At 39.9% G+C, this 72,089-nt stretch overlaps 2 protein-coding genes across 2 annotated transcripts; both read left to right on the plus strand.

Moving 5' to 3' along the window:
* The first annotated feature begins 5,636 nt into the window (after positions 1-5,636).
* On the plus strand, positions 5,637-46,866 carry LOC131242812 (protein TIC 40, chloroplastic). Its single transcript, XM_058241709.1, has 14 exons — positions 5,637-6,005; positions 7,191-7,305; positions 7,430-7,487; positions 7,595-7,612; positions 20,453-20,711; positions 23,913-24,019; positions 24,114-24,180; positions 25,547-25,625; positions 26,564-26,604; positions 26,808-26,853; positions 39,101-39,195; positions 40,206-40,309; positions 40,391-40,438; positions 46,356-46,866. Exons 1-14 carry the CDS (start codon positions 5,810-5,812, stop codon positions 46,413-46,415), a joined length of 1,293 nt encoding a protein of 430 aa, XP_058097692.1. The 5' UTR covers positions 5,637-5,809; the 3' UTR covers positions 46,416-46,866.
* Positions 46,867-55,250: 8,384 nt separating this feature from the next.
* LOC131242813 (probable methyltransferase At1g29790) lies at positions 55,251-57,059 on the plus strand. Its single transcript, XM_058241710.1, has one exon. The coding sequence runs from the start codon at positions 55,342-55,344 to the stop codon at positions 56,602-56,604; it is 1,263 nt and encodes a 420-aa protein (XP_058097693.1). The 5' UTR covers positions 55,251-55,341; the 3' UTR covers positions 56,605-57,059.
* Positions 57,060-72,089: the final 15,030 nt, after the last annotated feature.

The raw sequence follows: 72,089 nt of genomic DNA on the forward strand, positions 1-72,089 counted from the left end.
ATCCAAGAACCAACTACGCATTAACATATACAAAAATCATCATCCAAATGCTCGCTCCAGAGGGTGAAAAAATATTATCCATCAAACCATTTACCAAAAGAACTAAGTTTAGAAGAGCTACGAAAAGAAAGATATCGAAAACTAATCGGTCGGAGGAGGAGGAGGAGCTTGAGAGCTAAGGGCTGTTTTGGGCGAACATCTCCAGAGGGCTTTTCTCCTACCTCTTCATGCAGCAGGGGCTCAAGATTGAGGTCCGGATACAAATCCTGGACCGCATTGATGCAAGCGTTGAAGCCACAGTTGTAAAACTTAGTAGCTTCAACAGTCCTCTCCTCTGAAGCTTTGAAGGCATCCACCGCCGCATCCACCGCCGAGGCTAGGGAGGCCTTATCCTCAGCTCGCTGAGCCTCCTTTGCTTGGGAGATGGCTCGGGCCTATTCCCCTCTTGCCTCGGCTCTGGTTCACTCCAGCACTTCTCCCAATCGGGTGTTCTCTCTGGCAAGCGAATCTGCGTGAGCCTTGGCTCGGGACAGTTCGGCCGCAGTGGCTCCGCATCGAACTTCAAGATCGTTCACGACCCCCTGCAGCTGCATCTCGCGGGCTTTTCCGTTGTCAAGCTCCCGACGCAGTTCCGCCTGCTTCATTCGGAGGAATGCCGCCTCATTTTGCAGAGTTCTGACTTCACCCCTAAGTGTCTCTAGCTCGGCGTCTCTCTTCGCATTCTCCCTCAATCTCTCCCGAGTCATAAGGAGCCTCAGGACGGATTGAGTAAAAACAAGGGAATGAGCATTCGAAAGCAACAAAAACAGAAGGTAAGAAGAGTTAATAAAAGTACCTAGTAGAAGACAGAGGCAATGTCATTGACGAATGACTCGTCCGACTTGTCGAGAAGGCTGGCTATCTCCTTCTCCGGAGCATGCTTGGCAGCCCAGTGGACCAAACAAGACACATGATAGTTAGGCTGGAACCTCTCTCCGCTCGTCCCCGCTTGAGCCAAACCCACCGCTTCCCTGGCCCCAGTCCTGCTGCCTTTTGAGGCTTGAGCTTCGGCCCTGATGTCATTCCTGACATTTGGAGGGAAGAGCATGACGTCAGCCATCCAAACTGCCTCCTCATGCTCGGGTGAAGAGGGGACGGCTATGCAGGGCTCGGGGGCTGCGTGAGGTGCTGCTACAACTTGAGGGGCAACGACGGGAGGAAGAGTGAGAGCCAGAACATTATCAACAGCAACCTCAACCGTGACAGGCTCTGCAGCTGAAGCTGCAGCGATAGAAATGAAAGTTACAGTAACAGAAATTGGGGCCGAGAGACCCTCAATGTGAGGGGCCACCTGCTTCTTTCTAACAATCGTCTTTGTTCGGGGCTCGGCCCTCAACATCTCGTCAACAATTAAGGTGGCCTTCCTCCTCCGGGACTCAGATGCCTCGGCCATGCCTGTGTGCGAAGTAATGAATTAACAACCAAGTCGAGAAGCTCAGGCCTTTTAAAATAAGAAGCAAAATGAAAATATACTGAACGAGGTGGGGAGTGGTTTGGACTTACAGAGCCCGGACCAGTGAAGGTTGTTGGCTGTAATTAGGTCTGACCAAGAGCGGAGGTCTCCTGAACGTGCCCTAGCCTTGGCAACCCTGTTCTTCTGGTCCGAGGAGAGGAGGGGCGAACCTCTCGGGAAGTCTACAGAAATAAAAGAAGGGTTTCAAATAAATTGTAAGAGAAAGGGATGCGGAACATAAAAAAAAGGAGGTGTAAGGTCCGACCTGGGGTGGCAAATCGGGTGGGGACTTGAGTCATCAGGTTTCTAAGCTCCACCGCTGGCGCCTCCCATTCGCCCGATGCCTAGAACCATTTGTTATTCCAGTCCTTGTTGGAGGAAGCAAGATTCATAAACAATCCCGACCCCTTGCTGCCTTGAGTCGCAAAGTAGTACCACGGCTCTTGGCTGTCATGTTTTACCAAGTACAAGCTTGATAATTCTTCTAACGTCAGCTCTGGGTTTTCGACTTGACGCTAGATGATGAAAGAAGAAATCAAAACTCTTCAAGCTTTAGGGGTGAACTAGCCAAGAGCTAGTCTCAAATATGTAGTTAGGGCTCGGATGAAAGGGTGCATGGGGAGTCGAAGCCCGCATTGCAACGCACAGAGAAAAATGACGACTTCTCCTTCGACAGGCGCACCAACAGTGCCGAGAGGCTCCGGTGCCCTTATCAACATGGAGTCTGGGATCTCAAACTCCGTGCGGATCCACCCCATCTGGGACTTCGATAATACGGAACCTCCCGGGACAACCTCAGAGGCCCGCCCACTTGCGAACATCTCATCGACACCTGTAGTCAGGTCTCTGGGGGCTCGGGTGGCTTTTTTCTTGCTCACCCGGCGAGTCTGAGACCCCGCATCCTTGTTTCTTCGGGGTGGAGGGAACAGGGCAGTGCTTCCAAGGGTTCTTCGGATGCTCCTCTCCTGTCATCCGAGCTCGTTGGCTTGGAATCATCATGGTCTTCTCGGACCATGTCCATATCAGACGACATCTCGTAGAAGCGAAGGAAAAAGAAGTGATGCTAGTGGGAGAAAAGATCACCGGATGTCCACCGAAAATCACCTCCGTTGGAAACTTCTAATCGGCCGGAATCGCCTCACTAGGAAATTCAAGTCGGCCGGAATCGTCTTCACCAGAAATCGCTTCCTCAGGAGACCAACAACCACGCAAATTTGAAATGTAAAAGTGAGGGGAGCTTCCGAAACGCTGGGGATTATATAACCTGGGAAGGATCTCTGTATTGATGGCCAAGCATGATAGCCGCAACCAAATCGTCACGAGCCGACTGCAGAACACATGTGGCCGCAAGCTACTGGCTCGAGCTTTGCCAGGCTGTACGCTTCTGACATTGAGTGATGAGCTCCGGGTGACGGAAGCGGCGCCCAAGCAGGGGAAGCGTCGTTCGAACGCCTCCCAAGGCATACGTGGCGATTAGTCATAGGCCCAGCAATTATTCAAAATCTTAACCGTCGCCACGCGTCTGCTGGAGGTTAACCCATGGATGAGAAACCCCGAGGACGCATCTCTTCAACGCAGAAATCATAATGACAACTGCACGCTTGGAAGTTATGATAGTGGAAGCGATTGATCTTCCATATATGATTACTCTCCGAGTCCGTATCCAAACTCGAAGAGTAGGAGGCTTCTGTTATGGGAAGATCCGAGCCCCTTCAAATCCGAGGAGCTACACCACTCTAATTCGGTCGGACACATATGAGTTAATTTGGAATGGTAAATGCTACTGATAAGAAGGAAGATTCCCGGTGCAGTCATAGTCGCGCTGCTACTCCGAGGGAGGTTGTCGGCTCAGAGTAATTCAAGACAATGTATTCAGTATGAAGATCATGCCAGGATTTACTTACAATTCAACTCGACGGGACTAGTACGCCGCCTACCTCGGAGCACGGAGGAAAGATCTCCAGAATACCCGACGGACATGTGAGGTCGGAGCTCGGCTTGGACCCAGGGCGTGGTCCTTGTTTAGTAACCTGACGGTCAAAGCCCATTTGCATGATAGTCCAGGGTCGAGGCTCGGAGTCAGGCCTCTTCGCCCGGAAGTTCTGAGCCGAGGCCAAGGCGGGACGTGGGCACTCCATGCACTAAACCAAGAAATTACCTTAAGCAGACACGACCGATTGTTTCGTCAGCGGATACGCACGATACGTTACACGATCCCCGGATTACGGGCCATATCTCCATGATCACGGTATCCCACTGATTGAGTGAATCGTGTCGAGATTAACGGACCCAGACCGTCCGATGTTCAGGTATAAATACAATGAGGCCCCATTGCTACAGGTACGCAACTTCTTGCACTCTCCCTCTACTCTTCAACTTAGACCCAGATTCCCTTGACCTGACTTAGGCATCGGAGGGTCCCCTGCTTAGACCAAGGTCTCCTTTGCTCATTGCAAGTGTATAGGTTTAAGAGGCTGAAGCGACTCGGAGTACGCGAGTCGGAGCGGAGAGTCCTCCAGATTTAGTCATCAACAGTCCTTAATTATGAATATGTTTACAAGTAGTCAGATTACATGGGCCATTCGGATGAGTATGCCTGCTTGTAATCAGATTTTAGGTTATAATTCGATCACAACTTTTGGCTGTAATACTAAACATGATAAGAAATCATGTTTCATATTACAGGCAAGACAATTTCAGGCAACAACTATAATTTTCAAACATTTTCAAAGCAGGAAAAGTTGCGGATCATCTTCAAACGATTACAATGACTTAAAACAAAAGAAGAAGATAAATAAAACAAATCTCTCCCCCTTTATATTTGTTTCTGTTGCTAGGGTTGAAACTTCTCATATGTTGGGATGTTATCAAACCTTAGTGCTATGTTTGAATTTGTGAGCTCACTCTTGTGGCCCATAAAATGATATGTTTATTGTAAAATTCGGCTACAAGTTTTATTGAGCGGAACTTATCCCAATTATTTATTTTACATAAAAACTTTATATGTTATTTAATTATTTTGAAAGAATTTACTACTCAAAGCTCTGTTATGAGTGTATGCCTAAATATAAGTTGTAAACAGATATCAAGTTATCTAAGCACATACAATTATTTTCCTGCAATCATATTACAACTTAAAGCTAAACAAAACCCTATGTAAACACTTTACACATGTAATTAAATTACTTGTAATTAGATTACAACTTAATAACTTTTTGAACATCCAAACGACTCCTCACATATAATTGAAACCAAACAAATTTTAATATGTTATGGCCGATGAGCATCCTATTAGCTAAACATAGTTGGTGGTCGGGTAAGCAGAAACCAAAATATGCTACTAAAAGTATAAATAGTTAAGTAAAACAGCTTACCATCTAAACAGCCCCAAGTATAACACGACATAACCCAAAGGATCCGATCATGATTCATGACATTGATTGTCCATATGTGGCCCCATCACTGACTGTCCGTAAATAGACCATGGAGAAGAGATGCTACAAAGGCCAATATTCAACCCAAGAAAGGTTCAGCACATGTGTGGTGGGTCCTCAAATACGTGAGATTTTGGGGATGGTCCGGGACATCAGGCTAATGGTCTGGAGCCATGAGACCCACAAGCGGGCCCGGATTCAGTCAGTTCGGGACCCAGTTCCATTAGGTCTTTTCCTCCTGGATTACCTTATGTTTTTTATATACACGCTGTCCATCCATTTTGGTAGCCCATTTTAAGGCATGGGCTAAAGCAGATCCAAATTTCAGGTAAACCACAGTCATTGAAAATAGCAGTGATTGACCATTAAAAACGTTGAGTGGGCTACACAAGTTTTGGAAAGCTGATATTTGTGTTTTCCTTGATCTTAGTCTGGTAAATGGCAAATAAACATTGCAGTAAACCTTACGAAGTTTTTATTGGCGGCCGTTGAATGATTACTGTTTCCTGTGGTGTGGTCCTCCTGAGATTTGGGTCTGCTTTTTTTCTACAAAAATATCTTAAAATGGGCTGGAAAAGCAGATGGACGGCGTTGATATGCAACGCATTCATCGAGGTGGGCCCCACGGCCCGACGGAAGTCGGTCCGAGCCCTGACCTGACTGAATCCGCCCCTTCGCGAAGTCGAGTACGGTTCACATCGTCGAGTCATGGATCATATTTCATATAATTCCTCCGTCGAGGAGAAGAGCTCTCTCGTCAGTCTCACTCCCTCACTCTCCTCTCCCTGAATCCTCGCAACTAAAAGAAAAACGAGAACGGATAGGAATTCTCTCGCCATTCACCATCCACTCTCTCTCTCCAGGGTTTCCCTTTGAACGATAAATGGAAAATCACGCCCTAATTTCCTCAAATTTCCTCCTCATCTCTTCTCCCAATCTATCCGGATTATTGAACAGGCGATCTTCCGCTCTTCCATTAGCTGGAAAGAGAAGATTCGGGGGAGGAAGAAGCAGGGATTTCGTTTCAGCTCTCCGCCATGAAAGCGGTGGTGGGAATTCTCAAAGAATTTCCAGAACTGGTAAGTTCGAATTCGTCTCCACATCGTTTTCTTTCATAGATTATGTTTCTTACACTGAATGGACTAGTAATATACAAGTATTTAAATCACTGTTTTGGTGTAACTGCCGGAGCCCGAGAAGGGTTTCAATTGAATTTCGTTGCAATTCGCGTAGTAATATACAAGTATTTGAATTTCGTTGCAATTCGCGTTGTAATATACAAGTATTTGAATTTCGTTGGTCAACCATGCGATACTGGACGTGAGGAAATGAACAGCACACTAGGTTTTCACTTCACACAAGTCGGGCCCATGCTTCACTAATCTAGACTGTTGCTGTAATACTTTTCCTTGCTAGATGTTTGCAGGCCACAAATTGAAAGGTTAAGATCGTTTTCACGGAGGGGATTCTTGGGTGTGTGGTTATCCAAGGCATGGCCCACCAGACATATGGTCTGGATCACTGGGTCGTGGTTCACACAATTCCTCCTTTGATTTTTATGATTTAGTGTTTGGCGATGCAAACGAAAGTTGATTTTAATGACAATCACCGTGTATCAGATGACTTGGTTGATAACAATAAATATTAGCTTAGTCACGTCAAGTTGGTGCGAGTTGCATTTTTCATAGGGGACTTGTATACCTATACCAAGTTGACTCAGCCTGCTGAGTCTTTGATGTAGAATGCAGTTCAGTTGCATGGTTGAGCTGGTGAAGTTTTACTGAAACTCGAGCGTGGAGCTGCCTTCTTGAGGACTGACATGATAGGTGTTCTGCTCCCTACAGATATCCAATAAGAAAGGAAAGAGGAGGATCTTTCATATGCATGCGACCTTTTTGTTGGTACACTCCCCTTAACCACAGTGAGTCAATTTGAGGTCAATGCATCCACTAAATATGCCATAGCCAAAGAAGGCACTTCAAGATTATGCATTGTCTTGGGGTTTCTTTGGTTCTTTCATGATGCGGCATGTGCTTGATCTTCAATAGAAGTGTGCTGCTAATTAAAGAGAGTACCCTTTCCACTATCTATGTACACATATTTTAATAATCCATGCATTTGCATTCATTTTACTGCCTGTTATCCGTTCATGATGAAATGTGATGTGTATATGTGCTCGTGCATGTGTGTACTGTGTACCAGTGATCTGATTTGTCCCCCTTGCATGCATTGTGCTAGCTTCTGAATTTTCTGCCATGCTACAGTGCTGGAGAGATTACCAACAGAAGCTTTTGCAAGCATTTCATCCTCAAGCGGTAGAGAGACATCTTCAGTTGGTGTCAGCCCACAGTTCTCCATGCCGCCTCCATCATCCCCTATGTAAACGCATTGCTTGCTGCCTACAATTCTTTTTATTGACAAGAACTAACTTAAAAAAAATAATAATTTCATGTTAATGATCACATGGATACTCACATTCTCTCCCTAATTGTATGGAATTCAGAGGCTCACCACTTTTCTGGATTGGAGTTGGAGTTGGGCTTTCGGCATTATTCTCATGGGTGAGAAGATTTGGGATCCTTTGGCAATAAATTGGTTCTACTTTCGAATCATTGCTTAAAATTCTATTCTCTCTTTGCTGTTTAACACTCTGAATGACTTGTTTCAGGTGGCAACAAACTTAAAGGTGAGCCTTGTCCCCGTACTGGGTATTTTCATAAGTAACAAGGGTTGCTGTTAAAGTGCCTTGCAGGCATATGAGAAATATCAATGGATAAAGAGAGGCTTAAAAAAAAGAAGAAGATATTCTTTTAAATGGTTCTAATTTACAAAGCTCAGCATGTGCCTTTTTCAATATAACTGTTTGCCATCATTTGGAGTGCTTCTTAACTGTCCACTTCTTATGAAAGCAACAGCTATTTTAGGATGTTGGCATTGCTTTTCCTTTGTCTTCACTGTGCAGTTAATTTTTTTCCAAATATTTATCGTCTCCACAATGTTTCTTAGTTTAGATTGTAAAACATGACATTTTCTGTCCTACTAATTCTGTTTCAGGGCGTTGAAATGTGATGTGCAGTTATATATTACATTTGCCAATTCATTGTGTTCTTTTAAGAAGTTTATACTGTAGAACATGGATTTCTTATCTATATGTCTCTTATAATACCATTCATGCCCGCCTGTTTTAGGATATGGCACTGCTTTCCCTTTTTCTGTAATGTGCATTCTAACTATTCTGTACATTTGCCATTTCATAAATGTTTTTTTTTTTCCTAAGAAGTTTAGATTGTAGAACATGGCATTTTCTTATCTATATGTCACCTATACTATTCATGCTTGAGATATCCTTCAATTCATCATAATGGTCAACACTCTTGAGCTTGTTCTTATCACTCAATGTCTTGGCTTACTTTCTTTCTAAAGTTGGTATTGGCGTGAGGCGAGGCGTGCTGTAGTTGGTAGTTTATTTTGAAAGCAATAAATGATCTAAGTATATATTCCTGAGGAATAAAAAATGTTTGAAACATCTAGCGGGTACATCCTTGGTCCGCATAAATGGGTGGGAGTAGGTTTACCAAGCTTGATTAACACATAATAGATTGTTGTTACTCTGTTAAAGGATCCTACATTGAATTGTGGACCTGTTAAGGGATTGGCTTAGTTAGCATGTTTATACCTTCAGTTAGTCTACACCCCACAAAGATCTCCCATAATCATTGGACCATCTGGTATGTTGCAATGTTGTGGGCAAATGTGGTTTGGACTTGCACGCATCTTCATGTTATTGGAGCTTGCCTCCTAAATTCTGGTTAAGCAATGCATAGGGACAACTCCTTCCACTATAATTCCTGTGTGTGTTCGCGCGTGGATATGCATGCATTTGTTTGTTTTTTTTTTTAAAATCTTTCCTGATACCGTGGAAAAGGAGCTGAGACATTCCAAGCAACGAAGCAAAATAGAAAGATTTATATATCACCTGCAGTTGGATTATATAGATTAGAAGGCTTCTTGTGATGTGAATAACCGCTACTACCAACACCCAACTACACATATACATCAATCATGTGCATACACAAGCACGTGTACCTGAAAGCTCCCACACACATATGATATGATTGGCTACCTGGTCAAGTTTGCGGAACCATTTGTGTTTACAAATTTAAAGTTGGTAATCATAAACTTGTTCTCATGTGCTACATATTCTACCTGGAGTGTTTACTTCTTGAGCACAGGACTAATCCCTTGACATCCAAATCAGGTTAAAAATGGAAGAGATAAGAGAACTTTCTGGCATTTCTGCCATTATGGTTATGGCCTTTTGACACTTGTTTCCTTTCACATGTCCGCGCTCTCTCATGTGCCTCTAGTCCAATGACTGTGTCTGTTTCATTGTCTTTTGACAATTATCGGAAGAACCATGAATATTTGGGATTGGGTGAACAGATATTTTGAATTTTGACACCTTAATTGGAACCTAGATTCAAAGACCCGATGGGTACCTGAACCTGATTGGATCCGGGTCTGGTTCTTCAAGAACGAGATCTGGGCTTGAAAGAAACTGGATCTGGCAAGAGCTGTATGCAGTTAGCCCGGGTACTGGTATTGTAGGACCAACTTGCTGACAACCCTATTGACCATACAACTACCGTCATAATCGTTCTTTAGTTCAGTTTGATCACCATAGTCAATTTGATGAATCTGTTGTTTTTATATCAAGAAGATTGCAGCTTATCAACAATTCAACTGTTGGTTAGTCTTGTATTTTCTTCCAACTATGGTGGGGTGGCAATGGCATGTGCAAAGAATGATGCCTATCATTGTTAGGCTGTTGTAACTACGCATTTCAGAACTGGTAGGTGCTTCATACACCTTAGGAATTGAGAGTGGAAGGCCACACATGTCACATGTAAGGCAACATGCAGTCACTTAAATGAAATGCTACAAAGAATGCCCAAACCAAAGTGCAAAAAAATTGAGAATTAGGTTGACCACTTTCTCCAGGAGTAGTGCCCATGTTCTTAAAGCGAACTACTGGCATAAATGACTACGAGGCCTTGATGCGTAGGAAAAATCAGAAAGCCTCGATTGTTGAGTTTTCATGCACGAATTGTTGTAAACATGGCGGGAGATATTCAAGAGAATCCCATTTATCATACGAAACTGTAGTTGTCTGGTAGGGAGCTTGCAAAGGTGGTAGTTTCTCATTAAATGATAAAGGCCCACTAAATGAACAACTTAGATGGCGATGGGATCCATGAGATGAATAGCTTAGATGTCCAAAACGTGATTTGAAACCACACTATCATTGGTGTTGAACCACATGGCTACATTGTGGAAACTGTAACTTGTGTTATTTTACTAATAACAACCGAATATATAGAGGATATGGGAGATCTGTAAGGATCCACCTCTCCGATACCATGTTGAACCACAGGGCCACATTGTTGAAATTGTAACTTGTATTATTTCACTAATAACAACTGAATATATAGAGGAGATGAGAGAATTGGAAGAGATTTGGAGAGATCCTACACATCATAACAAAAATAGAAATACCCTAATTCAGGAATATTACCCTTCTCTACCTAATATACTCCAATAATTGGATTGAACGAAAGAGTTTTTTTATTTTTTTAAATTATTTATTTAAGATTGCCACTTAAAAACATTCATATACATTGGTAAGGTGAATAAGAAAACCTGAATCTTCCTTATGTCCACTAATGAATTGTACCTTCGACATGTTGATACTTAACTTTATTTTTTTGGAATTCACACAGCACCGAGCCGGTATTCACTTGGCCTATTTGAATTGAGGAGAAATGGAAGAAGAGAAAGGAAAAGGAAACATTTTTCCCATGATGTGATGTTTCACTATGTTAGGGATAACAAAAACAGCAGTGGATTCCATGTAGCAATCATTACACTTATCCATAGTAATTCCTCATCACAAGGTGCAGTGTGAGCATTGTCTAACAAAAACGATATTTCACTTGCTATCAAACAAGATCCCGAAAAATGAAATTCTTGGGTCAATATTGTCATGGAATCTATCATTCAATGGTGGCATGGAATTCTTGGAAATCCATCATTGGATAATCATTACACTTTTATTTTCCCTTTGTTTTTCCCAAACTAAACATGCCCTTGAGTAACTGAAGAATGATATTAGTGTAAAACCTAATAACAAATAATCTATACTATATGTAATTTGAATAGTGTTTGGCCAACTTTACCCCTACAATTAGTCACGGGGTGGAGTGTTAACAAGTAGTTTTTGGGTATGGCCGGCCCTTCAATGGGGTTATTTTTGTCTTTTCAATTCACTGACAAGAGCAAGCTGCTCCTACTTCTCTTCCTTGTGTCTAGCTGCACGCAAGTGTGGTATGTGGAGACCATGTAACAAAGCCTAAGTGGAGTTCAACGTGATGACTATATAACATCCACTATTCCACATTGTACATTTGTTGTGCCTGCTCATGTTAGGATGTGAGTCCAAAAACGAGCCAGATCTAAAGCTTGAGTGGGCATAGAAGCAGAAAAAAGGTGAGCATAGGTTACCCAACATCAGACCATTCACTCTCTCTTTTTGTGTAGCCGCACCCTTTCCCTCACACTCTCTTTGTTTTTCTCTCCTCTACTCGCTCAATGTGCTTTGCACATGCCATACCCCCTAGTTTATATAACTCTAATACATATTACTATTAGTTGAAATGAGGTTCACTCATTTTTTCGTGGCTTCCAAACAAGCTCTACATAAATTAAAAAAATGCTGTGACCTTTTTGCATAGATACAGACAAGGGAAGCATCTGTCAGAATTTATGGAGAAAATGAACCGACTGAAATAGTTCCTTTCCCTCAAGTAAGTGGGGTGTATAATATGCATCAATTTGAACGGAATTTAGCGTCCATTTTTCAATGGTTTATAAAATAATGGCTAAAAACGTGTAATTTCAAATTTAATTATTGGGATAATTGATTATAAGAGGGGTCATGAGGAACTAAGGATGGTTTATATTGACACCTGATTCATGAGCTTACCTTTTAATTGCTAAATTCATTGAAAGATATCAATTCTAGGTCTAGGGCTCTACAATTTGGATTGTTTAATTTAAGTGTACTGTGTATGTGTGGAAAGTGTAAAGTATCTAAGCATTTGGATATCGATTATCATTTCATCATGTGGGAAAAACTCCAGTTTTCCCTTGATGCGATAGTTTCACCTGCCTGGATAGCAAAGAAAACTCTGGAATCCACATAGTAATTATTGGATTTTTCCACAGTTGGCATTGTCTAATGAAAAGTGGGATTTCCATTTGCTATCCAAACAGACCATTCTTTTGGGAATCTGAGAATCGTTATCATTAAGGTTATCCACGTACACACTGTGATTCCTCCTTGTTTCCAAACAAAAAAGAGATTCTTATACTGGCATGCAGTAATAGTATGCTCAAGGAAATAATTTATTGAATGTATAGCCGTGTTGAAAGCATGTAGACTTGTAGGAGATTGGGTTGTTCATCACGCAGGACCCATCATGGCATGGGCTGGCCCAAAATCAGGTGGGTACCATATGCAAATCAATTATTGAGCAATTGAAAACCGATGGTTGCATGCCAAAGTAACAAAACATAAATCAAGAATCCAGCGATTATATGTGCAAGTGGCCCACATAAAGAGTGGAAGAACCTAGATTTTGCAGTGGGCCATGTTCCAATACGCTAGCTCTGCTTCATGGAATGGATTTTGCACAGGTTGCTTGTTTCACGTGCTTTTTCATTCACCTCTTTAGTCTCACTGTGCATGAATCACCTTGAGGATTTATTTGAAAGGAAAGGGACACCAATTTCTTCCAACACCTAGTGGAGGGAGCCCCTTCAGCAAGAAGCTGTGGGGCCCACCATGATGCATATATGGTATCCACTTTGTCTATCAGTTGAGCCATATAATATCAGGATGTGAGCCCAAAAATGAGGTCAATCCAAAACTCATGTTGGCCACTCCACATGGAACAAAGGGAATGGAAATGTCCACCATTAGAAGCTTTCTGGGTCCACATGCTGAGATGGTTCGTTTATCATCCATAATCTTGTTACTATTGCAAACAAGCTACTTCCCCGTAAGTGGGTTTCAACGATGATCCTAACCTTTGATTTTTAGAGGTGAGTGCTAGAAATTGGAAAATTTCTTTTCATCGTTCTAAATTCATCTACAGCTAGTGATGATAACACTTATCCATCCAATATGATTTTTTAAAGGTGGTCCATGCTACTTAAATGTCCATAACATGGTGGTTCTGATCGTTTGATCACACAACATGTGTGATGTAGGACGCATGATTTAATTCTATCATGCAACGTGGAGATTACCAAAGAGTCCATAAAGGAATTCAAGTAACCTACCACATGATTAAGAGTAAACAATAGGAAATAAAATCTGATTTAACCTAAATCACATGTCTGCATGTTATGAAATCATGTAATTTAATTAAAACTAGTTCCAATGGAAGGATACAACTTCCAACTTAGTATAGACACGATTCACACTTAAGGGGCTGACTTGTAGGTTCTAAGACTAGGGTTAGAAGGGAAAATTTAAGATTTGAGAATCTAGGGTCAGGGGAATTGGGGATTTTGGGTTTAGGGTTTTTAGAAGTTGGGGAAAATAGGAATTAGGGTTAGGGTTTAGAAATAAGGTTTAAGGATTTAGGTTTTATGAAAGGTGTAAGATGGATTGAAGAAGTAAAAGAAGAGCGATGGGATAAGGAACTGTACAAAAAATGGGTTGGGTTGGTGGACAAGGTGAAGAGAGGAAAAAGAAGAAGATGGGTTTGTAGAGAGAGAGAGAGAGAGAGAGAGAGAGAGAGAGAGAGAGAGAGAGAGAGACCTTGTGGTGAAGATGATGATGGGGGAGAGGTTTGGGCTTCACACCCAAAATAGCTCAAATCACTTGAGGATCTCAAGTCACATGAGAGAGACCTCCAAGAAGAAGAATCCGAATTTTTATTTAATAAAATCAGTCATTAGGGTTGGCTGTTCCCCTTTTTTCTTTAAATAAGACTCAATTTTGGGTTTTGACTAAAATACCCTCTTAGGTCATATTTGTTTCACTTATGTCCTACTTGCTCAAAATTAAAATTAAATACAACTCAAACATAAATAAGTAATGAAACATGAAACCTAACCAATAAAATAAACTATCCTAATACTATGATCAAAGTGATCAAAGATCACCATGATCCGACCGTTCGATTGAGAGAGGTCCACTTGATCCGATAGTCCGATCGCCACCTCCTCTCGAGCCAATGGTCCAAACTCCTCAAGAATGCAACCCACATGCATCTTCCTAGTGTAGGGTCTTCGAACATGCATCAAATGCATGTGGGGTCTTCAAAATGGTTTACCCGACCCACTCGGGCCCACGTACTGGTCATCCATCCAGAGGGAAACTGGTAATGATCTCCTCCTCCTCTAATAGACTCTAAATGGTGCTCAGATGTCCTCATCAACTCTTCTCGGATGAGAAAGATTCGCCTCTGGCGAAATAAAACTCCGATAACACTCCAAGATGTCCAGGTCGAGTCGTTGTCTTTATGAGCTATGTGCAGTTTGACACCAGCTTGTCCTTCTACTTGACCAAGTACTTCTGAAATCAGCCATGTCTAGTGGAAAGCACTTTTTTATATAAAGATCCTCCATTTCCTCTCCTCTTGTAGGTATGGGTGGTACGGGTGGTAAAGGCTGTGAGATGAGGGGTTAGGTAATGCCCAGTGGCTATGGGACAAGTCATGGGAATCATCATCAAAACTCATGTGAGGGTCAGGGGAAGGTCCATGAAATGGTACAAGATCTTCCACGTTAAATGTGGAACTGATGCTCATGTTAGGTGGAAGATCTATCAAGTATTTAGACCCAGTCTTTTCAAGATTTTATATGGTCTAGCGCTACGGGCCTGTAATTTTTTCATGGTTCCCTACGGAAACCTTTCTGGACGTATTCTAATCATGAATTCATCACCCACAATAAACTCTTTAAATCTATTGCGTGAGTGATCAATCATTTTGTATTTTTATTACTTATATTGATTTTTTTTTCTAATCTCCACATGCAAGTTATGCATAGGTTGTGCAAATGTATTAATGGACTCAGATGGCCTATAGGATATGGACATGGGAATGAGATCTATAGGATTCCTAGGTTTGTAACCATGAACAAATTCAAATGGACTCACGCCTATTGACCTATTTACTGAACCGTTATATGTGAACTCTGCTACTGGTAACACTGCATCCCCAGTCCTAATGTGAGTGTACTGCCTCCCCAAAAAAGAGTTTTGCAATATTGGAGCCATTTGGAGTTTTAGATCACAGAATGAAGTGGGCCATCTTGGAAAAATGGTCCACTACAACAAAGATGAAATCGTGTTTCTTGATAGTCTTTTGTATGCCTAACGTGAAATCTATACTGATATCTTGCCATGGAGCATGTGGCATTGGCAAAGGCATATACAATCCCGTATTTTGCTTCGCCAGTTGACAAGTCCTACACTGCCTAATGATCTTGGCTACATCTTGCTTGAGACCTGGCTAGTAAAATCTATCTTCTATAAGGGCAATGGTCTTGTCCCTATCAAAATGACCAGCTACTCCAGCATGAAACTCTAAAGCTAGAAAATCACGAAGGGACGTACGGGGGATGCAGAGTTTGTCACCTTTAAATAAGAAGTCATCAATGATGACAAACCCACGATTGTCTCTCGACTGACCATTCCCTAGTGATGTATATAACTCTCCAAAATCTGGGCACATAGGATACTCTCCCTTTAGTTGCTCAAACCCAGTCACTCATGCACTCATACGCTAGAGTAGCACCACTCGATAACTAAGGGCATCGACTGGTTTATTCTTGACCCTAGCCTTGTGTTTGAGAACGAAAGTGTATTTCTAAAGAAATCGAACCCATTTAGCATACCTAGGGTTTAGTTACTTCTGGGAATTGAGGTAATGCAAGGCCTCATGATAAGACAATAAGATGAATTCTTGCAGTAACAAATAATGACGTTAGTGGCGCAAGCATTGAACAACCATATAGAACTCTTTATCATTCGTGGAATACCGTTGTTTAGCTTCATTCAGTTTCTCACTAAAATAAGCTATTGGATGTCCTTCTTGTCTTAGTGCTACACCTACACCAACTCCTACACATCGCATGCAACTTCAAAGATTTTGGAAAAGTCAGGAAGACACATGATAGGAGCCGTTGTCATCTTAACTTTTATCTCCTTAAAGGCCTTGAAGGTTGCATTAGCCCATTGGAACTCTCATTTTTTGATACAATCGGTGATATGAGCCATAATGGAACTAAATCCTCTAACGAACTGCCTATAGAATGTGGCTAAGCCGTGAAAGCTACGCACATCATGGATATTCTGCGGTTCAGGTCAATTGACATTGGCTTTAACTTTCTTGGGATTGGCTAACATTCCCTCAGACGACACGATAAACCCAAAAAAATAGCTCTATCTATCATGAAGGAACATTTCTTAAGGTTGGCATATAGCTTTTCAATCCTAGGATCCTGTAGACTTGTCTCAAGTGGTTGATATGCTGCTCCTTAGAGGTACAATAGATGAGAATATCGCCAAAGTATACCACTAGGAACTTTCCTATGAAAGGTCTCAACACTTGGGTCATCACCCTCATAAATGTGCTTGGAGCGTTGGTCAAGCCAAATGGCATGACTAACCACCTGTAAAACCCATCTTTTGTTTTGAACACCGTTTTCCACTCATCTCCTGGGTGTATATGGATTTGGTGATACCCACTCTTGAGATCAATATTTGAAAAAATGGTGGTACCCGCCATCATGTTTAGCATATCATCAAGATGCGGTATGGGAAACTGGTACTTGATCGTATTGACGGCTCTATTGTTCATTCATGTGCCAAGAGCCATCTTTCTTTGGTGTAAGAAGGGTGGGCACGACGCACAGGCTCATTCTTTCCTGAATGAATTCTTTCCTTAGAAGCTCATCAACTTGCTTCTGTAACTCCACGTGCTCTGTGGGATTCAATTGGTAATGCGGGAGGTTAGGTAGAGTTGATCTCAAGACGAGATCAATGACATGTTGTATGTCCCGCATATGTGGGAGCTCATTCGGGAGGTCATCAGGAAAAACATCTTTGAACTCCTCCATCATTGGAATCACTTCACGTGGCAACTTTACATCAACTTGGGGCGTAACTTCCCTAGCCACAAGGGCATACACCTCGAATCAATCTTAGGCTCATTCTCAAATTCTTTTGCATTTATAATATGCAGAGACTTGGACTGGGGTTTCTTCACATCCTTCTGATCACCCCTCTTGACATCTTCTTGCCTTTATATATAAACGAGCATGTATTTGAGTCACCGAATAGTGTTGCATCCCTGTCATACAACCAAGGCCTACCTAAGATGATGTGGCCGACATCCATATGCACCACATCACATTGCAACGTGTCTTTGTAAGATCCAAACTGGATAGGGATAAGATATTGCTAGGACATTGGAATGGAGGATGCGTCATAGGGATAACATCCCTAGGGTGGATTGAGAACCGGTAAGGGCTTTGGATTGACTCCCAAAGTTAGACTTAGCTCCCTGGGGAGTAATTTTAACATTCGGATCCCGAGAGTCAAATCGTCTCCCAAATTGCGGCTTAAGGTAGCGCTCGAGGTCTTGCACCACGTGGTATATTTATTCTAGGGTGCTAATGTCGCGAGAAAGCAGTTCTCGTTGATGTCGATTTGGAGGCCCGTTCTAAAATGGGAGAGTGTAATCATCGAGTCTTCCTCAGTGTTACATCGCATCATATATTCCTCGAATTTAGCGATGTAATTTGACACGGGCATTGTTCCCTGGAGAAAGGACTGCAACTGATCCAAGAGCTTTTGACGGTACGAGAGGGGGAGATACTTTTTCTTCAGAATTTCATTCATCTCTACCTAGTGCGGGACCGGGGCATCTTTAGACCTCTCCATTTTCTGCTCCCTGTTGGTCTAAAATAATATGGCCGGGCCCACCGACTTCATCTTAGCAAACCTTACACGACGGACATCGGACATGTCATACCACTCAAATAGTGGTCCATGTCCACCATCCAGCCGATGAATGCCTTGGGGTCCAAACGACCATCAAAACTGGGAGCTTATACTTTCATGCTCTTCATGAGTGACATACACATTTGGGTCATGGTGGACATGATGCTCCCCATGATGTGGTTGCACATGCGCTCCACCACAACCAATACGTTGGCCACGACCACTTCCTTCAACTTGACTCTCGGCTTGAGTTGGACATCTTCCCCAATGTCAGGGTTCGCCTGGAGGGAGGCTTTTAGCTGATTGACACGTGCGTTGGTCACGGCCTGTTGAGTGGCGATTGTCCTATTGTGAGCCTCAATGGCCGTAAGACGGTTATTGATAGCATTAAGAGCCTTGACAATCCGTTCTAAGTTCATGGTGGGATATAGACCAAAACCACGCCTAGAAGGAGTTGGCATAAACTAGGGGTGCTGAAATAACCTAGACCTTACACTCTAAGTTAGGGACGATGGAGTGTAACACTATGGGGCATGATGATGTGGAATGCATGCTATATGTGAACCAAAGAAACTAAAACCTCATAATGCGAAATTCCAACCTAAATACAACTCTTAACTTAAATGCGACAAAAATAGCATAGGCTAAACCTGTGGGCTCTGATACCAAATTTGATGCAGAACATATGATTTAATGCTAGCGTGCAACATGTAGATTACCAAAGAGTCCATAAAGTAATCCAAGTAATAAAAGATGTTAACCTACCACATGATTAATAGTAAACAATAGAGAGTAAAATCGGATTTAACCTTAATCACATGCTTGCATCCTATGAAATCATATAAATTAATTAAAACTAGTCTGAAAGGAGGGATAGAACTTCCAACTTAGCATAGGCATAATCCACACTCAAGGGACTGTCTTGTGGGTTCTAAGACTAGGGTTGGAAGAGAAAATTTAAGAATTAAGAATTTAGGGTCCATGGGAACTGGGGATTCTGGGTTTAGGGTTTTTAGAAGTTGGGAAAAATAGGAATTAGGGTTAGGGTTTAGAAATAAGGTAAGAGGGATGGGATAAGGGGCCGTACAAAAGATGGGTTGGATTGGTGAACGAGGTTAAGAGAGGAGGAGGAAGAAGGGTTTGAAGGAGAGAGAGAGAGAGAGAGAGAGAGAGAGAGAGAGAGAGAGAGAGAGAGGTTCCCTAACGCCTCAGGCATGTGTAGTTCTACACGCGAAAATGCCCTACAATGTGGCCGGGCGTGTGGCATCCAAGCCATCCATGGATAGGTCCCACTGACTTACATGCCTTTTAAAAATAGAAGGCAATTTTTTCGTTATATGGCCCGCAGTTTTGGAAGTTAGTGATGGGATGCGAAGAACCTACTCAAATTTTAGGGATGCAACATTTTGTAATCCAACTATTTGCTAACCATTAGAGCTGTACACGGGTCGAGTTAGCTTGGTCACCTTGCTCAACTCGACTCGGAAAAGCTCGACTCGCCTCGATTCGAAATTGGATTCGGACTGAGTTGAGTTGGTTTTTGGAGCTTGAAAAAATTTCGAGCCGAGTTTGAGCCTGCCCAAGCTTGACTCGACTCGGATCGAATTGGCTCGGTGACTCGGTTATTTTGATATTGATGCTGCTCGCCGAGTGTTTGATGAAATGACTCAATGAAGAGTTGTTTTGGGTGCGTAGATTCTCCGCGGAATCGGTTGGTGGCGAGGAAGGAATGGATACGAAGTAAATTACCACCAAAAAAATTTACATTATAAGACTGCCCTCATATCTTGATTTTGATGCTGCTTGCCGAGTGTTTGATGAAATACTTGTGAAGTGCTGTTAATGTTTTGCATTCTGTGAGAAATTGAAGATGCACTCTGTGTTTGAGGAAATGTCACACATGCTCGAACTCGGTTCTAACTGGCCTAAGCTGCTGACCGAACTGTGCTGAGTTGGCTAGTTAGGCTTGAGGACCGAGCCGAGCTGAGTTCGAGCTGGGGTTAGCTACTGGCCGAGCCGAGCTGAGCTGTGCCAAGCTTGGCTCGGTTCGACTCGTGTACAGCTCTACTAACCATAGTATCCTTAAGAGTGTGGCCCACCTGATGTGCTGTAAAATTGATCGTATGGATGGGCTGTGAGAGATGTTTAGCAAGAGCACCAAGTCATTGAAGCGAGCGTACACTTGCAGGACACTGTTGGAATTTCTTCTAAAAATTCCCAACTTGCTCTTTATGTAAGGCTATATTAACCTGTCCGCACCTCTGTATTTCCTTAACCTGTCTGTTACAGTTATTTGAAAATGCAAATGTAACCTCTAGTGCTCTATTATAGCTTGCATTTTTGGGCAAGGACTTTTTCATTTTGCATTTGGAGACCGTCCATTTTCATTTACTCTTCTTTTTTCCTGTAATTGTAATTTAAACCTTTTTTGAAAAATTTCCCCAGAAATACGCAATGCAGCAAGCTTTCAAGACTTTAATGGGTCAGATGTCACCGGAGAATAGCCAATTTAGTAACACCGCGTTCTCTCCAGGATCTCCTTTCCCGTTTCCTACAGCTCCACCATCCCCAGCTCCATCATCCTATCCTCCTGTTGCCTCAAAACCGATGGTTACAGTAGATGTCCCTGCAACTAAAGTGGAAGCAGCACCTGCCCCTGAAGTCAGAGATGACACTGAAATAAAGAAGGAACCCAAGAGATATGGTATCTTAGCTATTTCAGATGACTAGTGTCACCAACATGCAATTTTAAATAGGGCATGCAATATATTGGTTCTTTTGCAGATTTTTTTAAAAAGTAATTTCTTTTGCAGAATTACTTGAATAAAAATTGCATGGACATGATGTACTTACTTGGCCTTGGAGTTTGTTTATGGCCATTGCTGCTCTTGTACTTTATCCAAGAAAAGAAATTCATGACACATGAATATGGATCTAGACTCGTGAACCTTTTAGCTGCTTATGCATTCTGAATCTATTTGAAGTTTTTCTTTGGCTGCTTCATCGTAAATATTTCTTATTGTAACCAGGGTTGCTGGCTTCATTGGAAAGTGGTGATATGCTCGAAGACATTCTTGTTTATGCTTCCTTCTGTCTGGATTTATGCCTAGAATATATATGATCGCACATACTTTCTGTTTGACAGTTTGTGAAAGTTTCCCTTCTCATTCATTGTGCATAACTATTTAAGTATTATCCTTTAAAAAACAATTAAAACAATTTGTTCTTTTTGGAGATTTAATTAAGGATCATGAATATGATGCAAACAAGGTCACATGCCTAAAATGTGGGCCCAGCATGTCCAAGAGGTTCTTCATGGAAGGGGTCAAATTACCTGAGGTGGCGACATCCTTCAGGCCAAAACTATGTTGGATCTTGCTGATCTGCACAGAATCAACACTAGACAGAAGATTAAGTACCTGTTTATCAGCTCTTAAAGTCATCATCATAGCCTTCTTCTAGCTAATGGCTCAGCTTTATGAATCCTGTTTCACCAATAAACAATATCCTAAGGTCCTATTCTCATTCATTTACATGCCTTCATATCCATTCTCAGCACCTCAATTCAGGTCTTTTTGTGTTTCTATCATTCTCATTTTCAACCTGATCCATTGCTCCTCTTCTTATTGAAAGTCTCTCCAGTCTTTGTTGCACATGACCAAACACTTGATTTCTTGACATGCTGATGCTTTCCAGCTGGCCAACACTCTGCTCTATATAGCATAGCCAGTCGAAAAGGTTGTCCTATAATTGCCCCTTAATAGCCTCTTTGGTGTAGGACGGCCTAATCTAACCCTAAATGAATGCGGAATTTAAAAGGGGTAGATTTATGCAAGCATTAACAATAAAAATTCAGCATTATACATCATAAAACAAGAAGGAACCAAGGAAAATTTAGCAATGATCATGGGCATACATCACAAACACGTTCTATTGAACCTTAAAATATGAATTTAGTTAGATTCGGCGAAAGATAGGACTTTCGTCTTGCAATGGGTACGTCCGACGATCCAAGTTGATTTTTTAATCTAGGAAATATTAATTTTTTGGATTGGAAAATCTGGAAAATTCAGAAAAATGGATGGTTCTTTGATTATAGTTCAAATCTAGGGCTCGGGGTGATGAGATTTGAAGAAGATCAAAATATGTATATGTGGGGATCAAGAGCTTCTAAGATCTAATGATTTGGATTGAAAAGAAAAGGTATCGGCTTCTAGATCTAGAGAATTTAGAAGAAAAGGAAGAAAAGAGGTTTAAAGAAGAGAATGCCTTGACAAAAGAAGAAGAGAGAAGGAGAAGATGTGAAATCACTTCCTTGGGCCTCATGCCCACTTCCAATCAATGGAGGTCGAAGACGGAATCATCTAGCTTTGAAAAAGCAAAAGCTCTTTTTTTCATAAACATAACATAGTCATTACTTTTGAGGTTTAGGGCAAAACACCCTTATAAATTCGGAATTACATTAAATGACCAAACTACCCATACTAAAAAAAGTCAAAAAAAGAAGAAATTCACAAAAAAAATTGTGCGCACACTGTCTCAAAACTCAAATAAATAAAATGTAAATAAAATAAATTCAAATCCAAGATGGCCGATGGGCCCCGATGATAGCGCAATGAAGGTGGGCCATGACGATCTAATGGTCTGATCACACCATCCCGACAATCCAATGGTCCAAATATTTCCTCCAAGCAACTTACACACGTCACGAACATGTGCAAGGTCTTTAACCTCTAGAGACCCGACCTGTACGCGTCATCTAACCACATTGACACGGGTAACGTACGCCTCCTGCGTTGATATACTTTGAATGGTCCGATGTCCGCATCACTCTTAATGTCAAAATGCCCAACCAATCTTGGGATCCATGTTTGCATTCACTAACTGATTTTTCTGGATTTTGTTTACAAGTGACAAATCTGTACATAAATATTATCACAAAACAAATTATAGTTGTTGTAGTCATGGAAAATCAAGGTTCACCTCACACTGTGGTGCTAGTGCCATTCATATGGTTCCAAGCAATATAACAACATAAACTTGAACTATGATTCTATGATGTGTTCTTTTCATGTAGATCAGACTTCTTAGACTTTCCTCTTCAAATCAAATTCCACTAGATGCATGAGCGACCTTCCAACTTCAAAACTATAATTACATGGTGTTTACTATTAACGAGAAAAAAGTATCATCATCATCATCATCATCATAACGTTAACCCAACTAATTGGGGTTGGCTGGATAATAACTACTATCACATTAGGATGAAAATCCATTTACAAATATCTAACTATACACTACAGCAACTGAAATAATGAATGCCCCTTGCACTAATTTACATTGTTTACATTTACAAAAAGGATAAATGGCAACACTAGCCTTTACTCTGGGGGTTATCATTTGGGCTACGAGAAAGCTATTTGCACTAATCCCAGCATTTTATGTCGTAGCATGCTTTTATTTTGTCAGGATTTGCTAGAAACTGCTTTCTTACTTTTCATTTTATGGGTGTTATTCATAGCTATAATAAACTGTTGAACATGGTTATTATCTATATTGTCTATTTTGACTTACTACATATTTATGAGCATTAGGTAAGCTTTGTTTTTCTTTCCTTTCTTGGAATGTATCAGAGCTCTCTGGTTTTATGAGAAGGATGACTTTACTTTTTTTTGCAAGTAAATTGGTATGTGTTTTATTCCTCATGGGACACCAAGCTGTAATGTATCTCTAGAATCTCAGTAAGTTCACTTGTTTATATCTGTTGGTTGTAGGCTTTATGTGCTCACTATTGAAAATAATTGTTTCTTTGAGACTAATCTGATGGTTAGACTTGTACATGCTTCTGGATTCTTGTTGCATGAAAATTTTCTCTAAGAGGTTCACTGATTTTCTTTGCATACAGCCTTTGTAGATGTTTCTCCAGAAGAGCCATTGCAAAAAGATCCTTTTGAAAGCTCAAAAGAACCAGCCGAGACGAATCCCTCGCATGAAGTGCATTTTGCTGAGGATGTGAGTTTATACCACAGTTTATTGCGTACATATATTTTGATACACTAAAGTTGTTTAGTTTAAAACTTTAAATATTGGGAAACGTTGTTTGAAGGTTTCAGCAAATGGATCTGTCCCCAAGCAAGGCACCACGGCTTCTAATGAGCACTCCCAATCAACTCGTAAGTAGCAATTTATAACTTCTTTCAGTTATTGGGTATGGATAATTGAGAGAATTTCATCTTTTTGGTAGTGTGACACTACATTTCTGTTAGTGAAATCTTTGACCCTTTGCAAAAAGCAAACACTGATCTGTTTCATGAAGGAACAGGGGATGGGATTAACCCATTTTCTACAAATGGTGATTAATGCTTAGCTGTTCTCATACCAAGGAAGATCGTTTGGTATATATGGCACTTAAACGTTTTCTAGTATATTCCACTTTTATGTTTCTAGCTAATCTTTATTATTTAATAAGTTAAAAGTAGAATATGTGGGGATCTTTTGCATCCACTGGTAGTAAACAGTCTCTCATAACCCTTCACACAGATAAATGTGTAGCAAGTAAAAATAAAATTCATAGACAAACAATAGCATACGTATTCATCTGATTTAGCTTGCAGCACATCATGATCACAGCCTTGTCCCAGCTATTTGGGATTGGCTCTATGAGTTCTGTTTTGCCAATCAATTGTAGGGCCCTACCCACTGGTAGTACTTCTCACCACCTTGATTAAGTCCTTTTATGACTTCCTCTCATCCTCTTTTTAGGCCCTTGAGGCCTAATCAGTGTAAAGCAATGCACCAATTTAACTTGAAAGTCTCAAGCAGTAAACCAGATCCAATCTAATGTGTACGGGTGCTGCAGCCTGAAAGGCCCAATTGCACAACCTTGTGGAAACTATAGATTGTGCTCTGGGGATTCTGTTGTAAGTTGTGGTCTGGGGACTTCTAGAAGGGGAAAATTCAATCATCTGCTGATTACCTGATGCAATTTTTGGTTGTTTAGGTGGGCACCATTTATTACTGGTCATTTGCTGCCTAAGATGGGGTTGGAATGATTTAACATCTGTCAAGCTGTCCTGTATAAATGCACTCCTGTTGGTAGTTGTATTATCATCCAAGTATTTGTTTGTGTTTCTGTCGATGCAAATTATGATTTTTTTAAAAATTATTATTATTTATTTATTATTATTATTTTTTGTGGGTGTGGATCCATAAAAAAAAAAAGAATTCTGTCGTGGTAACCATTCTATGCTCTTTTCAGTTTTCAGCAAAGTCTTTGTCCATGACTTTGACCAGTGAAATTATTTATGATCTTTTTTCAATGCATCGAGTTTCAGTTTGATGTTATTTTATGATGAATAGATGATTTTCTTATGATTAACAGATGAATTTCCTTTCTTTTGATGGTTGTGATTGATAGTTTCTATGATTTTTATATATAAACTTTTTTTTTATAAAATTTTTATAAAATAAAAATATATTCTATCTTGTTCTTTAATTCCTATAACATGGTCAAAGTAAACTTCAGTACCTTGCGAACAGGAAAACCAAGTTCCGGCTTGTCAGTGGAAGCTTTGGAGAAAATGATGGAAGATCCAACAGTGCAGAAGATGGTTTATCCGTAAGTGAGCCACTAATTTATTATTGTTTTATATTCAACTATTTTATACTACATACAATGATGTATGAAGCAGGCACATTACGTTCCTCTCATGATGTCTAGTTTGCTCTCCTAGACCTTTCGCTGTGTATTTGTTGACTGGGTACTTGTTTATTTCACTTTACCTTTTGGTCATTTGATATGTGATCTAAACTGCAACATCTATATGCAGTCTGTTGAGAAGAAAAAAAACTCGACCCTGCCCTAAGTGTTTCCTTTCATTTATTCTCATGTTTTGTGCTAGGTATTATGGTCACTTATGTTTTACACTTTGTTTATAATATAGAGGCACACCTGTCTATTTGATAGTCTTGTTTTCCTGTGTAGTCATCTCAGGTTGTCCAAGATGTTGCCAGTTGCCACTATGAGCTCTTGGGTCTCCTTTCTTGTCCACTATCAGCTGTTAACCATTTTCTTCTTTTACAATCTTTTCCCCTGAGCTAGATGAGTTCTCTCTTTCATCACTTGCTTATTGTTGTTGTTGTTGTTACTCATTATTATTACTTTGGATCAGATTTCCCATCCTCTATTGTTGCAAAATCCGAGTCTTTTCTCGAATTTCCTTTAGCCATTGCATATCTTTTCCCTCTTTAAACATAATAAAATAGGCGATATACTTTTGATGTATTAGTTTTATTGATGGTGCTTCTGGATTGAGTTTTTTTTTTTCCTTTTCTTTTTCTTTTTTGATCCCATTATTCTATCATTCTCTGCTGACCCCAATTAGTTGGGACAAGGATTCAATAATGATTTGTCTTTGTTCTATATTGCTCATGTCATGCAATTTAATCTTCTCTGTATACTTTTATTGCAAGAAAAATTCTGTTTCCTTGTATTGTTAATCTACTGATTCTTTACTTACCAAGCAAAAAATTTACCTTCCTTTTTTATCTCTGCAGCTATTTACCTGAGGAGATGAGGAACCCTACTACCTTTAAATGTAAGCCCCTTAATTTGGTATTCAGTGTTGACTATCGAAACCACTCCTTCCTCATTGTTACTCTGTATGCCTTTTTGTTTTGGTTGCGCATTTGGTGCATGTGTTAAACTTTTATCTTTGTAGTCATAAGTCCTCTGAAGGGAATGGATTGTTTGAATTTATTTTTGAAGTTACCATTCAGGCAATAAAATGTTATTTTGCAGGGATGCTACAGAATCCACAATACCGTCAACAATTGGAAGATATGCTGTAATCTCCTTATCTCTCTCTCTCTCTCTCTCTCTCTCTCTCTAATTTTGCATTTACTTGTTAATACTATTGTCAATGTATTGTGTTCTGAGATGTTTTGATTGTTTCTGGCATGTTATTGTTGAGTATGTAAAGATTTTATTTTATGGATTTTGCTTGTGGACCCTTGTACCATTGCAGCAAATTCAAGATGTATTATTGCTGATTTCAGATCATATATCACAGTTTTCATCTCCACCTTCTGGCTTTGGCTTGTACTAAACCATTTGTTTGTTGTCTAATACCTTTCATGCAAGGTTGGCCAACTTGGTGAGTCGAGGTGATCCGGTTTGAAAGAGTTCAAAATTAGATCTCTCTCGGATGAGTTTTCCCGAGTTTTTGAGTGACTTGGCGACTCGTTTGAGTGGCTAAACTTGGACCAGTTGTGATGCCGACACCGTACATGGAATGTTAAAAAAATGAGAACTGGCCGAGTCTTAACGAGTCAATAAGTTCACTCGAGTGTCTTAAAACATTATGGTGTGGCAAGCTTGCAAAATTTTAAGGTCTTTTGATAGTTTCTACTTTACTCCTGGCCAGTCTTTAGAGACATCTTTGATACTCTGGCATTGCATGAGGGATGATACGCAGACACTTGAAAATGACTTAAATAAACTGTATGGAAATTAAATGACAACCTTCCAAATTTTGGATGCCAATTTAGATTTACCATGGGCCAAACTCACGTTTATTCGATTTTATGATGGTGGACATTTTTTTTGACAGTTAAAATAATGATATCCAATTCTTAGTTCAACAAACTAGTGTCCACAAATCAAAGATTAAGATTATTCAAACAGTTTTGTTTTGGAGGGAAGCTTAGTTACAATGGATGCACAATTTAGTTGGTTTAATTCGAAGTAATATATCTATGTGCTGCGGATCAAGCATCATAGTAGCCAAAGTAACATATGATATACCTTATTAATGCAATGACTCCTCTCTAAAATGAGTTTTGATAAAGTACGGTGCCCCTAGCACAATACCCTAAGTTTGTCGTTTTCCACCCCGGATTGCATCCTTAGATTGATCTGAACCATTCACAGTTTAGATCATCTATCAAATCTGATGCAGGACCAATGCATGAACTCAAATAATGTGAGAGATCAATCAGAAAATTTTAATTAATTAATGAAAACTACAAATCTTGCTAACATTATCACAAATATCAAGATTTAAAGAGGAAAACATGCATATTTTAAGCCTATGTTGCTAAGCATCATCCTATAAGCCCACTAAGCATGAGAAACTAGGATCTAATAGATGTAGAAACATCCAAATAGCACAGGGTTAGGCCTATTGTAAAGGGGAATGTCTAAATACTACGTAGGGTTTACTAGATTTGGGTGTGGGTGAAGCTAGGGTTAGGAAAGTTTAGGGAAAAAGGTGAGATTAACGTTAAAGTGGGGAATTGAATAAAGGGATTAAAGGATTTAGGTATTAGGAGGTGGGAATTGGTGTTTTGGATGTAGGAAAATTAGGAATTTTAGGTTAATTGAAGGATTTGATGATCTAGGGTTTGGGAATTTGGGAGAAAGTGAGAGATTTGGGATTTAAGGGTTAGTGTTAGGATTTTGGACAAGGGAAGATGAGGTTTTGGAGGGAAGGTTCAAAGATGCAAGCAATGTTCGAAATATCAGTATCATGTTATTTATCGCATCCTTGGGATACAAATATGTATTGCTTATCACGCAGGATATATTGTTTGTATCGGATAATTTATTACACTTTTTAGGAAACACGGGGAAACATTGGGAAAATAGTTGAATTTTTCAATGAAACTTTAGGGATTGTTAAAAATGACCTTAATACACACTTTTAAGTCATAATATCTAAAAAAAGAAGTGCACATAATGCGTTTCCTTTGTATAGGGTCTAAGCTATGTGTTGTTTGACTAAACTAATGCAACTATATTTAAATTGAAGGCATAACATTTAGAGTATATGTGATGATCATTTCATCAAACACTCCTAAATACTTTGAATTTCGTCTCAATTGACAATTGGTTGAAGGAAAATTTCGATTTTTTAAAAATAATTTTTAATGAAAATGATTTTTATTTTCTGAAAATTGACAAGAACTTAACAAATCAGTAGATCAGCCATCATAGACGCTTGATTGCATGTTTGGAGTGCAACATTGCAAACAATTTGGGAGAAATTGGGTAAATTTCGAATTTTCCCCAAATCGGACCACCTACACTCAAATTTCAAAATTAGGGTGTTTGTCATAATCATTTCATCAAGTACTCCTAAATACTTCGAAATTAGTCTCAATTAACAATTGGTTGAAGGAAAATTTCAAAATAAAATAAAATAAAATAAAATAAAATGAAAAACATGAAGAACTAATGGATTTGTAACCATTTGACATTGATTTAACATAATTTCAACAAAAAAGGGATAAAAAATTGAGAATATATACCAGATCGAACATGTGGGATATATCGGCACTACCTGTGTGTTTCGTATCGCATAGGTGGGATACATGATATATTGTGGGATATATCGGCCGATATTGTCGATATTTAAAACAGTGGATGCAAGGGGGAATAGAGGTGTGGCTGTACGGACCAGCTCGTGGGCTTGCACGTGTGGCCATATGGTTACATGTGTGGGGTTCGGTCAGCTAGGGTTCAGTCCGTAACCTTGGGGTTTTGAGGGAAAGGATGAGGAAAAAGAAAAAAAAGGTGTTGGGATAGGTTTTGGATGGTTTGGGATGAAGATCTAAAGAGATTTCAACAAAATACCTTGCAAAGAAGAACTCAAGGGGATAGATGAGAACCTCGCGCTCTCGTTGATGGAAATCGGCCTCGCACAAATCTCTCTTCCAAATTACATGGAAGACTTCTTCACATCTTACGAAGAATAGAAAAGAAAGAGAATTTTCTTCTTTTTTAACGAGTAAAAAGTCAATAAGGAGCTTCACACGCAAACACCTCCCCCCCCCCCCAAATCTCAAGAAATTTTGAACATTACAAAATTGACCTGGTTTTATGACTTTTAACCAAAATGAAATTTCATGTTCCCCCTAAGATTGCAGCTTTTGGTTGGTTGGTGGGAAAAAACCAAGGTGCTCACGGTGGACAATTTGAGAAAAAGGGGAATGTGCATTACCAACATATGTGTGTGCTGTATGGCTGATGAAGAGACGATGGATTACCTCTTTATTCATTGCCCATTTTCCTATCAGATTTGGACTTATGTCCTAGCTCGGTTCCATATGTCTTGGGCTTCTCCAGGTTCGGTCCACAGTATGCTCCAAGCTTGGTATAGCTCTAGGTGTGGTAAGAAAAGATCTATTATATGGAGACTCTCCCTTTTGGCAGTTTGGTGGACATTGTGGAAAGAAAGAAATGGTAGATGCTTTAATGGAACCTCAAAGTCGGTCGAGGGTGCTGTTCAAAGGGTGATCTATTTCATAGCGGAATGGAGCTCTTCCATTGTAAAGCTCAATAGTTGTAATTGATCTTTTTTGGGTCATGGTTGATTTGCCTTCTCAGCGGATTAGCTTTCCCCTTCTTCTTCTTGTAATGTTCCTCCTTTTTTTAATATAGTTACCATTACCTTTAAAAAAAAAAAAAAAAAAAAAAAAAAAAAAAAAAAACGTCTTATGATGGAAAGAATGGTCTACGATCAATGGCCCGATCATGTTATCCATGTGATCCAACAACTTGATTGTCACGTCCCTCAAATCCAACGGTCCAAATTGCTCCCTAAAGCAACCCATGTGCATCTTCCCAGTATAGGGTCTTTCAGATGCTCGCATATGCACTATAGGGTCTTCAACACAGATACTCGCCTAGCCACAGAGAAATTGGGGCCCGCCTCCTCTGATACATATGTAAAGGCATGCGTGAAGTGATGTCCTCATCAAAATCCCCTCTAATATTTACAACTGCGAAGATGCTTGACTACCATAGTCATGTGGGGGCATGACTATTCATCGACATGGATGGTGGATTTCATGTCGACTGAGGCTCAAAGATCAGGCTGATCGGAACTTTAGGTGGCCTACACCATGTGGAACAGTTGTGATGAAAATTCACTCCATTAAAATCGTCCATAATTTGTGTGGGGTTCACTGTGATGTGTATATGCATCCAACCTACTCATCTGATGTGCCACCCTAGATGAGTGGATTTCACAAAAAGCAGGACATTCCAAGATTCACGTCGGCCATACCACATGAATTTAGAGTTTTAGGCATGATTTTACACCATCCTTTTGGTGCGGCCCTCATGAGTCTTGGATTGGATTTATTTGTTAGGATCCACGGTGAAAATGTGGGGGTGCCCTTGATGGACGGGGTGGATTTGATGCACACATCCCCCCACATGGTGCTTAGTTGTAGGTGCGCCCTTCGTATGATTATTGCTGGTCAGGCTGTTGCAGTCGTTACTCTCTCTCCCTCTCTTTCTGTCGGTTAGTCTTTAAGAAATCTTGAATATTGTTCTATTAATTAAGCTATCAATTATTTGTAATATTTAATTCTAATTTCTATAATTATAAAATTATTTAATCAGAAAAATAAACCTGACTTGCCTGAGTTGCGCGTTGACTAGCACAGTCAAGTTTTGTGAGCCGACCAAGTCAAGTCCGAGTCTTGAGTAAGCCCACCTTTCTCTCATATAGTCAGTTGTATTCCTCTCCATCCTAAGCCACTATATGGACTTGTGCTATTGTCGAAAATAGTAGTAAATTGGTGGTCAATGTTGAGATTTACTTTGAAATCATTCAACAGTTTGAAATGAAGAGGGAAATAGGGAAAACTTTCTTTTAGAAAGTCTTTCATAAATTTTTTTCTTATGCTAGAGGCTTGCAAGTATCTTTTAGTGGAGCCTTTTGAGTTGTGGATTGGATGGCCAATCCTCCGCTAAATTGGAGGCTGTCTTAACATTGTGCTGTTTCTATTTTGGTGAATGATTATCTATTTTTTGATCAAGTAATTGTGTGGACTGCCTTCAAATCCAACCGTGTGGATTTTATTACCCACACACTTGAAACTCTCCCTATCTGATCACAATGATACCTAACCTTGTCTTCTTTTCCATACAATAACCTATGCAAATCATGGTTGAGCTACTCATTTCTCAGGCTTCCATTTCGGTTACTGGAGCTTCATAAAATTTTTAATTTTCTACTTCACGTTATACCACATGCTACTATTTGAGCAATTCTTACACAATACCCTTGTAACAAAATTTGTTGTTATTTATCATATTAAATCTTGAAATTAAATTAAAATCTTAGAACATTCTACTATTTGAGTTCTCATGCCTGGTTTTTGTGGCGTGTTTGTTTACGGAGAAAGAGAAGAAGAAAAGAGGAGAAAGAATGAAAGGAAGAGAAAATGAGAGATTAGGGTCCCACCACCCCCACGTTTATTAACATGGTTTTTGATGCAAGACGTGTGGTTTAACTACTTGAATGCAGGAGATTATTGACAGATTGACCATAGTAAAGAAAATATAATAACATGCTATCCAACCATGATCTAAAGAGTACCAAAGAGGCAATAAAATTCAGATTTATGATAAAATCACAATCCCACATGAGTAAGAATCATATAAACATAAAAACCCAAGGCCCAGTGAGAGATTGGAACCACCACATTAGCATAGGCAAGGTTCTAAATCAATGGGCAGATTTGGCGCACTTCTAGGGTAGTAAATTTGGGTTTGAAATTAGAGTAAGGAAATTTGGGGATATGGGAATTAGGGTTTGTAGGGAAATAGGGTTTTGAGGGCTATAGTTTGGTTTAAGGTTTTAGGCTTAAGGCTAGGGGTTTAAAGGGAAAAAAGGAATAAGAATCAAGAGGGGAAGAGAGAGGGGAGGGGTTGGCCATACAACACACCGTACGGTCTTGGGTTGATCTGGTTGTATAGCTTGAATGGGGTTGGACTTAGGTGGGTTTAAGATGTGATGAGAATGGATTTTGGGTGAAATCAAAAGGGAAAAGAAGAGATGGAGAGAAATAAAGAGTGGTTGAGAGAGATGGAGAAAGAGAAAGTGAAGAAGATACTTTGGTTGTAGTCTTGTAGAGAATGAGGGAGAAAAAGAAGACAATGGGCTTCACACCCTTGGATTCACATGAAAATCGTCTCTTTTCACAAGAGATTTCCATGCATTGCACATAGGAAGAGAATTAATTATTGTTTTTCTTCTATTTTCAAAACTTCATGCATAAAAAAACCCTAAGGGTTGAAGAACATCCAAGCCTAAATGGGCTCTGGACTACCAAATTATGAAAATGCCCTTTCAGTTCTTTTTTGTTTTCACCATGTCCCAAACCTCACAAAATATCAAATAAATGCACCAAATATGAAATAAATTAGAAAAACACCTAATCTAAGCTAAAAAATAATCCTAAAGTAAATAAAATTCAATGATGTCTGGTGACGACAATGGCCCATGATCAACAATCCGATCAAGCTGCCCATGCGATCCAATGGTCTCACCATCATATTATCGCAATCTAACCGTCCAAATCTCTCAATGAAGCAACCGACATGCATCTTCCTATTGTAGGGTTTTCGAAGATGCATGATTATGCATGTGGGGTCTTCAAGGCCTCAGTGCGGCTCACCCGGGCCCATGTACAAGTCATCGAACCAAAGTGAAGGTTTGATCGACCTCCTCTAGTACACTCTAAATGGCTGGATGTCCTCATCAGTTTTCCATAATTACAATAATGTTATTAGCAACAAAAGCAAGAATACCCATTATATCCTCAACATAAATGAGTTATAGATGGGCCATGGAACAACGCATGTATGATAATACTCCCCCTCAAAGCTAGGGGCATATATATCATGAATGCCCAACTTGACAAAGAAAAGATTTAGTCGATTATGACCCAGAGCTTCCGTGAACATATATGACAGTTGATCTTGGGACTCGATGAACGGCATGCAAATTTCCTTGGTAGTAGCTTTCTCTCGAATGAAGTGACAGTTGACCTCAATATGTTTGGTCCTCTCATGATAGACATGGTTGTTGGCAACATGAGAGGTTACTTGATCATCGCACTACAACTTCATGGGAACCTTAACTATAACCTTAGTTCGCAAATTGGTGTCTTTAGCTAAATGAGTTCACATGTCGCATGGGCCATTTTCTATTTTTTGCCTTAGCACCTGAACGGGCCACAATACTTTGCTTCTTACTCTTCCAAGTAACAAGGTTGCCACCTATAAAAGTACAGTAACTGGATGTAACTTTTAGATGTGGGACCCAAGAAACCTGCATAAATTAACTTACCATGCTGATATGATGTGTAATATCAGGTCAGGTAATTGTTATATAAATTAATTTTCCAATAAGTCGACAATATCTCTCTTGATCATTAATTGACTCCCTTTGATCCACACTAGGTTTTTGATTTGCATCCATGGAAGTTTTGGTGGGCTTAGCCACTAGAAGACCTGTCTCATTCAATAAATCCATCACATACTTTCCTTGTGACAAGTTGATGCCCTTCTTGGACTTGTCCACCTCGATGTCCAAGAAATATTGAGATAACCGAAGTCCTTTGTATAGAAATGCCATTGTAAGAATTTCTTCAACTTGTCAATACCTGTACTGTCACGATGATGAGTCTACATATATAACCAACACAATAGTGCCTGTCTCACTTCGGCTTACAAAAACAGAGTGGTTTTCCTGGATATGTTTTATCCCGAATTTGAACACCACATGTAAACATCTTCAACTAGATTTCCATGAAGAAAAGCATTCTTCATATCAAGCTGATACAATGGCTTATCTAAAATTGCAAAAATGGAACCATATATACTGAGTGAAACTTTGCCGCAAGTGAGGCCCCTAAGTGGTTGATTCCAAGAGTTTGAGATTATCCTTTGGCAACTAACTGGCCTTTTATAGGATCCACTGAGGCATCAGGATTGTATTTTACCGTATACACTCATCTGTATCCAATTGCATGCTTTTCAGTAGGTAATTAAACTAATGTCCAAGTTTGATTTTGATAGTGTCCATAGCTTGTTGCTACCCGTCACAAATCAGAGCCTCCTGGAAGGAATGAGGAACCTGGAAAGAATGAGGAATAGATGTAGCCAACAAAGACGAAGTAAATTGTCGAAATGAAGGAGGTAAACCACTAAATGAAATCAAGTGGGAAATATGATGCCGAGTATATGAACGGATACCCTTACGAAGAGAAATAGGTAAATTACCTTCATTTGATCGTGGAAGTAAGGACTCAGAAGCATGATGATCTATTAATGGATTTGAAGGATTAGTAAAAGGCACGATCGTATGTATTCCATCTCCATGTTTGGAATGTTTGGAGTAAACTTGCAGAGGCTGATTTGCATGTTACACAGACACCTCCCTAACTTGTCTTAGAATTAGGTATAATGGGAAGAGTAGTTATGGAGCTCTCTTCAAATTATAAAGACTTTCCTTAGAGACATATGAAGCTTGTTCAAAGAACGTGACCTCAGCTAACACATAATGTCTCTGGGAGATAGGATTATGACATTTGTATTCCCACTGGGTACGAGAGTACCTAATAAAAATACATTTGATATCCCTTGGTTCAAACTTGTCATGAACATTATCAAGATGATGCACGAAACACACACAACCGAACACCTTTCGAGGAATAGAGTAGAAAGGAATTTGATGACACAAGATAAAGAGAGGTGACTTTCCATCTAGGATAGATGAATCCATATGATTTATAGATAGCATGCAGTTATAATTTTATCACTATAAATTATTTTCGGAATCTTTATATTCAACAACAATGCTCTAGTGACCTCAAGTAAATGGTGGCTCTTATGTTCAACTACTCCATCTTGTTGTGGTGTGGGTGCACATGAAGTTTGGTGAATATTGCCATTAGATGAAAGATATGAGTTAAAGTCGTGAATAAATATTCCCTAATGTTAATTTAATGTAGAACACAAACTTTAGAATTGAATTGAGTTTGTGCTTCCACATGAAATTCTTTAAACAAGAAAATACTTCTGATCAATCTTTCATCAAATGTAGCCATGTCATACGAGATAATCATCCACAAAAATAACATAGTACTTAAAAAGAAAATAAGTTAGTAAGATAAATTGGACCTCAAATATTATAATGTATTAAATAAAAAGGTTTATCACTTCTCTTGTTCACATGAGGCAGAAATGACACTTTATGGTGCTTACTCAATTGACAATCCTCACACTCTAATCTAGGCACATGCGACGATTATGGAACTAGACTCTTCAAAGTACTTGATGAGGGATGGCTAAGCCTGGAATGCACTGATGTGGAGAGATATCTGTCCGTAATGCAACTTCGGTTATTCCACTATAGAGTTCATTCGCTTTATGCCCTCCATCAATCATTCTCTCCTTTCTTTAGATCTTGGAATTTACAATAAGAAGGACAAAATGTGATAGAACAATTTAGGGAGTTGGTTAGCTTACTGACAAATAATAAACTCAAATTTAGGAATATAAAGTATTGATGGCAATGAAGGAGATGGGGTAGGACAAGCAGTGACAAACCCAAACACATGGGTTGAAGTACCATATGGTGTTGTGACAAAAGATATGGACAATGAGTGTACTAACTAAGACAATACAATGTGCTTATTGGCACATGACTGGAAGCTTCCCAGTTAATGACCCAGGGAATACCATTAGACGATGTAAGAGAAAGGATACCTGACTGCGTAGAGTAGCCGTGGATGATGATACACAAGTGGAACTATCCTCTAGAAGTCTAGTATATTCTTCCTTGAATAGTATAATTGTATCACCTATAGTATTGGGCTTAGAAACGGAGGAGAGAGGCTTGGAGACATAACCCTCAGTGCCATTATTGGAAGAACAAACATGATTCGTCCAAGCAGGCTTACTAATAAGGTCCCAATATGTATCAGCTATGTGGTTACTAAGGCCACAATGAGTGCACTGTTGATTGGATGATCACAATTGTGCTACCATTGAAATCCGTACCACGACCTCCATAATTATTTCTACCTCCAAAGCTACCCCCCCCAATTGCCACTATCTCCTTTATTGGATGTTGAAACAAATGCAGAAGCAGCAGAACGATGTGATGAACGTGAGCTCTGCACACTAACTGCAAGTTGAACTCGAGCAAATGCCTTAATAATGGATGGGATCTCATTGCTTCGAAGGATCCGAGGTTGGATAGGTTCAAACTTCAAACTTAGGATGAAGACCAGAGAAGGATTTAGCAACATGGAATTCCTCTCTCAGCCATCTTATAGTCTCATAATCAGTAGATGTGGGCTGATGTATGTTTAATTCTTCCCATATGTCTCACAAGGTTGAATAATACTCTCCAATGCTCTTATCTCCATGTCAAAGAGCAAAGATATTTTGTAGTAACTCATAGATATGAATAAATGCTTTTTTTCTTGAATACATCTCTTTTGAATTATCCCAGACTTCCTTACTGTCTTGATAAAGATGACATTCACCGTAGTATTAGGCTCCATACGATTTCATAACAACCGTCTAATTTGAGCATCCTCTGTCACTCAATCTTCATGTTCTATTGAACTTTCTTCAGGTTTGGGAAAAGTCAAATACTTATTTCCTTTTTCTCATAAGGAAAACCTCTATTGATGTGGCCCATTGGAAGTAATTTGCTCTATTGAGTTTAATCGATGTACTTTCAAAGTTTATTGACTCAAATGGAGACATAAATTGGTTTTGGCTTCATTATTGACATCCATTGATGTAGGCGAAATCAAATACACATGGGAAGAACGTTTAACTTTAACTTATCCAGCAGGCCATCATGTATTCCAGAAAACCATGCATATCAACGAACGTGATCACTTGATAGCACTGTTTGATAAAAAAAACTTTGCACGCACACTTGTTCTCTAATCCTTGCCATATGCGACTTTCACACACATTTTAGATCTCAGGTTTAGCCACACTCGCAAACCCGACCACACGCATGATGGTCCACTTTTGTCCATCACAATGGTGCTATAAGAAAGTGGGCCTCACACGTATTCATGATACACGACCCTCTATATAGTGGTTGGAAGAGAATTTGTGTAGAGTAGCCTGCATCGACTTTAAAAAAAAATCACCTCAAGTAAATAGAAGAGGGAAAAGAGAGGGAACAAGGAAGTTGATGGAAGAAATCAATGCCTGAATTGATTTTGCTACGATACCATGTGGTGTGATTGATAAAAAAGAAAGAAAAGAAGAAAAGGAGAGAATGAACGGATGAAGAGAAGGAGAGTAGGATTTACATGGCCCTTTGATGCAGGACAACTAACCACTTGCTCTAAAAGCTCGAACTGATAGAGCATGGCAAATCAATCCCTTTATCTCATATAGCCCAGGCCCCACATCCCATGGGTTAGGACCTCGGTTGAACCCCCCACGTGGGCCCCACTTCACATGAGTTTTGAGCCACTTGCCTCACACAGGTGGGGCCCGCCTCACACGAGCCGACCACCCTGAGTGTGCCCCTACATCTCACATGCCACCCCACTGAAGCCCGGTGTGAAAATGCCTTTGCATTAATCACCCCCTGTGATGAGTCTCGAACACAAGACCTCCCGCTCTGATACCACTTTGATGCAGGACAACTAACCACTTGCTGCTTGGGTTCGAGTCCTTGCCTCAGTGGCAGACTCTGAGGAGTTTCAACACGAGGTCTTGGGTTCGAAACCCATAGGCGGTGAAATTCCACTAGCGTGTGTGGGTTTGTAAAAAAAAAAAAAAAACACTAACTACTTGCTCGAAAAACACGAACTGATAAAGCATGGAGAATCAATCCCTTTATCTCATAGCCCAGGCCCCACATCCCATGTTTAGGACCTTGGCCGAACCCCCCTCATGGGCCCCACTTCACACGAGCCCCCCCCCCCCCCCACTCGAGCCCGGTGTGAAAATGCCCCTGCATTACCCTAGCTCTCTCTTGTTTATTAACATGGTTTTCAATGATAACAATAATGCCATTAGTAACAAAAGCAAAAAATACCATTATGTCCTGAACATGGATGGGCCATGGAACTACCCATATCTGATAACAACTTTTTTGGGCTTGCATTTGTCATTTTGTTTTTTATGCTCTTGGTGTAATTTACTCAGTGATTATCCGTGATTGAAGCAGAACTTGGTTAATCTTCTTCTTCTTTATTTTTTGGATGGTTTATTGGATCCCTCAATCTCATGCTTTTTATTTCCAGAAATAATATGGGAGGAAGCAATGAATGGGACAACCGTATGATGGATACCTTGAAAAACTTTGATCTTAGCAGTCCTGAGGTCAAGCAGCAATTTGGTGAGTTGGAAACAGTAACTACTTATTTTATGCCTTATCTTGTAGGGATTTCTATATACACATCTAGTATAAAGTTTTCTTCTTTTTGGACAAATAAATAGTGATTTATTAGAAAGCAAAAGAGGTACTCTTCTTCACTTAGTCAAGGTACATAAGCTGGCTGAGTGACCCCTTTGCTGGAGCATCTTCAATGGAACTGGCCCTCTCCCAATACATGCCTGAATTAGTCTGATCTTCTACATTTATACCAAAAATAAATCCGGTCCACTCCGCAAGTGGACCCTAATATTGGAAACAGGTGGATGGGTTAGAAAACTTCGGCCCAAGTTTTTTGGAGCCGTACATTTGTTTTGCAAACTGTGGCCCACCTGACCAGTGGATCAACCTGATTCTTGGGCTAGGGCATCAATATAATGGTGCCTTCTGATGGATGGATTGAATCTTGGACCTATTGTGCCACAATGGCACATGTGTGGTGTGTACATTAGCTTTATTGCACATGCATGTGGGTTTAGCAAAGCTCATGCTTTAATATCCTTTACAATGGATGCATAACTGGCATGGAAAGAAAAAGGAAGTTTCTCCTTGATATGTTGGTCAGATACATCTTCACTGCACATTTATGGGTTCTTAGCGTTCAATAATCATTTCGGCAGCAGTTACCTGGACTTAATCTACTGTTACCATTTTTGCAGTATGTGCATACATGATTAGACCTTTCATGCTGTCTTAATGAACTCTCTTTTTTCAGAGCTCTGACATGTTTGGCATAATCATGCATTGGTTGCTACTTTTTTTTTTTTTTTCCCATTTATTGCATGCCTATACAGGTCAGAGTGTCATCATGCCTGATGGATATGAAAACATGTAGTCTTTATTACACAAAGCTATTTGGTGATAATTAATTAATTATTCTGTTCCCCCAGTATTTAATGGGCAGCAGGTCATACAGGATTTTTAAATCAAGCTGCCTTTTAGTTTCTTCAATTCTCCCATTTCCAATTTTGCAGACCAAATTGGGCTCACCCCGGAAGAAGTCATTTCAAAAATTATGGCAAATCCTGAAGTCGCTATGGCATTTCAAAATCCAAAAGTGCAAGCAGCCATCATGGATGTATGTGATGGAACCTGGTACTTCAAATTCAGATGGACTTTTATTTTCCTTCTTTGATCTGACAATTGTTTACTTTTGCAGTGTTCACAGAACCCTCTGAGTATAGCGAAGTATCAAAACGATAAAGAGGTAAGAATCCAAACCTGATTCTCTATCCCATAATGTAGAATGCAAAGTAGTGGTGACCAAGTAGGTTCTTTTTTTTTTTCTTGTAAATGCCATCACTTTCGGCAGTAGTCGCTAGAAATCTATCCAATGAGTTGTTGAACTCTGAATAGAAGGAATAGAAGGAACAAATGAATGAAGCATCTCTACTGATTAAGTGAAATACGAGCACTAAATTGGTGTTTTGTTATAGGGGAAGAGTACAGTCAAGATTGAGAATTTTTGTCCAGTGGATTGAACCCATCAGCAATGTTCTCTGGGTAGTTTTAGGCTGCAACTGATCCTGAGGTCTCATCTTTGTGATACTGAGTACCATTCAATCGAGCTATGAGCTTGTTTGGTGCTGGAAATGGATGCAGTCTTGGATATGCATTCTTTGAAGTGTTGAGGTTGCATTGATACTAGGGTTCTACTTCATTCATTGTGCGCGAAAGTATAGATATAGGAGAAATAAAGAATGACAGGGATTTTCATTTATTGAGTAATTATTATGAACCATGTCATCATTGTCATTGTAATCATGGCTTCATGCAGTTACTTGGGGTTGTCTTTATGATATCTGTTTCACCAATCAGTTCTATCCAAGGCACTGAACAAGCTTTCATATCCCTTCTTGCCATCTCGCTTAAAGTTCTTTTAGGTTTTCCTCATCCTTTTTCCAGGCTTTTCATTCGTAATCAAAGTTGCGCTCCTTACTATAGCTGTCTTTGGTCTTCATTGCATAGGACTAAATCATCTGAATCCACTCTCCATCATTTTATCTCCCATTAGAACTGTTTCAGATGCCCCCCTTCTTAATTCTATCCGAGTAGTCTTCATTAACAATCATCTCAACATCCTCATCTTCACAACACTTGTCCTCTTCTCATGTTGCCTTCTGACTGCCCAACATTGCATAGGCAGCATACTGGGTTGTTAATTATTAAAAAAAACATATATTAATTTGTCACAATCGTATGCTATATAAATATCTTATCTAGTGTAGTTAAAGGCTCCAGGTGCACCCGCTGCTATAGTGCCCGAAAACCTAGGCGTGTGCTTGGAGTTTCCAGGTGCAATTTTCTACTTTTACATCATACAAATATTAATATTTTAGTTATTTAGTGTGTGTGTGTGTGTGTGTGTGTGTGTGTGTGTGTGTGTAGGTTAGTTTTTTAAAACAATTAAAGTCCAAACCATTCAATGCCTCTTTGCCCGAAAAGGCATTTCCCCAAAATTTCTTAAATTCCCCCAATACTAAATACTAATTTTCCAACTTCCAAAATTCCAACCCTAAATTTCCCATTTTCCCAACACCCCCGAAGTTATCAATCCAAAATCACAAATTTGCCTAAATCTCTAAAATTTCAAAACCTCGGGTCCATTTTTTCAAAGTCCCTGAATCTTCTCACCTAAAATTTTCAATTCCTCAAAAATCCCCAATTCATCTTCAATCTCTTGTACGTCACCCACGGAAGTGGAGGTGTTAGAGGTAGCTTTGCTCCATGTGGCCAAGAGTGGAAGTGGGGAGCTCGGTCTTGCCTTAAACAAGTTTGATCTTCCAACCCCCGTCAACGAAGCATGCTCCGGTGTACGAGCGACAATGGCTAGTGCAAAAAGGTAGCTCAGGGTTGTGATGCATCAAGTAGGTAAAATGGCGGGAGTGATGTTTGGTAACAGGGTAGAAGATTATTATGTGTTGTTTTCATACGTGAGAGCAAGAGGAAGTTCACGACCTCAACCTGCCCCTCAGAGGAAGGCCCAACGTTCTCCTAGAGGTTAGAGAGAATTCGATAGTCTTGCTTTAGATTTTAATTTCTTGCCTAGTTAACTTGAGTTGGGGATCAAGAAGGGAAGAAGGGGAAGGTCAATATCTAGATGAACATATTATGCTAGAATGTTTGAGCTTTGGGATGTTCGCAGAAGAGTGGAAAAATCAAGGATATTTGTTGGAGGTGGAGGCCTCAGGTGATATCCTTTTAAGAATCCAAGTTGCAAGCTGTTGACAAGAAGATCACGGATTCACTGTGGTGAGCATCTTCTAACAATTGGTTGGTCATTGAGTTTTTAGGCTCAATAAGGGGCATTCTGGTTGCTTGGGACTCCAACGTCTAGTCTAAGGAGGCCACGTGGGGAGGCTCATTCTTGCTATTAGTGGTTCTCATAGACGTGACTTCCAGTTGCAAATGGTGCTTTACATCAGTGTATGGGCCGAATCAAGCTGCGAGAAGGCACACTTTTTGGGAAGAGCTTGGCAAAGTGCGTGATATGTTCGTCTATCCATGGTGCATTGGTGAAGACTTCTATGTGGCTAGATTCTCCTTCAAGAAGTCCAGAGGGGGGAAAAATCACACGCAGCATGGAGGAGTTCTCAGCTTGGGTAGGTAGTCACGGGCTTGTGGATCTTCCAATGACAAACAGAAAATATTCCTGTTCTAACGAACAGGCTAAGCCAATCATGTCTAGGCTGGACAAATTCTTATTGTTCGTGGATTTGGTTGAGAAATTTCCCTTGGCCACATCGAGAGGGTTGCCAAACTGTTTTTGATCATCACCCCATCTTTTTGGAAGCGGTGACAAAGAGTTGGGGGCTGAAACCTTTCTGTTTTGAATTATCTTGGTTAGAGGTAGAAGGTTTTGTTGATCGCATTAAAGTATGGTGGGAGTCATTCAAAGTTGAGGGCTATGCTAGCTTTCATCTAAGTCAAAAGTTGAAGTTATTAAAGGGTAAAATCATCTTGTGGAAGTGGGAATTCTTAGGGAGGCATAAAGAGGAGATGGACGAGTTTTTGAAGGGTATTCATGCTCTTGACATAAAGGTGGAATATTTGGTTTTGTCGGAGGAGGAAAGGGCTAGAAGGGCTTGGTTGGCTCAAGAATATTTGAGTCATCTTAAGGAGGAAGGATCTCTTCTTGCGAATGAGGGATGGGATAGGTCCTTTGAGGATGATTTGGAGGTGATTAGCCTTTCTGACACCGACGCTACCTCTCTTTAGAGGCCTTTCTCGGACAAAGAAGTTAAAGTTGTGGTGACATCTTTGGGAAGGGACAAGGCCCTAGGCCCTGATGGCTTTCCAATGGCTTTTTATTAGAATTTTTGGGCGGTGGTTAAGGAGGATGTTATGATCTTTATTTCAGAGTTTTACGATAGGGGTTTCTTATCAATGGAGTTGGGCACGTCCTTCATTGCCATTATCTTGAAGATAATGGCAATGACCTAAAAGATTTAAGGCTAATAAGCTTAATTGGCGGGCCGTATTAGATTCTAGCGAAAATGTTATCTTCAAGGTTTTAAATGGTTTTGGCGACAATTATGTCTAAGAATCAGGGTGCATTCATTGAGGGTAGGAAGATCATCTATAGTGTTCTTATAGTGCACAAATGCATCAATTCTAGATACAAGGAGGGAATCGGTGGTGTAGTGTATAAGTTGGGAATTGCAGAAAGTGTAAATTCATGTGAACTGAGATTTTTTAGACTACATGCTCCGATGCATAGGATGTGGGTCAAAGTGTAGAGGATGGATTAGAGTGTATCAGTTTTGCTAAATTGTCTTGGTGAACGACTCTCCAAAAAGCTTCTTCAAGCCCTTGAGGGGTATTAGGCAAGGAGATCCACTCTCCTGATATTTGTTCATAGTGGTGGTAGAGGCTTTGGGTAGGATGCTAGCAAAAGGGCAAGAAGTTGGCCTCTTTTGAGGGTTTAGGGTGGCTAGGAAGAACCCTCCGGTTTCTCATTTGTAATTCATTAACGGGTACTCCTCTTCTATGAAGATGGCGAGGGTATGGTGGAAAAGTTGAGAATGATTATCATATGTTTCAAAGCAATTTTGGGCCTAAAAGTTAATCTTCCCAAGAACAAGATGCTGGGAGTGCGTCTTCTGAAGAGGTGGATCGGTCGGTGAGGGTGTTAGGATGCAAAACGGGAGCCTTTCCATCGACCTATCTCTGGCTTCCCTTCTGTGTTGGGAAGCCAAAAATGCAATTATGGAACATAGCTGTGGAGCAATTTGAAATGAAGCTAGCTAAATGGAAATGTCGTTAAAATCTCTTGGTGGTTGTATAGCGCTCATCAAGTCAGCTTTATTGAATCTCCCATTGTATTTTATCTCCCTTTTTAGGTGTCCAAAGTCCATCCTAAACAGACTAGAGAAGTTGAGGAGATATTTCTTGTGGTAGGGATTGGATGATGAAAAGAAGTTTCACTTATTAGGGTGGGTTGAATTATGTGGAAGAAGACTTGTAGTGGAGAGAGGTCATCGTGAGAAAGTATGATTGCTATGGAGGAGGATGGCCTTGGCGGGTTAGAGATTCCTCCCTACATAGAGCCTCTGCTATATGGAAGGGAATCTCATCACTAGAGGAGGATGTTAGAGCTGGGATTGGTTTCTCACTTGGCAATGATGCAGGGATCCGATTTTGAGAAGATGTGTGGGCCGGCTATTCTCCTCTTCAGGCTGAGTTCCCAAGAAAACCGGCTCTCCTTGGGAAAGGACACTTTGGTTTCTGATTGTTTTTCCATTGTAGGAAACAACATAGTTTGGTCCCCTCCTCGTTGACAAGGAAAGTGGAGGAATTTGTTAGTTTGCTGGATAAGCTTCTCTTGTATGTTCCAGTGAGAGAAGATCAGGACAAACTGGTATGGCTTAAAGGACAAATCAGGTTGATCCTTGGTTCGATCTTTCTATGGGTGGCTATGGAATCCAAATAAGGGTGAGCGTTGATGTGATCACGTCCCATGTGTGGTACTAACAATCGATTGGCTGGCTGGCAGGGGGAGAGTCCTCACCATTGATAATCTTCATAAAAGGTCTATGGTTCTTCCCAAGATATGTGTGATGTGCATGGAGGGTGCGGATTTAATCAACCACCTATTCATTCATTGTAAATTTATTTTGGAGCTGTGGTGTTAGTTTATTAACTCCTTGGTATTTCATGGGCCATGCCTTGAGACCTTACTCTCTAGTTGGCACGGTGTGAGAATTGGGAGATAGAGACCGACCATTCTGGCTCTAGTGGGTGGTTTGGGGGGGGGGGGTGGGGGGGCGGCGGCAAGAAATAGTAGATGCTTTCGAAATGTCTCTAGCAAGGGAGTAGAGGTGTCTTTTAGGGCTAAATCCATTGTTTTGGAACCGGCTTCGTGCATTAAGTCCTTAAAAGATTGTAAGTTTTTTGCTTTACTTGTAATCTTTTGTGCCAGCTCGGCGCTTGTTCAATAAATTTCTTGTTACCCTTCAAAATCAAAATAAAAATAAAAATCTTATAAAACAGTGGTAAATATATTACATGCTATACTTGGCTACAGGAATACCTAATTTAGCCATCAAGTGTCAGTCAGTAATTCATGTCAATATATATTGATATGTTATGCGGAACTTGTTTTGGAGCCTTGAGGACTGGAAAGGGTGGTTCTAAGGACTCCTAAATCTGTTTTTGATAATCCTTTTATCTTGTAGAAGGAAATGAAATTTAAAGGTGAACTCGTTTAAAAACTTTCCACATTTTAAAATCTTTTCATGGTTCGCTCTTAGGTAGGTGTGGAGCAAATACTTACAGAGCTACATGGCATGTACATGATTGAGGGATACTGTTGGTGATTTAATCACTAGCTTCTGCATGATGTACCTGGAAATTCTTATACTATTTTATTATATTGGATACTCTTTTATCTTTTACGATACTAGCAGCCTCATGTGAGGAAGTTTAGCATATGTGATCCTCTTTTATGATAGTAGTAGGCCCATGCGAGGAGAGAGAGAAAATGGGTTCCGTTTGTTATAATATGCTTAATTCTTGTCTCTTATAATACATTTTGCCTATTTATCATCTCAGTTTTGTTCTTCCTGATATTCACGGTTTTAATTTTTGAGTTTATTGGTGTCTGTTTGAAAATTTCTTCTCAGATTATGGATGTATTCAACAAGATATCAGAACTGTTTCCTGGGGTGACGGGTGCACCTTGACTGCTTCTGTTCCGCTAGAGCTGCAGTGGCTTGGTTCTAACATCATTGCTGTGTTCTCTATCCCATTTTTGCCTACCCAAATGTCTGAGTAGTGGCTTTCATGCTCTATCACGAGGGTGAAAGCCTTCAACAGGGGCTTGGATAAAGGTAGTTTCTTCTTTGCGCCCCTCTGTTGTTGTTTGCAAAGTCCATCCGGTTTCATATGAGTTTTTCTGATTGGGCTGTTACGAGATGAAGTAGTTTGTATCTTTTGAAAAAAAAGAAAAATGATGCAGTAGTTTGTATCTTTTGAAAAATAAGAAAAATGATGCAGTAGTTTGTAGCACTGTTAAATATTTGTGCAGTTTATCCCTTTAATTATGCAAATGTCAGAGAAGTATCAGGAAACATAGGCTTTCTTCCTCAAGTATAGGACAGTTCAATCGAAACCTCAAATGGTTCTCCTTTCGAATTTCTCTTCTTCTTGTTGTATTGTTTTCTTCATACTTGGTGATGGTTGCTTTGGAAAGTTCTGCATGTTTTAGATGTAGTGGGAGTTTTACTGTCTGCCAGTTGTGTTTTGCTGCTCTAGGTTGCAGCTTTCTAAGAGGACTGTGTAGTTTCCTGGAGTAAGAAGAGAATGGATACTCAATGGCAGATGAAGACTGTTCTAGAAATGCTCAGGAGGACCAATGGTAGGATCATCAATAGATCTCCATCCTCATGGATCGAAGAGAAGAGCAAACAGTCCTTTGTATCTTGGCCATTGTCACTTAATGGGTCCGTTTGGGCTCACCCTCAAAAGTGGTTTTTGATGCCTAAAAACCATTTGAGCCAAACCCAGTTGTGCATTGGATGCCACTTTCAAAACCCCGTCTGCCACTCGCGGAATGGGTAATAAAAGAGCCCACTCGCCGCGAGTGGACCGATTTTGTCAATAAGGAAGTTGTGGGAAAATCCCGCACCATGGAAAACCCCCCTTTTGAGAGTTGCGTCCAAATGGGTACTAAATGTATTTCCGTGTTGGATGTTGCTGGAAAGTGGGGTCCGGTGATAAGGGAAAGAAATAGTTCTTCAGGGAAAGAAGCTTCGCAGGTTGGTTGGTGGAAGCTTGACATCAATGGGAGTTGTTCCAATGGAAGGGGGTACCTTTTTTCAGTTAAACGTGGACTGTTGTATTATTCTTTCCAGCTCATATCCATCTCTCTCTCTCTGTAGGCCACACATTTAGAGGTGAAGAATTAACCTATTGAAGGGGCATTCTGAGCCATAGAATATCAATTTCATGTCAAAGAGACTAATGCTCCAGATATCGCAACCGGTTGTATGTTTGCACATGTAGGGTTCTTGGCCATTCAACATCCTTGCAGATCTCTCTAGCGAAGCCCTGAGAGGACATTCTAATAAAATGGAACAGAAATTTTTGGGAACATTGAAAAATGATTAAACCAGATATCAAACAGAATAAATTTGATTCTAAGCCGGAACCCAGCTCGGAGCACTGAATACTATGTAGATGATGAGGAACAACTTAGGAATCTGACATCTGAATATCATAACCTCCTTCCAACTCCAAAACAGACCTTATGGTGACAAAAATCCTGGGTTCGGAACGTTAGAAACTTAATCCTACATAATCCTTTCATACATGCTATCGAGAAGAACTAAAAACAAAATAAATCAAATTAAAATCTCTGGAGGAAATGGATTGACACTTGGCATAAAGAAGTAGAAAATATAATTGCAAACCATTGCTAAGGCTCATATGGGAGTTGCTCAATTCGTAGCACTGGAGCCAGTTGGGAGCTAATGAACCTGTTGGATACGGTTTATCTCTAAAGGGGATGATGTACTTTTTAAAATGGTAGATAATGGTGAAAATTTGATGACTCTTAAAGGCATTGGGCTATACAAGGCCCTTCGAAATGTATTTTTCTAACAAAATTAGAATACCATTGGACAGTAGATGTGAGATGTGGTAAAGAAATTCTTTGACGGTGAACATTTTTTACTACACAAACACATATTCATAATTTGAAGAGAAAGACGGTTAACATTTTTAACTACACAAACATATATTCATAATTTGAAGAGAAAGATGGTTGTTATAATGAGTTAAAGGGGCGTGCTTGAATGGTGGGAAAAGAAATAGAAGAACAAAAAATTATAATGATCACCCAATGATGATTCCATGAGTATAGATTTTCATGGACTCGATTTTGATGGTCTTATTTAGATAACAAATGAAAATCCCAATAAAACTTTCACAAAAGTCACCTTGTTTTTCTTGTGTAAAAATTTGATTATAGTCTTTGGGTAATGATTATATTTCCAAATACTATATTTCCTTAGCTATTCAAAAATGATGAAATGTCTCATCATGGGAAAAGTTATTCATTTCTTCCAGAGAGAGAGAGAGAGAGAGAGAGAGAGAGAATCCCAATTCGAAATGGCTTGACCTTATAATGGAATGTGTTACAACCCCTTCTCACTTGGTTTTGATCAATGATAGCCCAACTTGTTTATTTAAACCTAAAGGAGGTCTTAGATATGGAGATGTTGTATTCATATTTATTTATAATATGTATGGAAGCTCTATCTAGACAATAAATCGTTGACCAATCAGAGAATAAATTTTCCAAATTAGACATCAAGATCTTGCACAAAGCATATCCCACCTCTTTGCTGATGATATTATGATTTCTGGCAAAAAATAACTAAGATTCTTATTATACTTTAACGAATATTATCCATAAATTTTGTGAGGAGGACGCTTGACAACAAATCAATAACCAGAAATCTACTATTTATTTTTCAAAAACACTCAACCAAGATTGAAGCATGAAAGAACTAATAAATTGAAGCATTTATTATTAATCTCAATAGTCAATACTAAATACTTAGGAATTCCAATTATAAATGGTTTTTACAAAACTACTGATTTGATTTTCTCATTGACCGAATCTATAATAAACATTGATTGGAAAGCCAAGATCTTGTCATATGCTCCTAGAACCACGCTAGTGAAGTCAGTCACTGTTTGCATACCTAACCATACAACATTTTCAACACTGAGGTCATGGTGTCGATTCCCTAGTTGGGGTGGCTAACAGTGAAGTGTGAACTGACAGTGGGGTGTACAAGCTTTAAAAAAAAAAAAAAACCATACAACATCGTTGCATCGCTCCCTTACACAATAGTTCATACAATTGGCAGAGACCAGGAAAAGAACTTTATATGCAACAATGAGAAAGCAGAATAATTTAAGAACTTTATCAACTGGAATCAAGTATATGAATTGAACCCATGATGATACGTAGGCTTGAAATTAAAAACCTTAAATCTCTGAAAATAACCTATTTGGATTGGTGGAAAAAAAAAAAAAGAAGCTAAGAAAAGAAAATAAAATATACATTTCTTTTTTCTTGTCTGAGAACGAAAAAAAAAAGGTTCCTCTATGAAAATCTAAGGAAATATGAAGGGAATGAAATTGATTGCTTTAATTGTCTAATCCTTAACAGACGAGAATCTATCACATATTTTGGATGCTTTCGAGCATTGGGGCTGAAAAGAACAGAACATGGGTTTTGAACGTTGATCCAACTGAGTTAAAAAACAATGCTTTCAGGGTCTGTTGCTTCTCAAACAGCCCTTTAACACAAATTACATTTAAAAAAAAAAAAAAAACATCTTCCAGAGAGGCACCCTTCTGACTAACCATGGAAACCCCGTGGAATTAATTAAAACATTCTCGCACAAAGGTCACAATCGACCACTATATTTAACAACAAGACTATCGTGATAGTTTACCACCATAATTAACATGGTGGGGACTCATAAATTGTGCCCGTCTCAAGATCGTCCAAGCTATCACGCAAAACTCCCACTGATTGAATGACTAGTGCACTGATCAACGGTCCAAACTGAGGTGAATGGTTAAAATGGTCTCATTATTGAAATTTGGGCTATGCTCAATTGCGGCCGCTTGTGCTGCGCTTTAGATGGTTCTGCGTTTATGTGCATGTATGGCTTGGAAGAAGTCGCCACGGCACTATTTGAGAAGTGGTGGTGGACTATCACGGTAGCTAGGCTGTCATTTATTTATTATATCAATGAAACCACGGCAATCTGTTCAGCAACTGTTTTGTTTTCACGTGGGAATCTTATCAAGCGTGACTCGCGCTAGGTGCCTACAGGGTTACGGATCTTTTAAAAAAAAAGAAAAAAGAAAGAAAAAAACTAATGGTGGGCGTTCATCATGACTATTTCCTTCGGTGTGATCCACCTAGGTATTGGATCATTAAAATTTATTTTTCTTAAAGGGAACATGTGGAAACTTACCTGATGGACGGGATGGATCTCATGAAAGTTTCACCCACGTCGCTCTCGCCTTACGAAAGTTGCCAGACGAGGTAGATCGCGGCTCACTGGGAGTCATGGAAAAAAAAAAAGCTTTGATACTCTGATTGAGTGTGATGGATGATACACAGGCGCTTAAAAATTTACTTAGAAAGAGTATCGGGGATAAAATTAAATCAAATTAAGCTATCTAAATTATGGTCCCCAGTTTAGATGTACCGTGAACAAAAATTTAACTTATTTGCTTATCTACCTGTAGGATTGGTGGGCATTTACTAGACGGTAAAAAATGGAGACCATCCAATGATCTTATTTCAACAAAAAAGTGTCCATTAGTCAGAGGTTAAGATAGTTCAATCAATCTGAATTTCCAAAACTAATTTAACTATAGTGAGTTCCATAATTCAGCTGTCTTAGTTCTAATTAATTACACCACGTGGACCATTTCTAAGTGCCTGCTTGTCAAGAATCATACATCGCGAGAGTTTCAAAAATCAAAATGATTCGACACTCGTGTGTAGAGCTGGGCACCAGACGACTCAACTTCTCCAATTGATTCAAACCCGACACGACCTAAACTGAATGGGTGAGTCGGTCTAAACCGGGTAGGCTTCCCCCCATCCCAACTCAAAGTAAGTCAAGTTTGAGTTACCTAGTAACTTGACTAGGCCATAAACCCAATTTGGTCAAACATGACTTGACTCGAATTTAGGTATAAATATAATAAAAAATTCTAATTTCCAAGTACTTCTAACCTCATATGTCAACCCGAACCCCTCTAACCTGATCCCTCCCTCCCTCAAGGCCGGCAACCACCCGCCGCCATCACCACCCTCCTCCTCTCTCTTTCCTCTCTACTCCCTCCCTCCTCTTCCAAATCCGGCAACCACCCACCCCCATCACCACTCTCCTCTTTCTCTCTCTCACTTTCTCTCTCACACACATACACACACACTCTCTCTCTCCACTTCCTCCCTCATCTCTCGATCAGAATTAATGCCAACTCGATCTGATTCATTACTTTTGATTGGGACGATCTCGATTTGGATTAGTCTATACCAGATTTGAAAGCGGATGCATGTTGGACTCGGTACCGAGTCGAGTCAAGTTCAATGTCAGCGCCCATGTAGGTCCCCCTGAAGGAAATAGCCACGATGAGATCAAATGATTCAAAACTGAAGGAAGTAGTTCTAATTGCTCAAGGTATGCCACGTGGGACATACTTGTTCTCAAAAATCTAGATGATTCAATACTCATGTGGGCTTCGGAAAAAAATGTACCATAACCTTTTAAATTCATGTTGTATGGCCCACCCGAGTTCTGAAATACAAAGAATTTCTTTCACCCTGTGAGTCACGTCAAATGGATGGATTGGATGGCATCCGAACGCCACGGCGGGCCCTATACAAATCTAATGATGGGTATTCCATCTGAACTCTTTTCTATGGTGTGGCTTACCTGAGTTCTGTATGATCATGAATTTTGAATTTCATGGTTGATATGAGGCAGTTTACCTGATGGACGGGGTGGATCTAACGAAAATTTCATTCACGTGGCTCTCTGTTACCGAACGTAACCCCGGTAAATACCCAGCGTTGCCCACCAGGATGTTCCCCGCGTTGTAATGCAAATGTCGTTCTCTGTGCTTTTAGTGTTAGGGTAATTTATCGGGAGATTTTGAAAATTTGAGTTTCTCCAGGTATTATTAAGAAAAATCTCGCTGACTTTAAAAATAAGAGATGCTTATTATAAGTATATAATTTTGAGATCTAAACGTATGATCATTGCTCCCATGTGCTTTCAAAGCGGTTACGGTGCTCTTAGGTGTCGTTTCACACCGTGGATTGGAGGGATTTGAGGGGGGTTTCAAGTCCCCCTTAAAGTAACTAGGGGTTTCAAATCCAGGGGGTTTCTAATCCCTCTTGGAGGGGGTTTGCAATCCACAGCGAAAGTATGGATTACACCTAAAATTATTTCAATAGCTGCAGGTTTAACATGTGTCACTATACACTATCATTTTATTGGGCACATGGCCCACCAATGATGATTAGCACTGTCCAAACATTATCCTTGTAAATTAGCACTCTCCAAACATTGTTCAGCACCTTCTAAACATTATCCATGTAAATCAATGATTAAAAATCATTGGTTAGTCACTCAGACATGATCTTGTGCTTGTGGCCCATTTGAGACTTGGAATTTCATTGTTTTTGGGCAAAACATATATTTTAGCGGGCTTATCACAACCATTGTGGCAAAAATTACATATCTCACTAATTAGAGATATTAAAGTTGATTTAGTAATTAAATTAAACCCCTATAAATATACTATGAATAAGTACTTTTGGAATAAAGTTGATTCACACTCTGGGTGCCAAACACACCGGGATGATTGCAAATTCAAGGGGTTTCTAATCCCAGGGGTTCCAAATCCAAGGGGGTTCCAAATCCACGTTCGCTCCCAAAGATGCCTTTAGTTGCATCGGTCCACTTAGACATTCCAATTGGTCGATCTGAACCATCTGTTTACTCCATAGCACATGGGATACTAAGAAAATATCACACTGATTAGATGATTCAATTACCGTGAACTAGGGCTTATTATCTACCGCTGTCCTTATCCGAGTCCTATATGGATGGTCAAGATTGCTTAACAAACGTGATCTTTATAATCACAATGAATTAATGACTGATCCTTTAAAAAAAATGATTCTAAGCAATTGTTGATTGGACCTATTTGTGTGTAAATTATGTTGACTATCTATATTAAAGGCCATTGATTAAATGGTAAGCCAGTTTGAATTTTTAAATCCTTGATAAATACCTAATAAATAAGTAATTATTATATTTTTATTTTGTTTGAAAATACATTGGCATTTCTACTTTGAAAACTGGTCTAAAACGATTAATTTAAATTTGTGGGCCCCATTGCAATATATATTATATATCTATGCCATCCATTTTTTTACCATAATATTTTGACGCATGAACTGAAAAATGAGATTGATCCAACACTCAATTAACCCACACTAAAGGAAATAGTGGCCTTGAAAAGTTTTTAATAATAAGTGCTGGATTTTTTTTTATTTTTTTTTTTGCATAGTCCACTTCAGCTTTAGATTTATCCCATTTTTTGGTTCATGCTTTAAATTCAAATGGCATGAGGATGGATGGCATGGATAAGTCACATATATCACAATGGTTCCTATCATATATTTTGTATTTTCTCAATTTTAATGTTAAAAAGTAGGCATATCAAATTAAACATTATAAACGGGTTCCAATCCTTGCCCGAGTGGTAGACTCTGAGGAGTTTCAACAAGAGGTCTTGGGTTCGGAACCCACAGGTGGTGAAATCTCACTACAGCGTATGTGGGGTGTGTGGCAGGTGCGTGTGTTAAAAAAATAAAAAAATAAAAAAAAATTAAACATTATAAACCATATGATAATTACTTAAGAAAATAATCATTACTCATTTAGAAAATTAAATAAGTTAATATTTACATAATAATGCAAATGTTTAGATGGTAACCTATGAAATATGTGCTTAAATAAGTGAACAATTTGGATCAATGGATTGGACCATAACTTATGGTACTCCGTAGCATCTACCTATAATTATTGAGTTAATTAAAATATAAGGAGTTGTTTGGATGGTGGTAAATGAGACAAGTTATAAATCATTTACAACTTCCATTTGAAAATTCAATTTTGTTAATAAATCATTTAAAAGTTATAAGCAATTTATAAGTTTTTAATTTTTTTATTTACTAGCAAAAAGAAAGAAGATTTAATTTATTGGCAAAAAGACTTCCCTTTGGCTCTTTTTATTGTTTTATTATTTTTTTATTTTTTTAAAGAATGGGATATAAAGAAAAGACACACTTTCCACTCTCTTCTTCATCAGAGCTTCAATAGCTATCTCTCTCTCTCTCTCTCAGTCTCTCGTTTTCTATCCCTCTTGCTTTCTCCCTCCTTTGTCCAACTGCATCAAATCATATTATTGTCTTATTATAAAAGAGCATTTAAATTTATGAGCCGACTCCTATAATTTATTTACTACTTGGTTTTATGGGATCAATCCTAAATTTTAGTGAGATGAGGCTTGATCTAATAAGTCATTTTAAAATCCACTTTTATATGCCATTTGAATGTTATTTAATGAATTATTTCTTTAATTTAGTATGAATACACAATTACATAATATAAATCATTCACAGACTATTTAAAAACTATAAATCACTTGCAGCCAAATAAATCAGCCATAAATTATTTATTATAAAATAATTTACCGGTAAATCATTTACAAACATGCAAACGACTTCTAAAATAAGTTTTACCTGCGAAGGGAAATGCTCTCAAGAGACACCAGGAATCCTCGGAATTTTACCGGTTATATAATTATATATCGCGATAAAATCGCAAAAAAGGAGCTCGATATTTTCCGAGAAAATTTCGCGATATTTTAAAAATCTAGTCTCCCCCTTTTCTTGTTTCATGTCCTTTTTGTCGATCCAACGAATCGAAATCTGAAAATCAGAGACAAGAGCGAAGGAGGAAAGGGAAGAGAGAGAGAGAGAGAGAGGGAATGGCGGGAGCTGTATCTCTGAAGATCGGAGATGGAACTGCAAGATTCAAGAGAGCATCGCTCTGTTCATCAGCTCTGAACATTGTTATGCTCTTCTCAGTCCTCACTACCAATCTCTTCGCCCTCTATGCCTTCACTTCATCACCAAACCCTCACCATCATCACCACCACAAGAACATCTCCCTCATTTCCGAACATGTCTCTCTCATCCTTCGCGAAATCGAATTCTCCCAAAAGAAGCTCTCTCAGATGGAGAAACAGATCCTTGGTTACCAAAACCTCGATCTTTCACTTCCCAATCTTCCCACCGAACTCACTTCCTTCCTCCGCCGCCATACTCTCCCCCTCGGCAAGGATTCCCGCTCCGGCATTACCGAGCTCGTCGCCTCCGTCGCCCACTCCTGCGCTTCTTCCATCCATCTCCTCTCCCAGTACATGAATTACAAGCCCGGCGGTGCTTGCCCCGACGACTCCCATCTCGCCCAGAAGCTCGTTTCGCATGGCTGCGAGCCTCTGCCTCGCCGGAGATGCTTCGCTCCGGTGGTCTCTAAGGCGGGCCGCCTCTTTCGTTTCCCTCTTTCGCTCTGGGCCAACGTCAGCGATCAGGTTGTTGCCAGCTGGACTGGGTTTTCTTGCAAGGGCTTCCGCTGCTTGAATGGGAAGAAACTGGGCGGGGATTGCATCGGTTGCTTTGATCTGACCGATGGTGGTCTTGAGAAGCAGAGGTGGATCAAAGCCAGGGGTAAGAATGATTTCGTTATCGATGATGTGTTGGCAATGGGGGGTGGGAATATCAGGATTGGGTTTGATCTTGGAGGCGGGTCTGGGACCTTTGCGGCTCGAATGGCAGAGAGGAATGTTACTGTAGTTACTCGTGCGCTGAATGAGAATGCGCCTTTCAATGAGTTCATTGCTGCCAGGGGGCTCTTCCCAATCTTTGTGACGTTTGACCAGAGGTTTCCGTTTTATAATGGTATCTTTGATCTGGTCCACACGTCGAATGGTCTTGGCGACATGGCCCGACCGGAGAAGTTGGAATTCTTGATGTTTGATGTTGATAGGATTCTGCGGGCAGGGGGCCTGTTTTGGTTGGATAACTTCCATTGTGTTGATGAAGAGCGGAAGAAGACGGTCACACGGTTGATCGAGCGGTTTGGATATAAGAAGCTGAGGTGGGTCGTAGGAGAGAAGGTTGACGGTTCAGGAACTGGGAAGCCTCAGGTTTACATGTCAGCTGTTCTGCAGAAGCCAGTTAGAGGATGACTGAAAAGGTATGGTTACTCTCTTGATTTTTAAGTTTTCCTTGGAGGGAACAGGGCGATTCTATTGCTTAGCATCTGTATGAACTAGCTGTTCTGTTCTATGTGGAGTACGGGCGATCTCTTCTCTGTCCAAAAAGAGGCGACAGAAGGGGATATCCTGTTGGTATGCTAGTTTAAGTTAGGTTGGCCAAGTTCTATGTTTTATGTGTTTTTTGGTTTCTTTGATAAATGGGGAATATGGATGTATCCATCTTGGTGAGAGTGAGGAATATGGATGTATCCATCCTGATGGGAGTGATTTTCAAGGATCCTCGAAGCATAAACAATATACGGATCACATCAGGTATTTATTTGGACAATGTACCTTCCATCAATGGAAATTGGACTTGTTATCGTTACAAACCAATGGAGACATTTGGTTGATGCTGTGAAATAAGATATGAATCTATTATCATCTGGTTGATAATGAACTTCAAAAAGTTTGTGTGAATTGCAAGACCTCCTTACCAAGTTTATTATGTTTGCTTCCTTTTATTTCCAAGTTTACAACAAGAGAAAGTAACTTTTCCACTGCAAATATTGAAGGGGGTGGCTAGTGAGTTCACTACAATTTGTTCAGGTGCATTTATATTGTGGACTCGTTGAAATCATTCAAATTTTGGGACCTCAACTTGTATGTTGTTTCCTGTGTCCATGGAGAATGGTGTGCATCATTGATGAAATTTTGGACCAATCTTGGTGTTTACGTAGATGATCTCATTCTCAGTCTCAATTCAGGAAGCCTTGGTTCTTACTCTCCTAGTTTTGTTGTTTCTTGGGATTCTATTCTGAAGTACAGCACATTGGATATTTTGAGTTTTATAACTTTGTTCCAACCATCTCTATACCTGTCTAACACGTACGCTTCATAGGTTTATTCATTAGACACTCACCGTTTGTTTTCTTCTGTTTTCCTTATTCCCATGCCTTTTTTTTTTCTTCTGTGAAAGATGCCTGTTTACAGGATTCTGTCCATTTGTTATGCAAAGGGCAAGACTGTTCTCTTCTGTCTATTCTCATACTCATGGTATCTAAATTTTGCTATCTTCTTTAGCGCTGAGTCTTCCAGATGTTTTTTTAGACCACTTTCATTCTCTTCTTTATTGGCTTATGGAAGGAATACTTACATCTTGAAGTCTGTATTTGGGTATTAATTGCTTGGTTTGCAATCAAGCATGTATTTAGAGTCAATACACATTGTACTAATTGCTTTGTTTTGCGTTCAAACATGCATCCAGTCTCCATGTTCTTAGTCCCTTGATATGTGATCAAGCATGTTACCAGCAGGTTTCAACTGCCCCTACCAACTTGGTTTTACAAGGAAGAAAGGAAAAAAAAAAAAACCAGTTACTGTGTAGGATTGATTATACACATAAGCTGCATTGCATTATATCAGTGTGCATTGATATGGCCAACCAATCGGTAATGTGTCTGTGAATTGTGTTTAACTATGATAATTATCAGTGGAACTTATTTCTCATGACACCTATAGAACTTTTTGTTTCTCTGCTTGTCTCTCATACCTGATGACCTTCCCTTTCTATCGTAGATCCTATCACCTTGCCTCTCCATTGAGTGCAGTGGGCAGGTAATGGCAAATAATTTGGATTCAGTTTGGTAGCCCTTGAGACTACCAGATCAGTAGAGCCTGGTCGCTCCCATTTTTAGAAATGATGGTATTTACTATTTTTAAAAGCTGGAAATCCTTCAAATACATTGGTAGCACAGTTCAAAATATCTTCCAAAATGATTAGGTGATTATGGTAAACAGTGATTCTACATAGTAGATGCATTGCATCCATGTAGAACTCTTTGTTTCCTAGCTTGTCTCTTTCTATCACACACTTTCATGGAAAAGATGGACCAGAGAAGGGCTGATCGGAGGCGGAAACGATCCAAACCGTCAGAACCTTAAATCAATTGTATCTCGCAAACTGGGATGAGTTTTTCGACATATTATATATGATTTTGGGGTGGGAGGACCTACTTAAGCCAGCCAACCCCACTATGCCGGTTTGCCTATGCCGGATTTGCGAGATTCCATCAGATTGACGGTCAAAAGTCCCGTTTAGTTTCGTTTTTACTATAAATAGTAAGTTTTAGTTCAAGCATAACTTTTGATCCTTTGAGTTGTAGAAGTCGTGCCCAACATGAAAAGGGCTTAGAAAAGTTAGGAGAATAACATGGTTGGGCCAAATTGGACACTTACTATTTTTGGCCGAAAACCATGAAGTCTAGTAGGAATAGAGGTCGTCTATAAATAGTAAGTTTACTATTTATAGTAAGTCACGTTTTTAGGGTATTTGAGTTGGAATCTAAGTCTAAAACTCCATCCTAGGTTTGAGTTCCTTATTTTAAAGAGTTGTAATTTTGTTTTTTTTTTTTGTTTTTTTTTTTAAATAAAAAAAATAAAATCATCAATCAAGTTATTTCGAATTTATTAGGAATTATATCCACGAGGAAGCTCTGTGAGGAGTCCAGAGAGCTCCATGGATTCGAAGTAGTTATCCCCCGAGGAGGATGGTGATCGACCTCATCACATCCCTCCCTGCGTCACAAAGCAAATAAATTAATCTTTAACTGTTGATTTGATGACCTTCTCTTTCTATCATAGGCCCTATCTGTTAGTATTGTGTGCCCTGCAAAGCAAATAAGTTAATCTTAATTGTTGATTTGATGATCTTGACCATAGATCATGATGACCATGGGTCTTATATAGACATGTCATTAATGCCATAATTAGCATGTGGGTATATCTTAAATCATACATGCATATGGGTTAAATGAGTGGATTCGTCTGGTTTTCCTTGGGACTTGAGTTTGGACACAATTGTGTTCTATGGATCTTATTGCCTTGTTATTTCATGACTATCTAGCATGGTGTAGAGCAAACCTATGATAGCTATCATTCTTTTATGGCCTTTTGTGTGAGGGAATCGATGACAAATCGGGATTGAAGGTCTCTATCCATTGGGTTTGACGATGAGTCAATGTGTTTGTACCCTATCCTACATAGGAGTGTAAGTGTGTCATGAGAATAGGCTCCTAGTGTTGTACTTATTGGACACTTGCATTGGAGGATCAATTCAGCTCTTTAGACTAGGAGACCATCATGCTTGGACTAGATCGACTTGTATATGTGCTAGCCTTGACTAATCTTTAGAGCTAAGGATGTATGGGGAGTTCATGTTTCTAATGCATTGTACTTTGACCCGCCTCACTAAGTCAATAGCAATGGCTTATATGTGGGTGTTGCTGGGTTCATGCATTGGGATATGGTTGGGGTCCAGATGATCAAATGAGGGATCCACAGGTCTCCTAGGGGCACTCTTATGTCTAAGATTTGGTAGATTGGATAATCTATCAAGTGTTCTATACTGTTACCAGTATTTCAATGGTTTTTAATGGTTTTGCGAGTGTTTTCACCCGTTGAGCTTTTGTTTTCATCGTTAAAATATTTTCTTCACACTTGTTGGTAATTTCGATGGTTAAGATCTTGTGGTCCATTACTTAATCGGCATGGGACTTGGATTGAGGGTGGATGGTGTTGACATTAAAATTTGGCTAAGTATTGACCACGCTCACCATTATTAGGCAACGCCTTACGTCCCTCGCTCACCTAGAGGAAGGTGCAGATCCATTTCGCGCACTGATACAAGTCAGCGCTGATCCTGTTCTACTCTTCGTGCTTTAGAGAACGAGCTCAGTGCGAGGCTTCCTCGACAGTCTATGCACACCGACTAAGGATGGCGCGGAATGGGTTTTCATGCCTTCTATCACAACTAAGCACAATCCGAGCTGACGGTTAAGGCCAACGCGGAGCCCATTATTGCCATCCACGCCCATTGTTCAAGGATAATGCAGTGTGAGCAAGCTCACCCCATGCCATCTCCAAGGGTAGCGTGATGCAGACAAGCTCACCTTGCTCCATCGCCAAGGGTAGCGCAAATCAATCCCGAGCGTAGAGTATGCACTGACAGAACTTCTTTAGGTTGTATAGTGCCATCGTGACACATGTCAATAATAGCATAACCACCTCGACAATTGCCTATAATTGCCTAACAACTCTAGAGTGGGAAATGACACCCCCCCCCCTCTATATAAATAGCCGTTTGGGTAATTTTTCAAGGGCAATGTGTTTCGTATCAGTAACGTTGGCCATAACAGTCACCACTGTTACTGATATGGAGTATTAGAGCAACGACCGATCGGGGGGTGTAATGGCCGATTGATATGCTCCTGTATCGGTTGAATTTTTTTGGTGCTCGAAAAATTCTAGAAAAATGTAAATATTCCAAATATGCATTCATTTTTTTATTTTTATTTTTGAACATGTTTATAGTAGTGTAATGGTCCACTCCTCTTTGGTGAGAATGAGAATGCTATATCGGGTTGTTTGATGGATTTATGAACTTGACAACCTGTGATGCATTGCAAATCTTTTATATTTAATTTTCTTGCTATATAATATCAATGATAAATTTATTAGAATGATAATTTTGAGTTAATTTATGCCTCATGTATAAATTTTTTTAGGACCCTGTACCTGAGGTCCACCTTGATGTATGTGTTGTATATCCATGGCATCCATCCATTTGCCAAGTGCCAATTCATTTTAAGGCATGGTAAAAAAATGAGGTAGATCCAAATCTCACTAGTGTCATCTGACTACAGATGAAGCATGCGCTACTAAGCTCTAAAGAAGAGGGAGAAAAAAAAGGAAAAAAAAAAAGAAAGAAAAAAGAAAAGAAAAAAAAGGAAGGAAAAAAAGAAAAAAGAAAAAAAAAGGTGGATCACTAGTGGTTGAGGTCTTGAATGCGGCCCACCTCGATGTATGTGTTATATATGCATGTTGTCGATCTATTTTGATCATTTTAAGACATGGTCCCAAAAATGAGGTAGATCCAAATCTCAAGTAGACCACATGGTAGGAAATGGTTGTGATTGAATGTCCACCATTAAAAACTTCCTAGGGTCCACTATAATGCTTAATTTGCCATCCAACCTATTGATTACATCAATTAGACTTGGATGAAGGGAAAAACACAAATATTGGCTTAATCCAAAACTTGTGGCCTCGAAGAAAATTTTAATGGTGGGCGTTCAATCACCACTGTTTCTTGTGGTGTGGTTCACCAGAGATTTGGATCTGCCTCATTTTTGGGCTCATGCCATAAAATGATATGACAAAACGGATGGATGGCGTGGATAAAACGGATACGTCATGGTGAGGCCCACAGAGCACTGCCTAGTAGCCAGTGTTAGTAGGCAATCTACATTGATGAGGGTCCTATGCATAGGGCCCACCTCAATGTATGTGTTGCATATCCACGCCATATATCTGTTTTGCCATCTCATTTTAGGACACGGTCCCATAAATGAAGCGGATGCAAATCTCAGGTGGACCACACCAAAGGAAAAAACTAGTCATTGAATGCCCACCATTAAAATTTCCTAGGTCCAAGGTAATGTTTATTTGCTATCCAACCTGCTGATAAGGTCACAGACCTGGATGAAGGGAAAACACAAATAGCTGCTTGATCCAAAACTTTGTGGCCCCCAAGAAGTTTTGAACGATGGAGATTCAATCCCCTCAAGCTTTGTGGCCCCCAAGAAGTTTTTAACAGTGGGGATTCAATCCCTACTGTGTGGTCCACTTGAGATTCTGGTCTGCTTCATTTTAGGGCCATGTCCTAAAATGAATTGGAAAAATTGATGGATGGTGTGGATATATAACACATGCATCAAGGTAGGCTCCATGGGTGCAAGTGTATGGGGTTATATATAAAAAAAGAAAGATGGTTGTTAAACAACCATGTTTCTCTTCAGGGGTGGGGGGGGGGGCTTTTTTTTTTTTTTTTTTTTTTTAAAATTTATTTATTTATATAATTTTAAATTGTTTTGTTTTTTGTTGTTTGCTTCTTCGTCATGGGGCCATAACAGCCGTTATAGCCTGTCTTGGCCGATATGGTCCCTTTTTTCTCTCCCACCCCGCTTCGGACTTGTATTGCATAATGGCCTTGGCCGTTACTGGTATGAATCGGCCGTTACGGCCGAAACGTAATTGATTTTGCACACCCTGTTCAAGCGACATTGACTTTTACTCATTTGCTCTCCTCTCAGATCTTCCCAAGAGTTCTTTGAGGCCTTCTCTCTAACTTCCTCCTATCCTTTGTGCTACACTAAGGCACATACCAGGTGAGCGAGAATGAGAATCTAAGGACTCATTTCTCTTGCTCATCCTGGCTTCACACTAGCCATAGCCCCCAACATTGGCCAAGCTATTTCATAATGGTAACGGTGGTTGTAATGGCCACCTCGACAACAATTACAAAATGGGCCATAATGGCCGTTGAGGCCTTATTTATTTATTTATTTATATATATATATTTTATGAAAAGAAACCTATTTCGGCATTGTAATGGACCGTTAGAAGTCATTTTTCCCCCCCCCATAATGGCCATTATGACCCTGTAAGACGTAACGGTTACGACCCTTACCATCATGTAACAACCATTACGTAACCGTTCTGGAATACATTGACATGGCCCCACGCCAAGTGTTTGAGCATCTAGTAGTGGCTTTGCGCCAACTGTCTGAGCATCCAACAGTGGCTCCACGTCAACTATCTGAGTTCCAGCAACAACTTTCGCGCTGATTGTTTGTGAACATCGAACAAAGGCCTCACACTCTATGCTCAGGACCTTGGAAGTGGCTCCACACTTGTTGACATCAATTTCGATGGGTGTTTATATTACATAGACATTCACAAGACATTCATTGGACATCCGTAGATATTACTGCAATACACATAACAAAGAGAGGAGCGCATATAGTAGAAGGCTTTTATTTAATCTGGGTTTTTATTACATTCTAGGTTGTGGCATGACACACGCTTTTAATTACATTACATATAATAACCCTTGATTCCAAGGCAATAATAGCAAGGAAAATAAGATATAAAATAGAAGAAAGAAAATAAAGAATGCGATGCGTATGCATAATCATGTAATGCTGAGTATAGCTCTTATGCTTAGAGCATAAATCAAGTGATCCACAGAGCTTCCATGATCAGTTGATTTGGGCTCTGTTCCCCTCACATGGTGAGATTACAAGTGTAGGTGCACTGTCTTAGTAATGCCCTCTCTAGTAGAGCTGTACACGAGTCAAACTGAGTCGAGCTTGGCACAGCTTGGCTCGGCTCGGCTCGGCCAGTAGCTAACCCCAGCTCAAACTTGACTCGGCTCGGTCCTCGAGCCTGACTAGCCATCTCGGCTTGATTCGGTCAGCAGCTCGGGCCAGTTCTAGCCTTTGCAACATTTTCTCAAACATAGAGTGCATCTTCAATTTTTCACAGAATGCAAAACAATAACAACACTTTACAAGTATTTCATCAAATACTCGGCGAGTAGCATCAAAATCAAGATATGAGGAGAATGTATGCATCCGAAACATAGTGATTTGTTTCGTATCCATTCCTTCCTCGCCACCAGCCGATCTCGCGGAGAATGTATGCACCCGAAACAACACTTCGTTGAGTCATTTCATCAAACACTTGGCGAGCAACATCAATATCAAAATAACTGAGTCACTGAGCCAATTTGATTCGAGTCGATTCAAGTTAAGGTTCGATCCGAGTCGAGTAGAGCTCGGGCAAGCTCACACTTGGCTTGAAATTTTTTGGAGATCCAAAAACCAGCTCGACTCGGTCCGAATCCAATTTTGAGCCGAGGCGAGGCGAAGCAAGCTTTTCCGAGTCGAGTCGAGCGAGTTGACTGAGCTAACTTGACTTTTGTACATCTCTACTCTCCAGTATGGAGTTCGTGATGTCATTAGCACGAGATGGACGGATATGGAGATATGACACCATGTGTGTTTCATGTATGTATCTTTGAGATGTGAGCATTGAGCTGTGTTTATGGCGGAGAGCGCATTACAACATAGAAAAAAGTGAGCAACCCTGGGCTGCTATATACAAGGTATGCAAAAATGTTTATGTATGACCATTACGTAATGGTGACGGTGGCCACCATTATGCTTTAGGAGGTTGTAACGGCTATAACAATCATTATAGAAATAAACGACTTGTAACGGCCACTATGACCCCTTTATTGGACTGTTACACCGCGTTGATACAAGTTTTTTTTAAAGGTATTTTTCAAAAAAAAAAGAAAAAAAGAGACCATATCCGCCGTTACGACCACCATTACCATTATGGTATACCTTGGCTGGCTGCATAGTAACATCGATAGCATGAATAGTGCTAGGCACATGTGATTGAGAGAGAGAGGGAGGGAGGGAGAGAGAGAGAGAGAGAGGTCTCTGTCCTTCTCTTTCCTGTCCACAAGTGTGTGGCCCAAGAAATGGAAAACAAAACAAGCCTAAAATAAAAGAAAATGGCATGTGTGTATTCCGGAAGCATCTCTCCCATTCCTCTCACTCCACAGTGTCCGAAGGCCAGCCATTAATGCCAATTTCTAGCATGCCTTCCTACATTCCTTGAGCTTGACCCAATGCCAAGCCAAAAAGAAATCCCTAATTGACTTAGGCATCGCCCATTGGATGTTGAATTTGCTTAGAAATGTAGCCCAAATCTTCTAGGCATAACTCTATGAAGGAAGAGATGGTCTATCGTTTCTGCATCTTCGTGGCACATCACGCAAATATTGGGCAGCACCATTGATCTTTTCTGCAGATTGTCCACGGTCAACAGCCTTTTCCTCCCCACTAGTTAAGCCAATGCCCCCACTTTTGGGGGAGCACTGTAAGCCTAGACAAAAGATGTACAAGTATGCCTCTAATCCAGTGCCCGAGTCTGGAGCACGTGATAAACTGAGCAAACTGAGAAGCGGCCTGAATTTTCCCCCTTCCACCCCATTATATCCTGCTTTCCACATCTGGTGAGCAGCTTTCAAGGAGGCCCTGGAGCTTCACAAAATCCTCAATTTCCTTTTCTGCAAGGTTCCTTCAGCACGGGGGTGTCCAAGTAAATCACATTGCCAACCCCGGAAGAGTATCGAGATATGGTTATGTTTTTCTCCATCTCTAGGGCTTAATCTATTAATCTGGACTGAATTTTTTATTTTTATTTTTTTATTTTCTGCTGTGTTTCCAAAATTCTAACACTAACACCTTACCTCTTGATCCAAACTCTCAATCCCTTGGAACCAAAGATGACTTGAGTGCAATGACCAGGTCTCTCCTTTGTGGCAATTTATTTGTATTCAGTTTGGCAGTCCTTGTGACCACTACATCAGTTGCTCTAACAGTTCCCATTAGTAGAAACAATGGTATTGACCTTTTTTAGCTGGAAATCCTTGTAATATATTGGTTGCACTATTCAAAATATCATCCAATACACTAAGGATTTTCGGTTGTCTTTATGGTAAATTTATACATATAAGATGCATTGCATTCATATCAGTCTGCATCGATATTGGCAATCTTTCAGTATGTGTCTGTGAATTGTGGTTAATTATGACAGTTTGAAGTGATATTTGTTTATCATTTATTTATTTTTACACACACGATCCCCACCCCACATGGGCACTTGAACCCATGACCACAGTGTTTGAAACGCACTGTCTACCACTGAGTCATGTGTTGGAACCCTGGTGTTTGTTTATCATGAAACCTATAGAACTCTCCGTTTCCTTGCTTGCCTCACAAACCTAACAACCTTCCCTTCCTATTACAGAACACATCACCTTTCCTCTCCTTTAAGTTGATCAGGTCTCTCTTCGTGGCAAATTTGTTTGGATTCAGTACGGTAGTCCTTGAGTCGATACTTTCGAATCAGGTGGTCGTGCAAGCTCCCATTTGTTAAAACAATGGTGGACTTTTAAAAGAAAAATCTTGAAAACCTTGCAATCATCAGTGGCACGGTTTAAAATATCATCAAATATGTCTGTGAGTAATGTGTCTGTGAATTGTGGTTAACTATGATAATTGTTAGTGGTCTTATTTCTCATGAGACCTATAAAACTCTTTGTTTCCTTGCTTGCCTCCCAGACCCAATGTCCTTCCCTTTTTTATGTAAGATCTCATCACCTTGACTTTTACCAAGTTACAATGTTAAGAGCATAAAAAGGCTTCATTCAACATACACGCACATTTACCCGATTATTAAGTTGGTCTGATTTTAGGCATCCACCTTGTGGAACCCACATGATGAGTGGCTTGGATATCTTGCATGCATGCCAAGCTGCCATGTGTTAGAGGTATCAGAGTGTGATGGACGATGCACAAACACTTAAAAATTGAATGTGTGGCATATACGTAATTCAAGTAAACTGGCCTAGTTGTGTTTCATTTTAGATGTATCAGGATGCTTATTTAATTGTCTGATCATTGGATTGTTCGATATTTATTGGATGATTGAGAACTTAAAATATCTAATGATTGAGAACTATTTTATGGTGTATAAGTTCGTAATCACTTCCAGGAAGCAATGAGCCAGGCAGTCCCCCAAACTCAAGCAGGCTTCATGCCCAGTGGGAAGCCATCCATAGAACTTCTGATGGCAACCATGCATATTCTTGTTTCAAATGTGATTGGCAAAATAGAATTCAGGACAGCACTATAATGATAATGTGATGATGAATGATGATAGTATAATGTTTATAAATATATACAGTGCTGTGAAATATTTTGAAACTTTGCAAACCCATGAGTTGTTTGGTCTTCCAAGGGAAATATAAGATTATGCTGAAATTTTATTTTATTTTACAAACCAGTTGCTGGAATGGAAGTTTTGCAGTGTCAATTTTGAAAAAATAAATTTAGATACTTTTATGCCTATGTCTAGACATTTCATTTATTCAGAAATATTAGCAAATTGGATTTTTATGGGATGCAGGTCCAACATCTAGTATTAAAGACTGGCATACGCATGTTCTCTGAATATATATAGCCCAATCCTCTGCAAAAGGGATGGAAATAAACAATACACAATTACAACACATTGACGTAGAAACATTTTACTCAGTTTAGGTGCTCAAAATTGACAAGGCATGTGCAGTCTGTGCTCCCAGCCAACAAGTTCAACTCAAGACAAGTTGACGGAAATTCAACAATGATTTATAAATATGTTTCAAATTCGGAATTTAGGTTCGCTACACTTGGTCAAACTCTCCCAAGTTCTGAGTAGATGAATAATATCTGGAGTCTTGACCAGCTAGAAACTGCATAGGAAGCCCACAAGCTTGGGCCAGCAATAGCAGCAGCGGATATAAAAGTTAAATTCATCTCTACATTATGTTCAAAGAAAAAGAAAAGAAAAAGCAGAATATATTGCTGCATATCTGATAGCATGGAGTTAATGGGATATAGCAGTTTTAGTGATGATTATGGAGACAACTGTTCGTCACAATACAAGTATAAAGCTGTAGAGTTCTTAAGGCTTCTGCATGACAGTGATATCTCTAAACTTCTAGCCTCTATATTGAATAAATAGATCTTGCTAAATTTGAAAACACAAGCTGAAACTCGTTTGAGGCAGGGGTCCAATTATTACTAAGATGTAGCAAATTGCTGGGAAAACTCAAAGACTGTTGTTGATCCAGTAAATGAGCACGGAGTGAATTTGATTTTCTCTGTTCAAGAGACTTTTTTTTTTTCTATTCAAGTACTAATCACTGTATTTCATTTTGTTAAAAACTTAAAATGCAAAATGAAGCATTATGTAGCTGAACAAGTAGTACTCTCACATCTATTGAAGAGCTTATCCGAAAAGTTGTGAGACATTTTTAAATTATGAACACGAGAATCCAGCACTGAAAGGGATTGGGGCAGGACAAACCAAAGTTGGAAATACAAGAGCTCTTAAAGTAGGTTATGAAGTAGACTAAGGCTATAGGAAAAATCAGCAATTTGTTAATGAAGACATGGACTCTACTGTTTGTACGTGTGTACAGAATTCATGGATGCCATTTTAGTCAGTCGACAACATGAAATGTTGGCTGCAAGTGGATTTATAAGTGAAGGAGAACACCCAAGATTTTAAGAGACGAGGTGAACAGAACAACAACTGTTCTTAGAAGGCAAGCTTTCTAAGAAATGCAAAACAGTTGTAGAAAGATTTTTAGTTTTGTCCTTCAACTGTTAATTACAGAATTATAATAATCAACTACAGGAAACCTTTATTATAAGACCTGATAGGTCAAAAATAATTTCTCAATATGAAACTTGCTGATGTTGGTATTTTAGGAAAAAAGAAAAAACACATTCAACATTCATCCTTATTATATTGCTCTGATGCATTACTAATACACTAGTTAAATCAAGATAACATCAGCAGTTTCTTTCTAGGGCGCGGATTAGGTGTGGCCCCGCCTCACCCAAGACGCTGTGGCCCTTACTGGTCGGCCCCAACGTCACCCAAGACACTATTTCCTATGGCATGGTCCACCTGAGAATCGGATCTGTTTGATTTTTGGGATCATGCTCTAAGGCCTGTTGGTTGGATGTATTTCAGGAGAATTGAAGTGAATTTTACATTTTTTAAGCATTGATTACGTGCTACAGGAATTTGTGATAGAAGGAATGCTGTAGGACGTTGGCAGCAGAACTTTTGGGTACGGAAAACGGGATGGACCGTCCATTCATTTGGCCAGATCATTCTAGGGTATACCTTCAAAAACGCGACGGATCAAAAGCTCAAGGGGACCACACTATGAGAAGAAAATTTAAATGGTTAGTATTCAATCTGCAGTATTTTATATAGTGTGGTCCAATTGAAATTTGAATCTGCCTCATTTTTGGGCCCATGCCCTAAAATGATCTGTACTAATGAATGGATGGAATGGATATAACACATCATGGTGGGGCCCACCAAGCTTTGGCTTTGAATTATTATGAAATTTGATCTGGCTACTACTATTCACTTTCAAACGCATGCGGTATTGTTTGATGCATGCATTTAATACTGATTTGAGAGAAATTACGTGAAAATATATATAATTACATGAAGCTAAACAAGCCTTAAAACGATCCGGTAAAATGGATGGACAGCATGGATATCGAATAAATGTATCAAGTTGGGTCCCACGGTAGGGGCCACACCTAATCGGCTCCCTTGTTTGATCTTTATATTGTGAACAATGTAAAGAAAAAGTAATAGAGAGAAGGTGCAGCTAAAGGGCTACGGTATATAGTAGTCACCAATCATCACATTTGTTTTATTTATTTATTCAAGTAGTAATCACTGTATTTGGCTTTGTTAAAAAACTTAAAATGCAAAATGAAGCATTATGTATTTGAACAAGTACTAAAATGAAAAGTGTATAATTCTGCATTTACAGGGAGTAGCTATCTAAGTGCCATAAATAATAATAATAATAATAAAAGCAGTCAAAAAGTAGCCTTATCCCTTATTTCCGGAGAACGTCTCTTTCCTGTTCCCCATAATTTGTCTAGTCAGGGGCTCTGTCGGAACTACTGTGATGTATGGGTTTTATCTATGCCATCCATCCATTTTTGTACATCATTTTAAGGTATGAGCCCACAAATGAGGTAGATCCAAAGTTCAAGTGGACTACACCACGGGAAGCAGTGGTGTTAATGACATCCACTTTAAAACCTTCCTAGAGGCCACCGTGATGTTTATTCGCTATCCAACCTGTTCATAAGCTCATATAGAACTGTATGAACGGAAAACACAAATATAAGCTTGATCCAAAACTTCTGGCAGGTCCCAAGAAATTTTTAACAGTGGGCATTCAATCTCCCCTATGTGGTCCACTTGAGCTTTGGATCTGCCTCATTTCTAGGTTACCACCCTAAAATGATATGGCAAAATGGATGGATGGTGTGGATAAAACCAATACATCACAGTGGAACCTACAGAAGCCCTCTGCGTACAAGCAAGTTGAAGGTGAAGAAGGTCTAGTCAACACTCAATAACATATGGGCAGTGACACTGCCTTTGGCTGTTCAACGGTCAAATTATTGAAGGATTCAAACAAAATAAGACGTTTTGAGCCACCTATTATCTTTCCAAGACTCATGGGTCTTTTGACTCACATAAGAACAAGAATGGCCAAAGCCTTGTCACTTTCAACCACTTCATCATCTTTAAGATGGGATGGCCCACCTTAAACCCAGAGTCTTCTACTCATGCAAGCAACCGTGCAATGAACAAGTAGACCCCAGAGCTCAATTTGCTGGCACCATGGGATGCGACTTCCGTGGATCCCTGACTGTGCCCACCTTGATGTAGGAGGCGGATTGCATACTGAACTTGCCACTACTAGGTCGCTACTGGTCGATGCTCTGTGGGCCCACCATGATGCATGTGTATTATCCATGCCGTCCACCATTTTGCCAGCTCATTTTAGGCATGAGCCTAAAAATGAAGCATATTCAAATCTTAGATGGATCGAACCATAGGAAACAATGATGATTGAACATCGACCATTAAAAGCTTTTTTGAGGCCGCAGAAGACCATAGGAAATGGTGATGATTGAACGTGGACCATTAAAAGCTTCTCATATTTGGGTTTTCCATTCATCCATACCTGCATGACCTTATAAGCATGTTAGATAGTAAATAAACATTACGGTGGGCCCTAACATCACTAACGACCCCTCCCTTAAAAATCTCTAAGCACAACTCAGCATGTGGGGCCCACTAGAGGGGCCTGGTACTGTGTGCGGCTTCGGTGGATCCCTGTGGGACCCACCATGATGTATGTATCTTATATCCACTCCATCCATCAGTTTCACCGGATCATTTTAAGATGTGAGTTCAAAAAATGCCGCATGTCCAAATCTCAGGTGAAAGAGGTTTTTAATGGCACCGCCGTTTCTTGTGGTGTAATCCACCTGAGATTTAAATCTGCCTCATTATTGGGCTCATACCTTAGAATGATCTAACTAAATTAGATGGACAGCTTGGATGTAAAACACATACATCAAGGGGACGCACATTGCGTCCTACCCCAGCTAGGACGATAATTCGTCCCGGTAGGGCTATGTGGGGCCCAATGTGATGCAAGTGTTTTATCCACGCTGTTCATCGTTTTTCTTAGATCATTTTAAGATACTATCTTAAAAATGAGAGAAATATATGTCCTAAGTGGACCACAAAGTGAAAATTGAATTGCCACCATTAAAAGCTTCTTGGGAGCCGGAGAAGTTTCACATCAAACTGATATTTGTTTTTCACTTCATCCAGTTTACATTACCTTATGAATAGGTTGGAGGGTAAAATACGTCAAGGTGACCCTTGGAAAGGTTTCAACCCTGGGTGTCATCATCACTGCAGCTTCCTTTGTTGTGGTCCATTGGAGCTGTACCTAATTCATTTTTAGCATTAATTGCCAGGATGGATTACCGCCGGGCGGGGGTAGGACACAATCCGCGTCCCCCGTTGACTAGTGTTTAAGCGATCGCACCTACTTTTGGGACGCGGATTGCGTCCTACCTATCAGTCTCCAGCTGGCAACT

This window comes from Magnolia sinica, chromosome 4, assembly GCF_029962835.1.
Source record: "Magnolia sinica isolate HGM2019 chromosome 4, MsV1, whole genome shotgun sequence".
Classification (NCBI taxonomy): domain Eukaryota; kingdom Viridiplantae; phylum Streptophyta; class Magnoliopsida; order Magnoliales; family Magnoliaceae; genus Magnolia; species Magnolia sinica.

Bases quoted from the DNA above. Each gene is read 5' to 3' on its own strand.
- LOC131242813 (XM_058241710.1), top strand. From the start codon at position 55,342: ATGGCGGGAGCTGTATCTCTGAAGATCGGAGATGGAACTGCAAGATTC.
- LOC131242812 (XM_058241709.1), top strand. From the start codon at position 5,810: ATGGAAAATCACGCCCTAATTTCCTCAAATTTCCTCCTCATCTCTTCT. The intron at 20,712-23,912 runs GTATCTTAGCTA...CTTTGCATACAG, and splicing joins GAAGGAACCCAAGAGATATG to CCTTTGTAGATGTTTCTCCA. The intron at 40,439-46,355 runs GTAAGAATCCAA...ATTTCTTCTCAG, and splicing joins AGTATCAAAACGATAAAGAG to ATTATGGATGTATTCAACAA.